The following is a 72,089-nucleotide window of genomic DNA, read 5'->3' as shown; positions in this document are numbered from 1 at the left end:
CTCTATATATCTTTCTCTCTCATTCGGGAGTCCTGTTATCTCTAGTACCTACAATTAGTCCTTGTAGTTAAGGTACCATGTAGAATTATTGAAAAGTTAATGCACCTTCATAAATAGTTATTACTTTTAAAGGATTAATGTGGCTCTTGAAACAACTACTTTATTCCTCAAGGAGTAACTTTGACACTGGTAAGAACAGTGTCCAATCTTTTTTGGAAGCTTATTAAGGCACAAATAAATAAATAAATAACTCCAGGAAAACCCAGGTAAATAAAGCCAAGTTGATACAAATCTTAAAACTACTGTGGCAAGTGGTAATGGCATCTCACAATTACTATAATCTTTCCTGTAATGAAAGATTACAATTTGATAAAAGAATTCCATTTCTCCATTAAGCAATCTTTCAAGATGTTTTGCTTTGGGGCTAACTACACTCTTCACCTCTACCACAAGACCCATTATTTACATTCAAGACAGTTAAAGGTAACCTTTCTCAATCTCTCCCTACTTGTACCCCTCCCCATTGGTTCCTGGAGTCCTGTTTGAATCTGCAGCAGGTGGTTTACAGCACGCATTAGCAGCTACTCAGAATGAAGCCTCACTGCTTCCCTTCCTTGTACCCGTCCCCCAGTCTCTGTCAGTCCCCATGGAGACCCACAAAACTTTTAGCTATTCTACGTTTTACCTCCAACTTCTATAGTTGCATTGTGTCAGTTTGGGTTTTGTTTTTCAAGGTTTTTTGTTTTTGTTTTTTTCCTTTTACTTGTCTATCTGGGTGTTAGCAGTTGTTAAGGAAAGAAAGTGTTCAGTGACTGATAGAACATGATAGCTCAACAACGAACTGATTACCTTTTTATTAAACATGATTACTGGTTTCTACTGATAACTGTTAAGCATGTCCTATTAGGTAGGCGTATGATTCTTGAAGACCCTGAGCTCACTCTGGTTTTTTGGCTCCACATAAGGTAACACTGAGACAAACATCTATTAATATCTTACAAATTAGCTTTGATGGAATATTATAAATGTGTAGTTTTCTTCCCAATGTTTTGAAGCAATGGGGGAGAGGAGGGGAGGGCGAGAGCATGCCCCTTCCTCTTTCATTATTGATCCTTTACATGGATGAAGTGTGAGCTGATTGTTTTATAACAAGCCGCCTCCACCTCTTCCATCAACAGTTCCTCAATGTGGTTTATAGTAAACATACCTAGGCTTCTAAGACTTCTAAAAACCTATAAATAAGTAATTTAAATATTTTAGATGCATGCTCATTACATCTATGAATTTCTTCTGTGAACCTAATTCATTAAAACATGCTAATGCAGTATTTTTTCATCTAAACACATTCAATTATCTCAATATCTGATGTGAGGGAAAGGGGAGACTCTTGGTGGTAAGGCAGTCATATCCAGCAAAAACACATTAGTTATATGGCTTTGAAAAATTAAAATAGGAAGCATTTCTTAAGGAAAATAATTAAATCATAGCCCAGCATACTTCTGAAACCTGAGTATTTGATGATTGCTTACAATAATTAACTGGTTACTCCCCTGAGATGAGACTTCCTCCCTCATAGGAAACAAGTAAAATTAACAAGTGAGTATGCTGATTAAAATGCTGTGATTTCACTCTGTGTCCCAAGTGACTCACATGTCTACTCAAAGGCTAAGATTAAAGTGGGGCGTGTAGGTGGGATGGAGAAGTGCAAGCAGCTCCTCTGGCCAGCTTGGCAGACACGGCTGCTGTGTAGCTGAATGAGTACATGCCCCTCTCCGAGGTAAGCTCCCTCTCCCTGAGCCTGAACGGTACATGAAAGCCTAACGGTCTCCAGAAATCACAGCGCCAGTATGTTCCCAGTGGGCAAATAGCATCAAAGAGCAGCAAAATTCTTAATCTTTAAAGTCTACATGTTTTGTTTGTTTTAAATCATTTTATTGAGGTATGACTGACATGTAAAGAGCTGTACATATTTTATATATACATATTGCTAAGTTTGGGTATAAGTATACACCCATGAAACCATCAGGAACACAGACATATCCATCACCTCCCAAAGTTTCCTCTCACCCAATCTGTCACGTACGTGTGTGTGTGTGTGTTAAGAGTACAGTACTGTTAGCTGTTGGCACTATGCTGAATAAGAGGTCTCCAGAAATTATCTTACATAATTCAAGCTTTCTACCCTTTGAACATTATCTTCCCATTTCCTACTTCCCCCAATTCCTGGCAAACACCATTCTACTGTTTCTATGGGTTTGATGATTTTTAGATTCCACATACAACATCCATCTTTGTGTCTGGCTTCTTTCAGTTAGCATAATGTCCTGCAGGTCCATCCATCCTTTGGATCAATACCCATAAGTGGATAGCTGGACTATATGGTGCTCTATTTTTAAGTTTTTGAGGAACCTAAATACTCTTTTTCACAGTGGCTGCACCACTTTACGTTGCCACCAACAGTGTACAAGTGCTCCCTTTTCTCTACACTTCTCAACACATTATTTTTTTAATAAGCAATATCCTAACAGGTATAATATTTCATTGTAATTTTTATTTGCATTTCCCTAATAATTAGTGATGTTGAACACCTTTTCAGATCCTGTGGGCCATTTCTAAGTATTCTTTGGAAACATGTTTATTCAGGTCCTTTGCCCATTTTTTGATATTGAGTAATACGAGTTCCTTATATTTTGCATGTTAAGCCCTTAATAGACATATGGTTTGAAAATACTTTCTCCATTCCATAGGTTGCTTTTTCATTCTGCTGAATATTTCCTTTGCTGTGCAGAAGCTTTTTAGTTTGATATAATCTCATTTATTTATATTGCTTTTGCTGTCATATCCAGAAAGTCATTGCCAAAAATCAATGTCTAGGAACTCCTCTATGTTTTCTAAGAGTGTTAACAGTTTCAGGTTTTATGTTTAAGTGAAACAAAACATAAAAATTTGACTCACCCCAAACAAGAAGATGGAGACATATTCCTAATAAGGAATACGTGTAAACTATGGCCAAAGAAAAAAAAAAAAAAAAAAAAAAAAACGAAACCCTTCAGATATTAACTTTCAAAGTTTTGTTACTTTTGCTTATTAAAATATTTTGGTTATTTTTAAAATTAAGAAATTAAAGACCTGATTAGAAGCAGTAGAGTATAGTGTCACAGTGACCATAGTATTAGCAGACAGAAAGAAGTGGGCGTTATAATCTTGCTGTCATGATATGACTCAACAGGTTATGTTTTTCTCTGAGCCTCAGTTTGTTCAGCTCTAAAATAAGATCATGGATTTGAAAAATCTCTAAGCATCATAAACTTCAAGAAAGTAACAATGATAAAATATCTCTTCTTAAAGCTATTGCATTTTGATAATACTACTAATAATACTATATTTAACCCTGTTAATGTCAAGATAAGATCTTATAAATAGCTAGAAAACTTTATTGAGGTAGAGAAACAGTCTGATAATAAAAGCAGATTTGGAGGCCTGACTTTTCTGAAAGTTTACCACCATTTTTGAGTTCACTTTCCTATGTTAACAACCAATTTTCCTATGTTATTATTGAAAATGCCAGAGAAATTATCTAATAATATCGATCTTTTCAGACTTTAGGTTCCTAAAGAAAGCAGCAGCTAAGAAGTGATGAGAGTCAGAAGTGACATGATTAAATGCATCCCCTGCCCAATGCATTAGCCCTTTCACATATTTAACAAAATTTTAAAATGTACCCACATCTCTCTATAGGACTAGCTTTTGTTCCCTTGACTACATTCTGAGATTTTACTACATCTAAGCTCTAAAACTCTGACCTGGGGAGTTACTTACTAAGAATATTTCAAGAGTATTAAATAATAAAGAAGTATATTTATGAAGTTACCTTGTTCGTGTGGAGTTGTCTGCTCTTCTTTTTCATTCATTTGAATGGAACTCTAAATGTCCACTTGAACGAAGGAAGCTACCGTAATTATACCATGCAGTAATGAGATTTTGGTACCTGAAATATTCAGAATTTAGAAGACATACTGATGAAGAAAGATGTCACAGGAAAGCAAATTTAATGAAAAGGTTTCAATCAAAATGCCCAAAATCTAATAAGCCATACAGTGGTTAACATCAGATGTGACAGAACCTGATTTATTTTAGAGGTAAGGAAAGAGGTAGAGGTGGCAGTTGCCAGATCATACAGGAGATTTTGGAGATAAATCATTTAGTCATTTTATGAAATCGTTGTTCATTAGTCTATGACTTGTTGTGGACTTGTTATGCAATCTGTTTGGAATTAGACTACAATTAATTTGAAGCACTCTGCACAGATTCAAATGTACATATATCTTGTTTTTGTACTTGAATTCACAGTTTACATAGTTTTGTGTTTTACTTTGACTATTTTTTAGAATTATGCTAGTTAATATATGTGATTTGTTTTGAAACAAATCTTTATATTGGGTTTTTATTGATAAAGACTTCTTTTTTTTTAACATCTTTATTGGAGAATAATTGGTGTGGATGAGGCTGGATCTTGTCTTTCTGGTGGGCAGGTCCACGTCTGGTGATGTGTTTTGGGGTGTCTGTGAACTTATTAAGATTTTAGGCAGCCTCTCTGCTAATGGGTGGTGTTGTGTTCCTGTCTTGCTAGTTGCTTGGCATAGGATGTTCAGCACTGTAGCTTGCTGGTCGTTGAGTGAAGCTGGGTGCTGGTGTTGAGATGGAGATCTCTGGGAGATTTTCACCGTTTGATATTATGCAGAGCTGGGAGGTCTTTTGTGGACCAGTGTCTTGAAGTTAGCTCTCCCACCTCAGAGGCACAGCACTGAGTCCTGGCTGCAGCACCAAGAGCCTTTCATCCACACAGCTCAGAATAAAAGGGAGAAAAAGTAGAAAGAAAGAATTAGTAGAAAGAAACAAAGGAGGGAGGGAAGGAGGGAGGGAGGGAGGAAGGAAGGAAGGAGGGAAGGAAGGAAAAAAAGAAAGAAGATAAAGTAAAGTAAAATAAAGTAAGATAAAATATAATAAAGTTTTTTAAATAAAAAAATAATTAAGAGAAAAAAAAAAAAGGACGGATAGAGCCCTAGGATGAATGGTGGAAGCAAAGCTATACAGACAAAATCTCACATAGAAGCATACACATACACACTCACAAAAAGAGGAAAAGGGGAAAAAAATCATAAATCTTGCTCTCAAAGTCCACCTCCTCAATTTGTGATGATTCGTTGTCTAAAGGAGGGAAGGAAGGAAAGAAAGAATGAAGATAATGTAAAATAAAATAATTAAAATAAAAAGTAATTATTAAGAAAAAAAAATTTTTTTAAAACAAAACGGATGGATATAACCCTCGGACAAATGATGGAAGCAAAGCTATGCAGACAAAATCTCACACAGAAGCATACACATACACACTCACAAAAGAAGGAAAAGGGGAAAAAAATCATAAATCCTTCTCTCCTTAATTGAAAAAAGTCCACCTCCTTAATTTGGGATGATTCGTTGTCTATTCATGTATTCCACAGATGCAGGGTACATCAAATTGATTGTGGAGTTTTAATCCGCTGCTTCTGAGGCTGCTGGGAGAGCTTTCCCTTTCTCTTCTTTGTTCTCACAGCTCCCAGGGGCTCAGCTTTGGATTTGGCCCCGCCTCTGGTCACCGTAGGGCGTCTGTTCTTTGCTCAGACAGGATAGGGTTAAAGGAGCAGCTGATTCGGGGGCTGTGGCTCACTGAGGCCGGGGGGAGGGAGGGGCACGGAATGCGGGGCCGAGCCTGCCGCGGCAGAGGCCGGCATGACATTGCACCAGCCTGAGGCGCCCCGTGCGTTCTCCCGTGGGAGTTGTCCCTGGTTCCCGGGACCCTGGCACTGGCGGGCTGCACAGGCTCCCCGGATGGGGTTGTGGAGAGTGACCTGTGCTCGCACACAGGCTTCTTGGCGGCGGCATATGCAGCCTTAGCATCTCATGCCCGTCTCTGTGGTCCGCGCTTTTAGCCGCGGCTCGCGCCTGTCTCTAGAGCTCCTTTAAGCAGCGCTCTTAATCCCCTCTCCACGTGCACCAGGAAACAAAGAGGGAAGAAAAAGTCTCTTGCCTCTTCGGCAGGTCCAGACTTTTCCCCGGACTCCCTCCCGGCTAGCCATGGTGCACTAACCCCCTGCAGGCTGTGTTCACGCCGCCAACCCCAGTCCTCTCCCTGCCTCCGACCGAAGCCCGAGCCTCAGCTCCCAACCCCGCCCGCCCCGGGGGGTGAGCAGACAAGCCTCTCGGGCTGGTGAGTGCCGGTCGGCACCAATCCTCTGTGCGGGAATCTCCCCGTTTTGCCCCCCGCACCCCTGTTACTGTGCTCTCCTCCGCGGCTCCGAAGCTTTCCCGCTCCGCCACCCGCAGTCTCCGCCCGCGAAGGGGCTTCCTAGTGTATGGAAACCTTTCCTCCTTCACAGCTCCCTCCCACTGGTGCAAGTCCCGTCCCTACCCTTTTGTCACTGTTTATTCTTTTTTCTTTTGCCCTACCCAGGTACATGGGGGATTTCTTACCTTTTGGCAGGTCTGAGGTCTTCTGCCAGCGTTCAGTAGGTGTTCTGTAGGAGTTGTTCCACGTGTACATGTATTTCTGGTGTACCTGTGGGGAGGAAAGTGATCTCCGCGTCTTACTCTTCCGCCATCTTACCGGAAGCCCGATAAAGACTTCTTAAAGGCGAAAATTCTGTTTCACCATGCTCCGTACGTATACATTTACCTGTTTCAATGGTACTTGTGTCTTGCAGTTTGGGATATGTTTTAGAATAAAGTTTCATATTATAAAAAAGTATATAATATAATATAAAATAATTATATAAGTATATTAAAATTATATAAACAGTTATAATTATATTTTAAAAATTCAATATACTGAACTTCTGGAGAAACTCCTAAGAATTAAGCAAATTTCAGATTATGTAAGAATGTAATCATGCCAATATTATAAAGAATAAAACAGTATAAAATATCTAGAAGCTTGTCATAATCTCAAGCATTAAGTTGACTCTGAAGTCAGGCTGCTCAGGTTCCATTTCTGGTTCCACAACTTCCCACTGTGTGTGACTTTGGACAAGGTGCCTAACTTGTGCTTATTTCCTCAAATATAAAATAGGAATTCTTAGTATTACCTTATACTAATCCATGCAAGGTTTTGTGACAATTACATGAAATGATGCATGTAAATCACTTCGTATGTTGTCTGGCACAAGCAACAATAAAGTACTAAAAATAAATAAAGTACTAAATAATTCTAATGATTCTCTTTTATAATTAGAAATTATTGAATGAAAATTACTTTAGGTTGATTCTATTATGTGAAAAAAATATTTAGGGTTTACAAAAAAATCCCAGGGACTTCCCTGGTGGTGCAGTGGTTAAGAATCCACCTGCCAATGTAGAGGACACGGGTTCAAGCCCCGGTCCGGGAAGATCCCACATACCGTGGAGCAGCTAAGCCCGCGAGCCACAACTACTGAGCCAGCGTGCCACAACTACTGCAGCCCATGTGCCTAGAGCCCGTGCTCTGCAACAAACAGAAGCTACCGCAATGAGAAGCCCGCACGCCGCAACGAAAGTAGCCCCCGCTCGCCGCAACTAGAGAAAGCCCGCGCACAGCAACAAAGACCCAACGCAGCCAAAAAATAAATAAATTTATATTTTTAAAAAATCCCAAATTATACATGCATATTTCTTTTAAAACCAGCTGGTAAATTTCCTTTTTTCAAATTAAAAAATATTAAGGTTTTGCTCCATTTCAGTCTATGAGGTGCATTGGTTGACTAAGAACTTAGAACTTTGAGTATTCTTTAATCAAAAATCTCATGTATAGGACTAAATTTTTATTCTATATAGATTTAGCTTTTTAAAAACTTACCTAGTGAAATCAAGTCTTTCATATTAAGATCAGTTCTAGAAAAACATTAGAAATCACAAAGACAATTGTTATTATTTTGCTATTTGAGAAAGAACAGCAAGGTAGCTGATATAAAAATTCTATTGAGTGATGTGTTTTATAGGGTATATTCTGAATTCAGGTCAGATTTGGTCTGATCACAATTTTACATTTATATTCTGTGCATTAATTATCAAGGTGTGGTAGAAAGTCCACAATTTTGAAAAATTTTATATTTGTTGCACTACAGTTGATAGCAAGATAGTGGGCCTAAGTACTTAAGATGTTCATCAAGTGCTGAAGTTTAAAAAGCGGTTCTTCTTAACCCTCTAATATCAGGGAATCCAGTTAGCTAATGTGTTCAATGTTTGCATTACTGCCTCCTACTCTTATTGTGGGTCTTGGCCAAAAAGTCACCTCCCCAGAGAGCTCTTCCCTGACCCCTGTAGCTAAAGTTGTCCACCCCTGCCCCTGCCCCATTTCATGCTTTATTTTCTTCATAGCACTTATTTCTATGATAAATTATCTTACTTATAGTTTATGTGTTTATCGTTGGTGATAAATTATCTTATAGTTTGTGTTTATCTTTGGTCTTCTCCCACTAACATGTGAGTTCTATGAGAGCAGGAACTCTGACTGCTTTGCTCATTGTTATGCCTAGAACAGCATCTGACACATGAATGAATGGAAACAATGAACATGATCACTAAACAGTAGGTTTGTAGCCTCATCATTGTTCTGTTGTTGAGGGTGTGTGGTGGGGGGGTTAAAAGTGGATTAAACCCCACATAGAGTCCTGTCATTGTTTCCTAGACTTCTGTCCCTATGTCACGGAACAATGAAGTGACAATGCCCTTACATTAAAAGGGGCCCCCTGCCCTGGTCCTGCACTTTAAAGGGCTCCATGTAACACAGGCACGCCCACCCAAATTTTTATTAAACTATATATGCGATACTCTTGGGGTCTGGCACTCACTGACGTGGCACCAACCTTAACCCTAAATATCCATTCTGATGAGTAACACTGTCCAGGTCTCAGGGAAATGCCTCTCCACCCTGCTTGCCCTACACCCTCAAAGGTGTCTGAATTTAATAAAGGTTTGTGATTTTTCAGTCAGAGATAAACACTGCTTTAGAATGTGGGAGGATTTCATTGGGAGAAGTTCAGTGAAAAATTTCAGTAGGTGAAAAGAGAAATTAATTCACCTGACAACTTTACTGTAAGATGGTTATGTATACAATAGATTCTACTGCACACCAAGGTATTTCCTGGGAGTTCTGTCTTTTTTTCTTTCCTTCTTTTTCCAGTTCCTGACTGGGGAGATACCTGGGAATTAGGGAAGTATGTGCAACAGTAGTACATAGTGGCTGTGTAACTTGCTACAATATGAAACAGTTACTCATCCAAACATCATCAGCCCAAAGACATGTGTAATAATAAATTCATTTGTGTTTTGTATTTTGCCAACTTTCTATTTTGTCATCATAAATGTATATTTTAAGATGGGAGGATAGAACCTATTTTAACAATTTGCTAACTTGATTTATAATTTTTAAATATTTAGACATATGGAGTGTGGGCCTCCATTTGGACTCTTGTTCTAAAATGTACAATTTTTAGGAACAGGCTTGCAGTGAAGAGATATGAAACAATCATTTTCTCCCTATCTGTGCTGTAAGTCATAGTTAGTCTAAAAGGAAAGTTTTCCTTAAATCTGGAAGAAATTATAATCACCCTCATCAATTAATTCAGCCCCATATTAATTCTTGCTCTGCTTGAATCTAGTTCTGGAAATTCCTACCCAGTTCAGTTTTATGATCTTAAAGTTATCAGAAAACTCTCACTTGTCAAAGTTATTCTATTTGGACATATCAGATTTCCAGGAATTTTACATCATTTCTAGACACAACATAATACTTATTTGACAATGCTTCCCACGTAATTTAACATATATATATATAGTTGTAAGATGCAGCCCTCTTAGATAATCAAAGACCTGACATGAGAGAAAAAAAATGACACCACACAAAATCTTTGTTTTCTAGGCAGATCACTGAAAAGGCAAATAAAATCCCCTGCTTACAATTTCTCATCAAGAAGAGACTAACAATCTGAAAACTCATGTGAGCCAATAGAGAATTCTGTACTACATTATAAAGAGTCAATTTTTTTTTTTTTTTGCGGTATGTGGGCCTCTCACTGTTGTGGCCTCTCCCGTTGCAAAGCACAGGCTCCGGATGCGCAGGCTCAGTGGCCATGGCTCACGGGCCCAGCCGTTCCACAGCATGTGGGATCCTCCGGGACCGGGGCACGAACCCGTGTCCCCCGCATCGGCAGGCGGTCTCTCAACCACTGCGCCACCAGGGAAACCCGAGAGTCAAATATTTTAATCAAAGTTTTCTAACCCAAACAGTTTCTCTGATGATTGATCACACTAGCATAGGAAACAGAAACACAATACAGCAGGAAAATATACACATAGGAAACAGAAACACAATACAGCAGGAAAATATACACCTTGACCCTGGATTTTTCTCTTAGAATAATTCCTCCACTCCTCTTACCTTCTTTTACCAAAAACATACATGCTACTTTTCATATATAGTCATTTTCTTTCATTCTTATTATTCCTAGTAGTTTTGTACAAATCGATTTTTGGCTACAGCAGTCTGTATTTTTAAAAGCTTCTTTTACTCCCTTTTATTCTCATTACTTTCCCACACATTCTACCTCTTAGCTTAATCAGGTTTTGTCATCACCTGAATCTTAATCTGTGGCATCTAGTGTCCTCCTAGTTTTGCAAAATGTGAGGCTAAGGTCTCTAACTTATTATCCTGTTTTTCCATCTTGTCTTCCCCAAGCTAGCAGAGTAGTGGACAACCATTTGTCCTTCTACCTTTTAATTCATCCTCATAGTAAGTTTTTTCAGTGTGGCATGAACATGTTCAATACATCCAAATATCCCCAGTTCCTCTGCAAAAAGGAACAAAACTCTAATGGTGTAAATTACCTGTAAGGGAACGTGCATTTGTTTCCTATTGCTCCTGTAAAAACAAACAAACAAACAAAAAAAACCAAACACAAACAGTAGCTTAACACAGCACAATTTATCCTTTAATAGTTCTAGAGATCAAAGTCCAAACTCAGTCATCAGGGCCACCTTTATTCTGGAGCTCTTGAGGAGAATCTGCTTTCCTGACTTTTCTCCTCTTCTGGAAGCCACCTACATTCTTTGGGTTGTGGCCCCTTCTTCCATCTTCAAAACCAGCAGTGAAGCATCTTCTCTTCTCTGACCTCCTGATTCTCTCTTAGAAGGACGCTTGTGATGACATTTGGTCCACCAAGGATAATATCTCCATCTCCAGATCGTTAACTTAATCATGTCTGCAAATTTCCTTTTGCTGTGTAAGGCAACACATTCATGAGTTCTGGGGAGAAGGATGTAGACATCTCTGGGAAGCCATTCATTATTCTGTCTACCACAGAAGGGAAGGGAACAGACAGGGCAGAGGGAGAAGTTGGACTATGATATAGGTACATCAGAGACCTCAGCCAATCCCACAGAGATTCTAAACCAGGCGTGTTCTTCAGAGATGTCCCAGAGTGAAGCAAGAGGCCAGGCCCTTATACTCCCCAAATTAGCCAGTCACTGAATACAACTTCCCTATGGGAAGGGAACATAAATAAAAACCCAGCAGTTTCCTTCCACTAAGGGCAAATCCTGGGGAGGTGCCCAGGTGTCATCCAAGAATAGGGACACTCTTGGTAACTGGGAGAATGAAAGCTTGGGTCCTGAAGCGGGTATTGTCTGCAGTGCACCACAAAATCCACTGAAGTCCACCCCTTGCCTGCTCAGATCCACTTGCTTTGTACAGTAAGTCAGACAACTTTGGAACCAGCCGCTCCAAAATTCTAACTGATCTCTTTTCCTGGAGAAAACTTACAAGAGGAAACTTAGTGGGACAAGCTGCATCCCCCATGCTGCAGCTGGTTTCAGAAATGTGATGACGCTAATAATCACCCTCCTCAATTGCCCAGTCTAGATTCCCCTTGGCTACACCTCTACTGGCTTAGGCAGTTTACCAGGTGAGTTAATTACATTCTCATCCCTGAGGGATCTTGTTTATCCTTGTCATCATGTCCTTCACAGGACATGGCTGCTGCACAGGTCTATTAATCACCAAAATTGGGCAAGTGAGAACCAAGAGATGCTCTGAAAATTACTGCATGCCGAATGTATTTTTGCCTTCCTCAAAAATCTAACCTACTCCTGGAGTTTTAGGTCAGTGGCCCTCGTGGGAATGGTGACACCTTTCCTCCCCGCTGGTCTCTTGGCACAAGGAACCTGGAGTGACCAGGATTCTTGCTGGACCCCCAGCAGAAGTGTCTCCCTTTGGGAATCAGGAGATCTACACCCACAAAGCCCTGAGTTGGGAGTTGCAAGGACTGGAATCACACATTTTCCAAGCAGCATAAGCAACAGTGATTGGGTTCATCCCTACTTCCATCCCGTGCAACCCAGACCCTTGGGTTCTATTACATATACATACAATGACCTGCAATGGTCTCCTAATTCCCCTTCTTGCACCTTTGCCCCCAGCAATCTATTCTCAACAGAGCAGCTGGACTTATCCTTTTGAAATGTAATGCAAATCTTATCTTTCCTCTACTCAAAGCTCCCTAATTCCCCATTTCATTCAGACTAAAAGCCAAAATATTTACAGTGACTTTGAAGGACCTGCACAACTTCTCTCTCCCTTCATTACCTTTCTGGTATCATCTCAGGACCCTTCGGCTCCATCTGCTCCACCCAGCCTCTGCTCTGTTCCTCCAACGTGCCAGGTACACCCCCAGCTGAGGGCCTTTGCACTGCTGCTCCCTTATCCAGAACACTGCTACATTAGTCGGAATTACCTAGGCAATGTTGCAATAACACACCACCCCCAAATCTCAGGGTTACAGCAATAGAGTCTCTGGGTTAGCTGTAGGCCCTGGCCCATGCTGTTGTGCCCGAGATGCCTCCTGAGGGGGCCTCTTCTATGCGGACCCCACTGGCTGAAGAGAAGGGAACATGACAAATCATGCCCTGACCCTTAAAGTCCTTTACCCACTGCTGCTTACATCTCATTGGTCAAATCAATTCATACTCGGGGAGATACGGGATAGTCCTACCATGTGGCTAGAAGAAGGACAGGAACATTAGCGAACAGTCCTAAAGACAACCTTCTCCCCTAGAGAGGCCTCATGGCTCCTCTGTCACTTCCTTCTGACCTTTGCTCAAATATCGGGTCTCAGGGAAGCTTTCCTGACTATCCTGTGTAAAATTGCAGCCATGCCTACCTCCCTCCATCCCTCTTCAGCTTCATTTTTTCTCCAAGCATCTCACACACACACACACACACACGTTTATTTTGTTCAGCTTCTGTCTCCCCTCAGCAGAATGTAAGCTCCTTGAGACCAGGGTAAGCTCTCAACATTTGCTGAGGGAATATTCCGGACCCTCTTGGCTTCCTACTCCCGTTTGTATTAGGATTTTGAAATATTAATTATTGTCGTCGTTTGCCTCCAAACTTCTTCTGACCAAATTCTGACAAGAATAAGAGCAAAATAGTAAGGAAATGTTTATGTTCCTTTGATATCCCAGGCTTCACGTGTGATTCTATCGAGGAGAGAATGTGCAAGACAGTCGTAATTCCAACAGGTAGGAAATATATTTTTTCTAAGATTTATTAAAATCTTTATTAGCTCCAATTGTCTTTATTAGTTCTAATCTGTAAACCAACATTTTTTTGACCTATGAATTACTGTCCTGTAATGTAAATTTCAATTTTCTCCTCTTTGATTTTCTCTCATGTGATAAAATTAAGAGAAAAAAAATCCTTAATGAAAAATCCAAGATGTCAATATCTACATTATAGAACATTTTTTTCTTTTCAAATGCTATACGATGAATGATTATTAGGATATTGTTTAAAACATTCATATTATTTTAGCTAAATAACATCGCAAATGGCAACAAGCCAAAGAAGCAGAGTTACTTAGGAATTCAGATTTGATTACTGATTAGCTGGACAATGCAGGGTAAATATCTGGACCTTAGTTTTCTCATTGAAAAATTGGAATAATTATAGTGGCTGCTCCCATGCAGAGTGTCTTGTGAATTAATTAATGGTTCTAAAGCCCCTCAGGATAATGCAGCATTATATAAAGTTGGGTTACTTTTCTAGTCTCCCATAGGGACAGGAACTGACCTGGATCTCTTTGATGCTGCTTTGCGTGCCCCACAGCACCCAGGCAGGGCTCATGCCGGTGAGACCTTGTGGGGACCAAGCGGTTGCCTGATTTAAAGACACACTGATGACTGTGGAGGTTTCGCATCTCTAGCCCAGTCAGCTGCACGGCTGAAAAACTGATTTCAAAATTTCTGTAAGAAAAAACTATTTCCACTGTGTGTTGCCTTTGTTTTATTAGGATGCTGCAAAGTGTGTAATCAACATCATTATAAAAGTATACCACCTATTTGAGAAAAATAAAAATGTTATATTATGGAGCTGGATCACTTACCTGATATGAGCTAAAAATGAGAAGCACTGATGTCACTCAGGGACTGGAAAAATAATGAATATTTTCATAGCAAATAAAAGAAAAGTAAAGAACTGCCAGAAATTGTGTAAGACCATTGTGCGGGTGTATCAGTTAGAAACCTTTTGGTTACACATGACAGATAACCAGACTCAAACGGGCTTAAACAAACAAGCAAAAAAACGTGGGGGGAGGAAGGGCCATAGAAAAAATTTGTCTGTTCATGTAATTGGAAAGTTCCAAAGTATGTTGGTTTCAGGTGAGGCTTGATCCAGCAGCTGAAGAACATTATCAAGGACTTGCCTCTCCCCATTGTCTTCCCCATGCCTGAATGCCTTTGTACAAGTCACTGCTAATTTTTTAAAAATTGTCTAGCTTCCCTTCTCCATTCCTAATCCAATTTCCTTTGGGAGAATGACTTCTCCCACAGTGGGTTTAATCTTAGTGAGAAAGTAATTCCAGGCACCTGTCTCATCTCTACTGAAACCAAGAGAAACAGGTTTTGCCCTTCCTGTACCCTTCCCTTCCCCAGTCCTAGGACTATGAGAAGACATATGAGTTAAGCTTGAGCAGATAGATGCTCTCTCCTGGGACTTTAGATCTTAACCAAGGTCCACAAGGAAGGAAGGAGCAGAGGCAAGGCCATACCAGAATCTTTTTTTTTTTTTTTAATAGGGTCTCTCTTTTTTTTAAATTAATTTATTTATTTTTGGCTGTGTTGGGTGTTCATTGCTGCATGCGGGCTTTCTCCAGTTGCCATGAGCGGGGGCTACACTTCATTGCGGTGCACGGGCTTCTCATTACGGTGGCTTCTTTTGTTGCGGAGCATGGGCTCTAGGCACGCGGGCTCAGTAGTTGTAGTGCATGGGCTTAGTTGCTCCACGGCATGTGGGATCTTCCCGGACCAGGGCTCGAATCCATATCCCCTGCATTGGCAGGCTGATTCTTAACCACTGTGCCACCAGGGAAGCCCCAGAATCTTCTTAACAAACATTTGCTGCACTTCTCAGCCCTGCAGCACAGCGTCTGCACCTGCCCACTGTCAAGACTCGTTCTCCAAATCTAGTCAGTTCTGGGAGCCTCCAAAGCATTCCCCTTTGCTTAGGATGCTTAGGTCCTGCTGCTTGACTGACAAAGTGATGAACAGTTTCTGGGAATGACCATGCAGAGGAGAGCCTCCCCTCTCCGTGTCCCCATGGCACTGTGTACAGTATCTTATGATATGCCCACTACTGATGTAAATACCAGACTGAGAGCTCCCTGAGCTCTGAGAACGAGGCCCTTACCTATGCCTAGCCCAGTGTCTGGTCAATATTACATATTTAAGATCACGTGTTCAATGAAGTAGTTGATGAATGAATCTCTTTAGAGAGAAAAGTCATGCTGGTATTAAACAATTTTAAAATTTAAGCAGTATATTATCAAGCACAAGTCATAAAGCCTCTTTACAAAGTGTGGAACTGACAGAAAGAACATTTTTAGGCTGTTTTGTGAGGAGTTATTGCACATTCTTTGAGGATCTATATACCTGCCAGGACTAATCTTGTTTCATCCTTGAAATTTAATCTGAAGGCTTCTTCACAGCAGATTGATGCCTATATATGAGGGGAGAAATATCCAATTTGCCACCAAGAAATGCCTCTGATGTTTAGGTACAGGCCTCTTCCTAAATGAAATAAAGTATCGAAACCTCCAGTTGGTTTTAACCTTCCAGCATCACTCCAGTCACCAAGTCCTGGCTGATGACTCCTCGTGGGAAAAGATGTACTTGGTCCTGCAGGGTGAGGGCGTCTCAGTGTGCGCCGGCCCCTGGCCCCTCCCACCCGCTGCAGGGGTCACAGCCACATCTAGCCCTGCTGGGGTGGGCTCACGCGGATCCCAGGGGGAGTGGGGCTTGCGCTGGGCTGCAGGGCGTTCAGCAAGCAGGGGCGGCGCCGGCACACCTAGTCAGGGCCCACCTCTTCCTCAGCCTAAAGCCATCATGTGAGGTGAGCAGGTGTGTGTATGCGCAGGTTGCCTGAGTGGGAGGCTGTGCCTGCCTAGTGGGGAGGTGGCCCCAGGACAGGGCCCGGCTGGGCGTTGGAGCCTGAGCAGATGAGGAGGGTGCCCCTCAAGGGCAATAATGACCTGGAGGTGGTAGATTGGATACACACGGGGGGACTGACCAAATAAGGCTATCTGCCAAGTGGGATGTAAGCCAGGCTTCTCATTGTCAGAAAATGGAGTTAGAAATATGCGGAAAGAGAAATAAAATGAACCCTGCATTGGTGGATGGGAACTAGTGTATCCATCTGAATTTGGGGGCACTTCCCTGGCAGTCCAGTCCGTGCTTCCAATGCAAGGGGTGCAGGTTCGATCCCTGGTCAGGGAAACAAGGTCCTGCATGCAGAGTGGCCAAAAAAAAAAAAAAAAATCTGAATTTGGGGTTTTATAGATAGTGTATTAGTTTCCTAGGGCAACGAGTTACCACAAACTGGGTGGTTTAAAACAGCAGACGTTGCTCCTCTCAAGGTTCTGGAGGCCAGAAGTCAGAAGTCAAGGTGAAGGCCAGATACACTCCATCTGTACCCACCTCTTCCAGCTTCTGGTGGCTGTGTGTTCCTTAGCTCGTGACCACATCACACCACCCTCTGTCTCCTCCTCTCCTCTGTGTGACTTGTCCTCTGGGTGTCTATCTTATAAGGATACATGTGATTGCATTTAGGTCCCATCTAGATTATCCATGATAAGCTTCTCCTCTCAGATCGTTAATCACATATTTCTTTTTGTTTGTCACATAAGCTAATATTCATATGTTCTGGTGAGTAGGACATGGACATATCTTTGGGGAGGACCATCATTCAATCCACTATAGACAGATATACACACACACTTACACTTTGTAGCTGTGTCCACAGTGAGGGCCTGGGAGCAGTAACACTCCAACAGCAACAAGCACATCTTTGTATGGTACTTCCACTTTTCTGCAAGTTTGTGACTGTCTAAAAACACACACACAAATCAGGAGTGATCTTCAGTCTAGTAAATGGTCAACTGCCGGATATAATTTGAGGAGCTGCCTAGAGCCATCAGCTAGTTTCCATACATGTTTATCACTGCTTCATCCTTATTAGAATGATTTACATTTTTGTAGCACATTTTATTAAACCATGAACTCTATAAAGTCAGGGACTAAATCTATTTCACTCATCATTTCATTTATCCAGTGCCTTGAACAGTCTCTGGGACACAGGAGGCACTCAATAAATATGCACTGATTGAATGAATGAATGAGTGAAGGTAGCTTGACTAAGAGAGGCATGGCCTTTGAAGTTAGATCTGGGTAAACTCCCATCTCTCTCATTTCCTAATTGTGTGGTCCTGACCCCACTGGTCACCTTCTCAGCCTAGCTGAGACTCCAGCCAGATTATCGGGTTTGAATCCTGTCTTTACTATTTCCTAGTTGTGTGGTCTTGGGCAAGTTGCTTCAGTTTCCTCATCTATAAAATGGGAATTATAATAATACCCACACTTCATAGGGCTGTGTAGCATGTTATGAGTAGCTCAGATGGTTTCACTGGAGAATTCTAACAAATGTTTAAAGAACAATTTCTTCTAGAATATAGAGGGAACACTTCCCAATTCATTTTATGAACCTGACACCAAAACCAAAGACAGTAAAGAAAAAAAAGAAAAAGAGGAGAGACCAATGTGTCTCAAAAATGTAGATGTAAAAATCCTTAATGGAATATCAGCAAAGAGACTTCAACAACATGTAAAATGAATTATACCCCATGACCAAGTGGGGTTATTCCAGAGATGCAAGGCTGGCTCCATATTTGAAAGCAATCCCTGGAGTCTAGCCTACTGTCAAGCAATGGGGGTGGCAGCCAGGGGGTTCCACTGAGCTGTTCCTGGAATGAAGGTAGGGCCAAGCAAACCCTGGGAAGAGAAAATATTAGACTATATACACATGGCTTTTGTTCAAAAAACTAAAGTGCTGCACTCCACATGCATTAGGTAACACCTGGCTTGTACATCTAATGCTTGTCTGAGAGCTGGGGCCACGGAAGGCACAGGAACAAACAGGAGAAAGTTTTGCTTGAGGCTCCAGGCGCTAAATGGGACAGTTCAATTTCCCAAGGTCAGCGTGACCCCAAGAATAGGGCCCAGGAGCAAAAAAGACCCTCCAGGCAAGAAGTTGGCACCTGAAATACATGGAAACACACTCTGAATTTTTTGTTTAGAAACTCTGTATTTAAACTTTGAACCATATCCGTATAAATTTGAATTTGAAAACACTGACCTGGCACCTTTCATAACCTCTACCAAAGGTGGAGATAGAGACTGCTAGCTAATAAAGTTCATCTCTGTGTGAAACACTTTAAATGACCAAACCCTCTGCCTGGGATTCGTCTCATAAAAAGAAAAGGCTCCCAGCTGCCCCTGGTGTTCAGAACAGTAAGTATCATGGCTCTTGGTGCCTTGCCACCATCCCCTCGGCACTCGCCATTCCAGCTTCCAGTACAAGCTGACAGCATCCTCCCTTCCTAAGGAGGCAAAGCTCTGCCTGAGAGCCCGCTCTTGCCCTGCAGTCAGTGTAAGTGCTGAGGAATTTATGCTGGGAAGCAGCTCTCAGCCAATGAAAGGTGGAGACTGGAGGGTAGAAACCTCCAATCTCCTCCATGTCTCCAGCAGGAATAACTCAGGCTGTTCTTCACAAACTTGGATGTGCTTATGACTCCCCTGGGAATCTTAATAAAATGCAGATTCTGATTTAGCAAGTTTGGGGTGGGGCCTGAGATTCTGCATTTCTAACACGCTCCCAGGTGGTGCTGATATTGGTCTGAGGACCACACTTTTTTTTGCCTCTCACTGTTGTGGCCTCTCCCGTTGCGGAGCACAGGCTCCGGACCCGCAGGCTCAGCGGCCATGGCTCACGGACCCAGCTGCTCCGCGGCATGTGGGATCCTCCCGGACCGGGGCACGAACCCGCGTCCCCTGCATCGGCAGGTGGACTCTCAACCACTGCGCCACCAGGGAAGCCCAGGACCACACTTTTGACTCTCCTACAGGTGCTTTCTGCAGTTTTCTCCCAAATAAACTGCTTGCTCTCAAATTCCTGTTGGAGGGTCCGCTTCTGGTGGAAGCACTTTTTTCTGTCTCTTTTCTTATATGTCATGCTCCTTGCTCTCAGTTTTCTCAAAGCCTGACCATTATCTTTGCAATGTGAGCCAGGGCCAACACCTCATTTCCTCATCTCCAGAATGATGGGGTTCCACTGTCTAGTTTCCCTCCTACACCAACATTCTAAAGATGTTCTTATTATTCTAGTGATTATCATACTTTCCATACTCTTCCTGATCAGCTTTCCTGCTCTTGTGCATGACCTTCTAAAAATCAAGCTGGCTTCACAGGCTGCTCATCTCCAAAAGATGTCTCTAAACAGAAATGGAAAATGGAAGCCTTTTTTTCAAACATAATAGCAAAAATCCTTGACAGATAAAGGATATAGCAAATGTTCACACGTGCAGATGTTATTGAGAAAAACATAAGAACAGTAGTTTCAGGCAGAGGCTATGAAAATGAAAATCAGTGCAAAACCAACAAAAGCTATGAAACCATAATCAAGACATCTAATTAGGAGAAAATATATATAAGAAAACAATAGTGACTTTGTGTACTGTGTCTGCTTCTTTGATCAAACGTTCCTAGACATACATATAGAGACACATGTTATCCCTTTCCAGATAATCACTTCAGAAAGCCACCAAGTATACGTATAAAGCAAGTACACAAGTACTTACATATTATTATCACTTCAGTCACCTCTTTTTACCCCAAACAATACAACCCAACCTAAACACATACTTTATTTCCAATAACTTAATAAAATTTCTAAAATATTAATAAATGAAATTCATGCATGTAACCATTATTTATGCTGTGTAACAACCCCCCAACCACAGTGACATGCAACAATAAATAGTTATGTCTCATTCAGGAGTCTGCATGTCTGCTGTGTGGCTCAGCTTCAGGCTGCAAGTCTGCAGGTTGGCTGGAATGGCTCTGCAATATGTGAATTCAGCCCGGCATCCAGATGTCAATGGGGCAGCAACTCAGGCTAGCATCTTCTCACTGCAGAGGTCAGATGTTCCTGAGAACAGGAGAATGTGGTACCTCCAAGGGCTAGGTCCAAATTGGTACACTGCTACCTCCTCACATTCCGTTCCAAAGCAAGTCACGTGGCCAGGCCCAACACCAATAAGTGCCTCGCATGGAGTTATTAGTAGACTCAGTGAATATTTGCTGAACAATGATCTAATCTGCCAAGATGCTATTAAGAACTCTAGAGGCACTTTCCAATGAGGAATGCCAAAAGTGATATGAGTAATAACACTGTCATTGAAATCAGCATATAAGCACATGAGGGGACCATCCTGGAAGCACACATTTTAATTTGTTTAAAAAAGTCATTTTCATGCTTTTTATAAAAGTCAAACTTCATACTTCCCTAACTGAATGCATCCAATTCTTATTTATGCTTATATGGGACAGAAACCTACTCACAGAGGATCCTGAAAAGTTATCAAGTCCATGTTTCCTTCATTCCTCTCTTACATTAAAAAAAAAAAATCTTTAAAAGGAGAAGCAAAATTACCAGAATCTCCATTCTGATGCTCCAGGCTGGGGCTTGGCAGGCCATCTGCACAAGGATAAAAAAGCAGCACTGATTTGTTGTAGTCAGTTAGACTTTGTGGTAAGTCAGGAGTCCTGAGTTCAAGTCAGGTGCTCTACTATCTTAACTGCTCCTTTTACATCAGCTGCCTGTCTGACACATGGTTTTCTCTCCAGGTGTCCATTCCCTCACCCATCCCAGATGCAGCCAGCCCTCACAATATGACATGCTGGAGGTTTTCTGGTGTCACTGTTTCCATAATGGAAGCTGCTTTGTAGAGTCACTGATTTCAGCTCTAGAAAGTGTAACAGCTTATATGTGCTGAAGTTTGACAATGAGAACTCTTATTTAATGTTCTAGATTCTGTCTCTCATAAAGAAGAAATTCTCTTGGGATTTATTGGGCTCATTTGTAATGAGTTGACAGGTTTTTTTGTTTTGTTTAATTAATTAATTAATTAATTTATGGCTGTGTTGGGTCTTCGTTGCTGCGCACGGGCTTTTCTCTAGTTGCGTCGAGCGGGGGCTACTCTTCGTTGAGGTGCACAGGCTTCTCATTGCAGTGGCTTCTCTTGTTGCAGAGCATGGGCTCTAGGCGCGTGGGCTTCAGTAGTTGCAGCACATGGGCTCGGTAGTTGTGGCTCGCGGGCTCTAGAGCGCAGGATCAGTAGTTGTGGCACATGGGCTTAGTTGCTCTGTGGCATGTGGAATCTTCCCAGACCAGGGCTCGAACCCGCGTCCCTTGCATTGGCAGGTGGATTCTTAACCACTGCGCCACCAGGGAAGTCCAAGTTGGCAGCTTTCAACTGTAAATTCTCTATATTAAAACCAAAAGGCTGCCTTCCCTTATTGGGTGACTTCTGATGTGCCAGCAAATCTGATCAGCCCTTTTTAAATTTTTCTCCGTTTGTTTGGCAGTGGAGGTAATTTCATAACAAAAGTGGAGGTAATTTCATAACAAAAAGATGAATAACGGGGTTTTTTGGAGCCATTATATTATCCTAAGACTCAGAAGGTGTATTTTGAACTAGGGATGGGAAGAGTGAGTGCCCACCCTACCTGGCAGTCTACAGCCAGAAAAAAAAGAAAATAAGAAGTCAAATACTTTAAAATCAACTTCTAAAGCAAAAGGTCTACATTTCTCTGGACAGCATTTAACTAATTAATTATTAACTCCCCATCACCTGCCAAGTTCTTCAGACTGATAATAACCTCACTCTTTACTTGGCAAACAACCATGTCACCTTAGCCGGGCACACGCTATGACTTTTGTACTTTATCTCATTTAATTCTCTGCACAGTCCGCTTGAGATAAGTACTGCTATCCCCCCTTTATAGGTGAGAAACCCGGTCTGGTTCCAGCTTTGCCAACCTCGGCCGCCTGAGTCAGTGTCTTCTGAGACAGAAGAGAGTTCCCTTTCGCCCTCCTCGCGGTATTCCTGGCCCCTTAAATCTCACCTCCCCGTGCACCAGGTGGCCCAGTGGCCAGCAGGGCGCGGGGTGCGGGGCCGGGGTGGCAGCGGCTTGGTGCCCTTTGGAGCGGGGGCGGGCCCAGTTGGTGGCCGGGCGGCGGCCAGGCCTGGTCGCTTCGCACTTTTGACCGGCCATGGAGCTGGAGCGGCCGGCGCCCGGCGAGGTGCACGTGAGCCAGGCCATCCAGCCCGCGCACGCCAACCTCCGCGGAGAGCTGAGCGCCGCTCAGCTGCTCAAGTGGATCGACGCTGCCGCCTGCCTGGCGGGTAGGGGTGCTGGAAGGGGAGGGTAGGATGGGGGAGACCCAGGGTGCCAGGAGTCTGGAGTGGAGGAGCCCTGAGTCGGGGCGGGGCCCAGTGTGTGTAGCGGAGGGGCGTGTCTGGGAACTGCGAAGCGGGCTGGGATGTGGGGATGCTGGGTGGCGGGGGTCCGGACGGCAGAGGTCGGGATGCTGTCACACCAGGACCCCTGATCGGTGAGGAGGGAGAAGGAAGGAGAGGAGGGTATTGACAGAGCTTTAAACCCCGTGCAGCTGGGAAGTAATGATTGAGATTGTTCATCCAACACTGGGAATGACCTAGACCAGTGGTTCTCAAACCTTTTAGTCTTAGGACTCCTTTACCCCATAAAATAAACGAGGACCCCGAGAGCTTTCGTGTTTGTTCTTTTATCCATATTTACCATATGTGAAATTTTAAAAAATAATTCACTTGAAAAGAACAAAAACCCATTACATATTTTTATTGTAAAATAACTATATTTTCAACAAGAACAAAAATGTACTTAGAGAAGTGGTATTGGTTTACATTTCTGCAAATCTCTTTAATGTCTAGTTTAATACATCACTCACCTCTTATATCTGCTTCTGAATTCAGTTTGTTGCCTTCCACACCGTCATGTAGTCTCTGTGAAGGACCTTTGCACCTGCTGTTATTTTTGCCTTTACACTCTTCTCTTGGCCCTTTCCATGCATTCCATCTCCACTAAATATCATTTATGCAGAGCAGTCTTTCCTAACTACCTGCTTTACATTTGCACCCTTTCATCACAACACCCTTTCCAAATTCCTCCACACCACTTAGCACAATCCGTAATTACTTTGTGTACATATATGTTCACCTTTTATTTCCTGCCTGGCCAATTAGCATGTAAACTGAAGCTTAGTAAGCACTTAATAAGTAAGCACTAAATAAAAACTTCCTGATTATATGGATGGGTAATTGGATGGATGGGTCCAGAACTTGGAATCTCATTTCTAAAAGGAAGCCAGGCTTTGCATAAGGCACTTAATAGACTCAGCAAATGTACATTTTAAGTAAAATATGTTAGGATAAAATATTAGAGCTGGAAGGAGCTTAAGATCGTGTATCCCAGGACTCTTATTTTATACAGGACAAAAGTAAAGCTCAGCTGATTACAAATTCCTGTTTTCTTCAATGAGTGTGCATAGAGTTTCTAATCCCCTGTGTGTTAACCACCCGCAAAATTCAGTCATATATCTGATGCCAATCTGTTTATTTTCTGTTTGTTGATAGGTCTGTTTGGTTTCTGTCTTAACAGTTTTTATCAGGATTTGAGGTCTGTTATAATAACAATAATGGAGACATGAATATAAAAGTAATTCACATGTATGAGAAACAAGTATAGAAATTATTCAGTTGCCATGCCTATTGCCATGGCAACTGAATTCATTATGTGAATATTGATGTGACTTTTAAAGTTACCTCACTTAGTGCTTCTGTCCTATAATGGAGAAACAATTGCCCTCCTGCAATTTTCATTAAGATTTCTATGGTTTTACACCTTTGGAAACTCGGATCACAGCAGGAGTCAATTGATAACCAATTACTGTGGACTTTAATAGTTATATTACTAATGATACAATATTGAAGAAACCTTTATGATAAAGTTGGTTTGGAAACACGGTTAATGTTAATCCTTGTAGGAAAACAAGGATTAGAATTAGCCACTGACCTTGTTAGAATTAGCCACCGGCCTCATCTGGAGACCAGAAGATACTGAAACAATATCTTTAATACTAAATATTATAAAAATTGTCAACCAAGAGCTTCAAGGCCCTGTGCATGGTTTATCCTCAGCCTTCCCCTCAGCCTTATCTTACCTACTCTCCTTCTTGCTTTTTGAATTTTTGCCACAAAACCCCCAGGACCTTTGTAGTCACTGTTCCTTCTGCCCAGCAAGCCCTTCCCTGCTCTCCTCCACAACACACATCTGTTTTACTCCTTCTCATCTTTCAGATCTCACTTCAAGCATCCTCTCCACAGGGAAACCTTCCCTGACATGCCACCTAGGTGTGGTTCCTCAGTTTACAGACCCTCACAAAATCCATGTTTCCTTCAGATCACCTAACTCATTTTGTTATTATGTATTCATTTAATTAATGTCTGGCTCCTCACTAGATTCCATGAGAATAGGGATAGTAGCTGTTTTATATTTCCAGCACCTTACAGAGAGGCTGGCATAGCACAAGTGTTCAATCAATATTAGTTAAAAGAAAGAATGAATGAAGCCACCGTCATTTTTATCAGTCATCATACCTGGACTATATCCACTTAGCTGTTCCTCAGCTTCTCTCAGTTTCCCCAGGAAATCAGAAATAGCTTTAGGGTTTCTCCGCTTTTACTGGCATACTGCATGAAGGGCAATCAAAACCAAGAACCAGAACAGACTGGTCCTGTTGAATTCATATCTGTCACACTTGTAAAAAGAAAATAAACACATGTAAAAATTGTGGCCCTGTGTTGGTTCCCCATATTTTAATTTTTCATTTTTAATTTAATGGCCCTTGAAAGTCTATAATGTAAAACATGGCAGTTGAGCTCCTGAATCCCATATTCAGCCAAGTACTTCTCTAGGGAGCATTCCTTGGTTGGTCTTTTCTTTTCTCAGAGTTCCTGTTGCTTCTGTAGTAAAAATAACTATTTAGAACAATGTATTTGATTTTTATAAGCCAAAATTGCCTCTTTTGTAAAATAGAACTAATAACAGTATCAACCTCATGTAATTGATATGCATACTTAGCTCAGTGCCAGGCCAATAATAAATCATAATTATTATGATTATGTTTCTTTGTGCTATATATACATAGAAGACACCCAATATATACAATAAAAATTTAGTCTTTTATTGGTTTTCGCACTTTAGTTATCATTTAAATCATTCAAAATTTGGTAACTCATGTTGGTGTACATGGTAACACTTTACCTATAAGAATAGTTTAATAAACTCAACATATCATTCCCTTATGTCAGGTGACCAGAATGAATGTCTATTACATACCCTTTAGTCAACACTTTATTGACTATGGCTAGATCTCTGTCACTGAGTAGACTCATTAAAAGACAGGACTGATAACAGCTCAGTGTCTGGAAATCAATGGGAATTTAACAAATGTTTGATATACTGAATTAAATTGAACCCAACTTTCTAGAGTCTAATACTTTTATGTTTCCTTCCTCTAATTGAACTTTAGAGCTGGGAAACCCATTTCCCCCCCTCCATCACTCACACACAGAGTTCTGCTATGGTTAGTTTTCTGGTAACTCAGTTTATGTTATCTGCATATTTGGAAGAATAGTTATTTCCAACTAGTAAAACCAGAATGTCCAGTTTTCTACAGAATTAGATCATAGGGAGGAATGCTTTAAATACTTGCTCTCTGGAGTATTTTCTCATATCACTTTACCTGGGACTATCAATATATATTGCAATTAAAGTAATCCACTACACACAAAGAATGCAAATTCAATATAATTCACTGTCTCTTTTTCATAATATGACAGCAGGAGTGAAGTCTCCAAAATTAAAATGGAGTTAAAATTTCTTTAAAAAGCTAATGCAGTCTGTTTGGGTTTTAACTGACTGTTCCTCAAAATGAAATTCTGGAAAAACCACATGTCAAGATTTTTCCCAAAGAGGAAAAATTCGGATACTTTTACATAAAGTAAAACCAACAATCAAAAAAGAAAAATCTCAACAAATTAAATGCAGACAGAGGGACTTCCCTGGTGGCGCAGTGGTTAAGAATCCGCTTGCCAATGCAGGGAACACGGGTTCAAGCCCTGGTCCAGGAAGATCCCACATGCCGCAGAGCAACTAAGCACATGCACCACAACTACTGAGCCTGCACTCTAGAGCCTGCAAGCCACAACTACTGAGCCCATGTGCCACTACTACTGAAGCCCATGCACCTAGAGCCTGTGCTCTTCAACAAGAGAAGCCACCACAATGAGAAGCCCGTGCACCGCAACGAAGAGTAGCCCCCGCTCGCTGCAACTAGAGAAAGCCCAAGGGCAGCAACGAAGACACAACACAGCTATAAATAAATAAATAAATAAATAAATAAATATTATAAATAAATAAATAAATGCAGGCAGGGAACATGGAAATAACTGGAGTACTTCCCTAATTTCTCTCATCCTACTCAATGCTTTTCTCCTCCAACATTATTAATGCATAGTGAATTTCATATGAATTTGGTAGTAATAAATAATAAATATTGATTAAATACTTACTATGTGCCCATCTCTATTTCTCTGATGCCCAGACAAGTTTCTCTCTGATTTGGGGTATGAACTTAAGGTCTTCCACACTGTTCAGTGCTTGCACTGGTTATGTGGTTTAAATATATTCAGCTACTGGTTATGTGGGATAATAGATACAGCTTTGATGCATTGTTTTTTTAAACGAAAGAAGGGTAGTACCTGACAAAATATTTAAATTTGACACCAACTTACTAAAGTTACTATCTGAATAGCTAGATATGCTGGGTATTGGTGCTGAATTTCAAATCAAAGACAGTGTAAGTTAAAACTTCGGAGAAAGTACAGTAATTTCCATGCAGCAGAAAAATAACTTATTGAGCAAAGGAACTGTTATCAATCCAGTTCATCCAGAAGTGTGGGCACAGTGATCCTATACTGCATAAGAGGATGAGTTACTAGAATAAATCCACTTGTTTTATTCCTTTTCCTGCATGCTGAAATATTTAAAAATAACTATTAATGCAGCCCATTTTTAACCTATTTTTTGAAGCTGAAAAACATGCTGGGGTTTCCTGTGTTACAGCCTCAGTGGATGACATACAATTTGAGGAGACAGCTAGGTAAGTGGCATTGCTTTATCACACCTTTCTCCTGGGTTTATTGGTTCATTTACAACATGTATTTGTGGCACCTAAGCATACTCATTTGGAGTCAGGGATCCAATTTGTTAATAAGTAACATTTGAACCAATGTAAATCAGTAAAACATAATAATAATTTCAGGACCTACTTTTAGTAAATACTATTAAGTGTAAATTTACAGCCCTGATTTTGTTGAGAAATAGCTCTCAGCATTAAATGCATTCTGGTATAAGGCATTGCAGGATTTCTAAAAGCTGGTTCTGAATGGCTCCTTCCTTTACTATTAATGATAATAAGTATCTCTATGATGGTGAATTTCATCATTAGGTTGTTGGGTAAACATTAATTCATCTGAGTAGAGGTGTTAAATTATGAAAAACATTTTATGTGTAGGAGTGTGTATATGTTTTACCATCTCTTATTATAGAAAATTTCAAGATACACAAATCTTTCAACCATATACAAAAGTAGAGAGAATACCACCATGTATCCCCAAGGACCCAACACCTAACTACAACAATAATCAACTCATAAATGCTGTTGTTTTATCAATACCCTTCCATACTCCCCCACATACCTGGATTATTTTGAAGCAAATCCCAGACATCATCTCTGAATATTTCAGTATATATTTCTAAAAGATCAGGGCTCTTTTAGAAAACATAACAACGTAACTGCAATACCATTAAGAAAAACTATCATTCCCAATGGTCTCAAAAAAAAATTTTTTTTTAATTTAAACAATTGGTCTATGGATTGAATCAGGATCCAATATGGCTGATATGACCTTTAACATAAAAATTTCCCTTTCTTCTTTTCTCTTGCAATTTGTTTTTTAAAGAAACCTGGTCATTTGTCCTATAGCATTTACCACATTTTGTATCCGCTCATTGTATACCTGTTTAACATGCTCACTGATGCAGGGTTGGTCATTATTTCTATGCCTTTTTGGTGGACAGAATTAGGAATTATTTTTTTTAAAGAGGTTACATTAATAACTGTAATAAACTAGGGTTATATGGTTTTACTTAATTTATCTGATTTTATGTTTGTATCTCTTTTTTTTCTTTTTGAATATCTTGATCCTAAAAGAACCATCCCAGACTAGAAACAGATGATCTTCTCTCTTCCTTTTTCTTATGTTATGTTTAGAAAAAGGAAGAAGATCATCTGTTTCTAGTCTGGGATGGTTCTCAAGGACCACGGGGTAGCTGCCACCTGTTTTCAAAACCCTAAGTAGTCTGTCCAGTGAGATGCCCACTTCATCTCTACAACCTCCAGCTTACATTTATCTATTTGGCACTTATTCATTTATATACAAACAAAATTAAGTTAAATAAAACGACATGCATAAAGAAGTTATATCTCCAAAGCTAACCCAAAAGAAATTTTTGGTAGGCATTAGAATCATAGATATGGAAAGACCTTTAGAACTCAACCCAATCATCTCTTTGTACTGATAAGAAACTGAAGCCTAAGGCCCAGAGCCAGCCAAAGGACAGAGGACACTTAGAGCCTGGATCTTCTTATGCTCTATCCAGTGCTTTCTCCAACCCACTTCTTCTATCTTTGTGATCAGCAACCTTTATTGAACATCTCCTAATGCTTGTTCTCATAGGCAGCTGCAGTGTCAGTGAAAGAGTCCTTGACATTCTAGAGACTTGTAGATATAGATAAAGGTCTATTGGGTCTATTGACTAAGCACAGATACTAGCTATGTGATTTTTCCTGAAGTAGAAAAAGTTGACATGTGTTTGTAACTCAACACAATTACAGATTACTGAAAATCCAAACTTATTTGGGAACAGATTAAAGCAGCATTATTAAATTTAGGAATGCCAACAGTATATTGCAATAAAACATCTGTTATATACTTTCCAATCCTAAATTCTGTAACTTAGACTTAACTAGTAATCTCATCATTAAAGTGTGGTTTGCCATTTGAACCATTTTGTGTTTGTGTTATCAGAAAGGATTTGTGGCCACTAAAATATATGGGACCTGCACCATTAAAAAAAGAAAATTGAAAACTACATATAGAAAGCCATACAATTTGTTTAAAAGCCATATTATTTTTTAAATATTTATTTATTTGGTTGCGTCGGGTCTTAGTTGCGGCAGGCGGGCTCCTTAGTTGTGGCATGCAAACTCTTGGTTGCAGCATGCATGTGGGATCTAGTTTCCAGACCAGAGATCGAACCCGGGCCCCCTGCATTGGGAGCACAGAGTCTTAACCACTGTGCCATCAGGGAAGTCCCATATTAGATATTTTTTTAATTCAAAATATATATTGAATATACCAAAAGTACTGCTCTAGGCTCAATAGAATATGTGAATGTTTATGACACAATGCTGAAGTGTGGCAGTCACTCAGTCTGGTAAGAAAGTCAGACAAATATGTAGTCATCAGAATAGAAAGTATGATAGGATGCATGCCTAGGGTGAGATATAAATTCTGTGCGGTAGAAAAAGGTACATTTTGACTGGAGAACCAATGAGAGTATCATGATGGAGGTAGTATTTAATGTGGGCCTTGAATGAGGTATAGATTTTCACTGGTGACTAGGAAAAGGACTTCACAAGATGAGGTACATACATGTAAGAGCCTAAGCATTGAGGTGGGAAGAAGTGGGGGGTGCTTAGGGAAAGCCTGGCGTGCAGAGATGATGCCCCAGCAGCAGTGTGGGGCTGGGTAACAGAAGACCTTGAATGCCATGCTATGAAGTTGATTTTACTTGGGATTTTAGCAGAATGAAAAGCAGAATGTCTCCTGCTTTTAAAGGAAGGGCAGAGTTCACAAAAGAGACAAAAACATGGCAAGGTGGACTTCCCTGGTTGTCCAGTGGTTAAGACTCAGTGCTTCCACTGCAGGGGGAACAGGATCGAGCCCTGGTCAGGGAAGTTACACATGCCGTATGGTGTGGCCAAAAAAAAAGTGGCAAGATGCTTCCCCTCCTCAGAGTCTGACAGGCAGAGGCAGAAGATTTTGGTAGTATATGAGTACAAAGTACTACAGTAGCTTTGAAGAGGGACTCTCTTCCTCATGTTATCACTGTAAATCTCTGCTAGAAACTTTACCAAACAGAGCTAGGAAATCTAGGAGGAACGAATTTAAGGAAAAGAGAAAATTGGTTTGGGTTTGCATGTGCTAAGTGTGGGGATTAAGTTAAATTAGGTAATGTGTGTGTAAGCAGCTATCACTCAGCCTAGAAGGGCCTCCATAACCATTAGCTGAATCTGCTGAGAGAAGTTTGAAAATATGGCTCTGTGTTTCAAGAATGAGGTTCGGGCTAAAGATTTAGATTTGAGAATCATCTCTATAAAGATGATAGGACTGTGGAAGAGAACAAGGTCTTCAGGAAGAGGCTGAAATGAAAAAAAACAAAGAACATAAATTTGGTAGATGGCTACCATTAAGGGATGGATTAAGAAAGGGAAATCAGTGAAGAAAACTGAGAATGAAGAGAGAACAGTATTTTGGAAGCCAAGGGAAGACAAGGTTTCCTGAAGAAAGAGGTTGATTGATGCTGTTAAATGAGAGAAGACCTTGGATTTAGCTGTTAGGAAGTGACTTCTGAGAGATCAGGAGTAAGATGTGGAAGCAACAGCTAGATTTGAGTGGCTGAGAAGTGAATGAGAGGTAAAACCCCCAAACTTCTGAACCTGACAAAATTGTAATCTTTTGAGACCCATCTCAGATGTTACCTCTTCTATGGCTCCTTCCTTGACTTTTCAAATTAGCCACTTCTGGGTGTTTTTGCAATACTTGACTCTTTCTTCCTTTTGAAAAATTTCATAGCATTGCACTTCATCTGTCTGCATCCTGGTGTCCCAAGTGAAGACTGGTCTCCTTGATGTCATCAACCTTGTCTTGTTAATCACTGTATCCTGAGGTCTTAGTTTAGTGCCAGGACTAGTTGTAACTTAGTAAACATTTGTTAAATGTATGAGCTGGAAAAAGAAAAAGATTATTTTAGGAAGTTTGAATATGGAGAAATATAATAGAGGAAAAGAGAAAAAAATGTTGTGATAGAATAAACTTGAGAGAAAGATTTTTAGCAAGGAAAAGCCTTGAACATTTTCACAGACTGATAAGGAGTCAAGGAGGGGGAAGAGATTGAGGGTACAAAAGAGGAAAGATCTGCCTAAGCCAGGCCATGGTGCAGGAGGAAAGGTAAGAGTAGGATGGGATCAAGGGCACGGGTAAAGAAAGAGGTCTGGAAGAGATCTATTTTTCTTCCCCTGAAACAGAAGATTGGGAAGAATAGTGAGAATGTAGTTCAACTTTGAAGTCAGGGAGAAAAATTGAGGAGGCTTATATTGGGTAGACCCTTAGGTGACTGAAGGGCCAGAACACAAAAGCTTTGAAACAACTAGGGTTACATGACCAGAGTCCCAGTAATAATGTGGAGTGAATGGATCATCTGGCAACATTGAGGGCTCCTGTAAACCTAGTGAAGGTATTCAGTTTGTTTGCTTGCTTGTATGTTTACCATTTATTTGTTAACCAACATTTAAAAATATCAATTGTATAAGTTAGCATGTGTGTTCGTTTTCTCTTAACCAAACAGCTGTGGTACAGTCAAGTATCTGTTGTAGATTTGGAAATCATTTTGCACACCATCTTTGCAAAGGCCGTTTTCTGTTAAAAAGAGGTAGTCAGCTAACTCTTGTGTGGTTTACAATAATCAGTATCTATTTTTAGTGCTGTCTTGTTATGTTATTGAGTTTCTCATGCATGAACATTATCAGCATAAGGTGGAACTGTTCTATGGCACACACATTTAAGTGAATCTTCAAGTCTGAAATGAGATGTGCTAGAATTACTGTTTTTTTTTTTTTTAACTAGAGTTGGACAAGTTATAACCATCAAAGCGAAAGTTACTAGAGCGTTCAGCACAAGCATGGAGGTAAGAGGCTCCCTTTTCTTCCTTCTGCCTGTTGGTGCTCATTTCTTCATTGTTTACAGAGGAGAGAGGAGGAGGCCTGGAATAACTTGGAGTTCATGTGATTCTGAATTTCAGAAGGCCCTTGAATCTGTAGTCAGGCTCACAGGTAAATAATAAGCCTGTGTTTCCCTGCTACTAAAATTAAATGTGATGCAATGAACTATTTTTACATAAAAGGATATACACAAAGTAAACATACAAGGGAGGGCACTCCCTTGGTTCTTTGCCAGGTATAGGTTTTATTTCTTAATTATTTGCACCTATAATGAAAACTAGCCCCACGATTAACTAGTTTTTGAAAGGCAGAGTAATTGGAGCAAGAAGGGAAGCTTAGATTTTTCTTCTTTGCCTACCTGGTTTTCTTTTCTTTATTATAGCTATGAATACAAAATTCTTGGGAGCTTTTGAAGTCTCTATCCAGGTTAAAATAGCAGGAAAGGAGTTCATGGATCCCATGTTGCAACTTGTAGTTTGCTCAGTAGCAGTCCCTTTGATCTCTGGGCACAAAAGACATGTAGGGACTTACATTTGTTTCTTAGGGATTCTATGACAAAGTTTCACAGATTAGGTGCCTTAAACAACAGAAATTTATTGTCTCACTGTTCTGGAGGCTAGCAGTCCTAAATCAAGGTGTCAGTAGGGTTGGTTCCTTCCAAGGCCTATGGGAGAGAATCTGCCCCCATCCTCCCTCCTAACCTCTGGTGGTTTGCCAGTGGTTTGCTTCACCCCGATCTCAGCCTTCATCTGCACATGGTGTTCTCCCTGTGTGTGTGTATGTGTCCAAATTTTCCTATTAAAAAAATTTTTTTTAACATTTTTATTGGAGTATAATTGCTTTACTATGGTGTGTTTCTGCTTTATAACAAAGTCAATCAGCTATACATATATATATACATCCCCATATGTCCTCCCTCTTGCATCTCCCTCCCACCATCCCTATCCCATCCCTCTAGGTGGACACAAAGCACTGAGCTGATCTCCCTGTGCTATGTGGTTACTTCCCACTAGCTATCTATTTTACTTTTGGTAGTGTATATATGTCGATGTCACTCTCTCACTGCGTCCCAGCTTACCCTACCCCCTCCTCAGGTGCTCAAGTCCATTCTCTATGTCTGCGTCTTTATTCCTGTCCTGCCCCTAGGTTCTTCAGACCCAATTTTTTTTTTTTTAGATTCCATATATATGTGTTAGCATACAGTATTTGTTTTTCTCTTTCTGATGTACTTCACTCTGTATGACAGTCTCTAAGGTCCATCCACCTCACTACAAATAACTCAATTTCATTTCTTTATATGGCTAATATTCCATTGTATATATGTGCCACATCTTCTATATCTGTTCATCAATAGGTGGACAGTTAGGTTGCTTCCATGTCCTGGCTATTGGAAATAGAGCTGCAATAAACATTGGGGTACATGACTCTTTTTGAATTATGGTTTTCTCAGGGTATATGCCCAGTAGTGGGATTGGTAGGTCATATGGTTGTTCTATTTTTAGTTTTTTAAGGACCCTCCATACTGTTCTCCATCGTAGCTGTATCAATATACATTCCCACCAACAGTGCAAGAGGGTTCCCTTTTCTCCACACCCTCTCCAGCATTTATTGTTTGTAGATTTTTTGATGATGGCCATTCTGACAGGTGTGAGGTGATAACTCATTATAGTTTTGATTTGCATTTCTCTAAGGATTAGTGATGTTGAGCATCCTTTCATGTGTTTGTTGGCAATCTGTATATCTTCTTTGGAGAAATGTCTATTTAGGTCTTCTGCCCATTCTTGGATTGGGTTGTTTTTTTGATATTGAGCTGCATATGCTGTCTATAAGAGACCCACCTCAGACCTAGGGACACATACAGACTGAAAGTAAGGGGATGGAAAAAGATATTCCATGCAAATGGAAATCAAAAGAAAGCTGGTGTAGCAATTCTCATATCAGAAAAAATAGACTTTAAAATAAAGACCATTACAAGAGACAAAGAAGGACACTACATAATGATCAAGAGATCAATCCAAGAAGAAGATATAACAATCGTAAATATTTATGCACCCAAAAAAGGAGCACCTCAATACATAAGGCAAAAGCTAACAGCCATAAAAGGGGAAATCAACAGTAACACAATAATAGTAAGGGATTTTAACACCCCACTTTCACCAATGGACAGATCATCCAAAATGAAAATAAATAAGGAAACACAAGCTTTAAATGACACATTACACAAGATGACTTAATTGATATTTATAGGACATTCCCTCCAAAAACATCAGATTACACTTTCTTCTCAAGTGCCCTTGGAACATTCTCCAGGATAGACCATATCTTGGGTCACTAGTCAAGCCTTGGTAAATTTAAGAAAATTGAAATTGTATCAAGTAACTTTTCTGATCACAATGCTATGAGACTAGATATCAATTACAGGAAAAAAATCTGTAAAAAATACAAACACATGGAGGCTAAACAATATGCTACTGAATAAGCAAGAGATCACTGAAGAAATCAAAGAGGAAATCAAAAAATACCTAGGAGCAAATGACAACGAAAACATGACAACCCAAAACCTATGGGATGTAGCAAAAGCAGTTCTAAGAGAGAAGTTTATAGCAATACAATCCTACCTCAAGAAACAAGAAACATCTCAAATAAACAACCTAACTTTACACCTAAAGCAATTAGAGAAAGAAGAACAAAAAAACCCAAAGTTAGAAAAAGGAAAGAAATCATACGATTAGATCAGAAATAAATGAGAAAGAAATGAAGGAAACGATAGGCAAAGATCAATAAAACTAAGAGGTTTCTTTGAGAAGATAAACAAAATTGATAAACCATTAGCCAAACTCATCAAGAAAAAAAGGGAGCAGACTGAAATCAGTAGAATAAAAATGAAAAAGGAGAAGTAACAACTGACACTGCAGAAATACAAAGGATCATAAGAGATTACTACAAGCAACTATATGCCAATAAAATGGACAACCTGGAAGAAATGGGCAAATTCTTAGAAATGCACAACTTCCTGAGACTGAACCAGGAAGAAATAGAAAATACAAACAGGCCAATCACAAGAACTGAAATTGAGACTGTGATTAAAAATCTTCCAACAAACAAAACCCCAGGACCAGATGGCTTCACAGGTGAATTCTGTCAAACATTTAGAGAAGAGCTAATACCTATCCTTCTCAATGCAATCTACAGATTCAATGCAATCCCTATCAAACTACCAATGGCATTTGTCACAGAACTAGAACAAAAAATTTCACAGTTTGTATGGAAACAAAAAATACCCCAAATAGCCAAAGCAATCTTGAGGAAAAAAGTGGAGCTGGAGGAATCAGGCTCCCTGACTCCATTGTAGGATTAATCTCCAAAATATACAAGCAGCTCATGCAGCTCAATGTCAAAAAAACAACCCAATCCAAGAATGGGCAGAAGACCTAAATAGACATTTCTTGTTCTTTCAGGTCTTGTTTTTGTATCCATTCAGCCAGTCTATGTCTTTTGGTTGGAGCATTTAATCCATTTACATTTGAGGTAATTATTGATACGTATGTTCCTATTACCATTTTCTTAATTGTTTTGGGTTTGTTATTGTAAGTCTTTTCTTTCTCTTGTGTTTCCTGCCTAGAGAAGTTCCTTTAGCATTTTTTGTAGAGTTGGTTTGGTGGTGCTGTATTCTCTTAGGTTTTGCTTGTCTGTAAAGGTTTTAATTTCTCTGTTGAATCTGAATGAGATCCTTGCTGGGTAGAGTAATCTTGGTTATAGGTTTTTCCCTTTCATCACTTTAAATATGTCCTGCCACTCCCTTCTGGCTTGCAGTTTCTGCTGAAAAATCAGTTGTTAACCTTATGGGGATTCCCTTGTATGTTAATTGTTGCTTTTCCCTTGCTGCTTTTAATATTTTTTCTTTGTATTTAATTTTTGATAGTTTGATTAATATGTGTCTTGGTATGTTTCTCCTTGGATTTATCCTGTATGGGACTCTCTGCATTTCCTGGACATGATTATTTCCTTACCCATAGTAGGGAAATTTTCAACTATAATTTCTTCAAATATTTTCCCAGTCCCTTTTTATCCCCTCTTCTTATTCTGAGAACCCTATCATTCGAATGTTGGTGTGTTTATTGTTGTCCCAGAGGTCTCTGAGATTGTCCTCAATTCTTTTTTTTTTTTTTTTTTTTTTTTTTTTTTTTTTTTTTTTTACATTTTTCCCTTTTTTTTTTTTTTGCTTTATTCTGCTCTGTAGCAATTTCCACTATTTTATCTTCTAGGTCACTTATCTGTTCTTCTATTATTCTGCTATTAATTCCTTCTGGAGAATTTTTTTTTTTTTATGGTATGCGGGCCTCTCACTGTTGTGGCCTCTCCTGTTGTGGAGCACAGGCTCCAGATGCACAGGCTCAGCAGCCATGGCTCATAGGCTCAGCTGCTTTGCGGCATGTGGGATCCTCCCGGACTGGGGCACAAACTCGTGTCCCCTGCATCGGCAGGCGGACTCTCAACCACTGCACCACCAGGGAAGTCCCTTCTAGAAAATTTTTAATTTCATTTATTGTGCTGTTCATCATTGTTTGCTCTTTAGTTCTTCTAGATCCTTGTTAAATGTTTCTTGTATATTCTCCATTCTTATTTCCAAGATTTTGGATCATCTTTACTATCATTACTCTGAATTCTTTTTCAGGTAGACTGCCTATTTCCTCTCCATTTGTTTGGTCTGGTAGGTTTTTACCTTGCTGCTTCATATGCCGTGTATTTCTCTGTCTTCTCATTTTGCTTAACTTACTGTGTTTGGGGTCTCCGTTTCACAGCCTGCAGGTTCATAGTTCCCATTGTTTTTGGTGTCTGCTCCTAGTGGGTAAGCATGGTTCAGTGGGTTGTGTAGGCTTCCTGGTAGAGGGGACTGGTGCCTGCGTTCTGGTGGATGATGCTGGATCTTGTCTTTCTGGTGGGCAGGACCAGGCCCGGTGGTGTGTTTTGGGGTGTCTGTGAACTTATTATGATTTTAAGCAGCCTCTCTGCTAATGGGTGTGTCTGTGTTCCTGTCTTTCTAGTTGTTTGGCATAGAGTGTCCACCACTGTAGCCTGCTGGTCGTTGAGTGGAGCTGGGTCTTAGCTTTGAGATGGAGATCTCTGGGAGAGTTTTTGTCATTTGATATTATGTGGGGCTTGGAGGTGTCTGGTGGACCAATGTCCTGAACTCGGCTCTCCCGCCTGAGGTCTGACACCCAGCCAGAGCACCAAGACCCTGTCAGCCACACGTCTCAGAAAAAAAAGGGAGAAAGGAAGGAAGGAAGGAAGGAAGAGATGGAGTGAGGGAAGGAGGAAGAGAGAAAAAAAGAATAAAATATGTTATTAAAAATAAAAAAATAATTTAAAAAAGAGAGAAAGAAAGAAGAGAGTAACCAAACCAAAAAAGTTGATTATAGCACTAAAAACTATAGTTACAAGCAAACAAACAAAATGGACAGTCAGAACCCTAGGACAAATGGCAAAAGCAAAGCTATACAGACAAATCACAAAAAGAAGCATACACATACACACTCACAAAAAGAGAAAAAGGATAAAAATTAGGGCTTCCCTGGTGGCACAGTGGTTGAGAGTCCGCCTGCCGACGCAGGAGAGGCAGGTTTGCGCCCCAGTCCGCGAATATTCCACATGCCGTGGAGCAGCTGGGCCCGTGAGCCATGGCCGCTGAGCCTGCACGTCCGGAGCCTGTGGTCTTCAACAGGAGAGGCCACAACAGTGAGAGGCCCGCATACCACAAAAAAAAAATTAAAGAAGAGAGCAACCAAATCAATAAAGAAATCTACCAATGAGAATAAGCTCTAAATACTAAACTACGATAAACATAAAACCAGAAACAAATTATTTGGAGAAAGCACACTCCAAATCTACAGCTGCTCCCAAAGTCCATCACCTCAATTTTGGGATGATTTGTTATCTATTCAGGTATTCCACAGATGCAGGGTACATCAAGTTGATTGTGGAGGTTTAATTCGCTGCTCCTGAGGCTGCTGGGAGAAATTTCCCTTTCTCTTCTTTGTTCGCACAGCTCCTGGGGTTCAGCTTTGGATTTGGCCCCGCCTCTGCGTGTAAGTTTCCTGAGGGCATCTGTTCCCTATCCAGACAGGACAGGGTTAAAGGAGCGGCTGATTACGGGGCTCTGGCTCACTCATGCTGGGGGTAGGTGGGGTATGGAAGGTGGGGCGAGCCTGCAGCAGCAGTGACCAGTGTGACGTTGCAATAACCTGAAGTGTGCCGTGTGTTCTCCCGGGGAAGTTGTCCGTGGATCATAGGACCCTGGCAGTGGCGGGCTGCACAGGCTCCCAGGAGGGGAGGTATGGATAGTGACCTGTGCTTGCACACAGGCTCTTAGGTGGCTGCAGCAGCAGCCTTAGCATTTCATGCCCATCCCTGGTGTCTGCGCTGATAGCCACGGCTCACGCCCAACTCTGGAGCTCATTTAGGCGGTGCTCTGAATTCCCTCTCCTCACACACCCCTAAACAATGGTCTCTTACCTCTTAGGCAGGTCCAGACTTTTTCTTGGACTCCCTCCCAGCTAGCTGTGGCGCACTAGCCCCCTCCAGGCTGTGTTCATGCAGCCAACCCCAGTCCTCTCCCTGGGATGTGACCTCCAAAGCCCAGCCTCAGCTCCCAGCCCCCGCCCGCCCCGGCGGGTGAGCAGACGAGTCTTTTGGCCTGGTGAGTGCTGGTCAGCACCGATCTTCTGTGTGGGAATCTCTCCGCTTTGCCCTCTGCACCCCTGTTGCTGAGCTCTCCTCCGTGGTTCCAAAGCTTCCCCCCCACCCCCCACCCCTGTCCCTGCCCGTGAACGGGCTTCCTAGTGTGTGGAAGTTTTTCCTCCTACAGCTCCCTCCCCAAAGTGCAGGTCAGGTCCCTATTCTTTTGTCTGTTTTTCCTTTTTTCTTTTGCCCTTCGCAGGTACCTGAGGAGTTTCTTGCCTTTTGGGAAGTCAGAGATCTTCTGCCAGCATTCAGTAGGTGTTCTTTAGGAGTTGTTCCACATGTAGATGTAATTTTGATGTATTTGTGGGGAGGAAGGTGATCTCCATGTCTTACTCCTCTGCCATCTTGAAGGCACCCACCCCAAATTTTCCCTTTTTATAAGGACATCAGTCATATTGGATTAGGGGTCCATCCTACTCCAGAGGGATCTCATCTCAACTAATTACACCCTATTTTCAAATAAGGTCACATTCTGAGGTACCAGATTTGGTGAGGGACACAAATCAACCCATAAAAGAACTATTTTGGCAATAACCACACCTATGGTGATGGCTTTACCCTGATTTAGTCACTTTCTCCCAGTATGTTTATAAATAGAATAGAAAAAAACTTGAAGAAATCAGAAAGGTAATAAAAACTTGTGGATAAAATGAGCTCTGTCAGAGACAGTTTATGATGGTGCTTTTGGATCCTGATTTCTCAGCTATGGGGTTCTTGAGCTTTGCCTCACAGTAGCCTCTGGGTCTAGCCTTTCCCCTGAGAGACAGCACTCTCCTTTATATTCAGCCCATACACAGATGAAAGTTCCCTTTCTTTTCTCCTTTCTTCCTATTCCCTGATAGCAGCTAGAATTTCCAGAGGAAGTTTGACTAAAAGCTACAAAAAGAACCCGGTGAGTTTGAAAGCACAGATTTCTTATCTTAAGAAAAATAAATGCTAGCCCCATCTAGGGCTAATTTAGTCCCTCTACTAAGTTGTGGTCTTCTATGGCCTCTATGAATGTGTTGTGTATTCACTGAGGTCTGGCTGGAGGGAACACCAGATTCCTAGCGCTGTATGAGCTCTTGGAACTGTTTACCTTACAATAACTGTTTCTTCCTCAGAAGCTGTTCTTTTCTGGCTTTGTCGGATTTCACCCTACACATGCTCAGACTGGTATCAACCCGAACACTCAACAGGAACAATATGCACATACCTGGAATTCTTTCCTTTTGTAGCTCCCTCCTTTCTGGGATAATCTCAGCTGCCTTGATCTCCTTGATTTCTGGTTCTTCAATTCTGCAAGTTTCCATTTCCCCTCCTTGGTCATAGTCTGGGAATTATGTGCAGGCTGAGAACCCAGGAAATGCAAGTGCTCCCTTCATTTATCTCCCTTTCCTTGGAGATCACAGGTCTGTGTTGTCTGTTGTCCTATGTGTGAAAATAGTTGCTTCCTATACTTGGTCTAATTTTCCAGTTGTTTTCATAGGACGTAATTCCAATCTGACCCACTCTGTAATGACACAAAGTGAAATTCTCCCTGGCATATGTTTTCGAGACATTTGGCCATTGTACATAACTAAATTAACTGTTCTAATAGAAGACAATGTTTGGAACTTGTTTTAACTCTCCAGAATTGTAACTTTGTTTTTACTATTAGTTGTCTATTCTATTTTTCATTTGCCTATTTTTCTGAAAGTAGAAAGCTATGTGGGGTTGAGAGTTGTTGGGAGTTGAAAATGGATGGTTTAAATTTGGTTAATCACCATCTAGTTAACTTATGTTTACCATGCAAATACTAATTTGGTTTCATAAGTTAAGTGAATCACCAATTGATGATTATTTTTGTGTGTGATGTACTTGGCGAAGATGTAGAAATAGATATTAATCATTGATAACACAGTGCTGAACTAAGATGCCCGAGGTTGCCCACTATTTCAAGAAGGTAGTATTATTTCTCTGGGCTATGTTCCCGAGTTTACCTACACTTCTGCAGTGTGTGATCATGAAACCAGAGCTTCAGAGTTCTTCACATGGGGAAATCCAGTCCACTGTGGTGTCACCATAAAATGTCTCAACTACTTTCTTGCTATTCCTGAAAAATAAAACTCCTGAAAGAGAAAACAAAGCTGCAAATAACATGACTGCAAATAACATTCTGTCCATGTCATCTTGGTTATAAAACTCAGACTAAAGATTTAAAAAAAAGTTATGGTGCATCTCTCTGATGGGCTATAAGGAATTCATTAATATCTTGTTTTCAAAAGCACATTTAGTAATAGTGGGATTAGAAAATACTTATCATATAAATGCCAAAAAATTTCGTTTTAAAATTGTAAATACAGTATAATAATCTTTTGTGTGTGTGTGTATACACACATACAGACACAACTATATACATATAGATACATTTCATACATATGTATATATATAAAACTGGAAGAAATTTTATATAAAGGTTAGTAACTATTAATCTGAGTGATGGAATTACTGATAATATTTACTCTTGATTGTCAGATTCCATCTTTATCATTTATCTATTTTTATACTTACCAAATTTTTCATGGTAAATATATATTTTTCTATAATCAGAAAAAAATATTTTTCCAATTTTATAGAAAATCATTGAGAGGACAGTATTGGTTAAAAGTAAATTGAAATGCTGGTTTTATTCAAAAAACAAAACAATGGTGAAGTGCATAAATGAATTTTGAATGCTGCAGTCTCATCTGTTGTCTAGATGGCTGAAAAGTTTTGAATTTATTTTTCTTTCCTTTTTAGATCAGCATCAAGGTCACAGTACAGGACATGTTCACTGGCATTGAGAAACTTGTTAGTGTGGCTTTCTCTACGTTTGTAGCCAAACCAGTTGGAAAAGAAAAGGTAAATTTCTTTGTGAAGAGTATCTAGCATGTAATTCAGGGACATATCAACAGAAGTATAAGCATCAGAATTATTATGGAATAAGGGACATTTCTTTTCACCGTGAGATATACTTTCCCAAGATTTGTTACTCACCAATACTTATCGTAATTTTCACCAATATTTATGTGGTAATATCATAGTATTAACTGCTTAGAGAAAATGAGAGATGTAGCCAGTTCGTGAAAGAGAAAAAAACGTGTTTTAAATGATCTGAAGGTCATGTCTGTTTCCCCACAATATTGCTTGCTGGTTTAGTTCTTTTCTTTTGTGGTTATATAACTCAAAATTGAGTTAAAATATTTTTTTAAAGCAAGTGCATTTTAGCTAGCAGTTGTGTCTTATGGTCCAATCACTTTTTCATACCTAAAGGAATAATGTCAAAGTTGCTGAGTTATTGAAGTTTAAACATAAGCTGCAGGGCATATATAGGGTAAAAACACCCTTAAAAGAAATATGTTGGCCTCATGTGGGTGCCCAGTGGGCTTGCCTTGCTTTGGCCCAGAGCAGCATGTCCCTTGTCTGCTGCGGACTTACTCATAATTTCTTGGCTTTTCTTTTTAGGGTCAGAGTGCCTAGGGGAGGATCTGCATTTAGTCTAAGCGTTATTTTTTTTAACATTTTATTTATTTAGTTAGTTTATACAGCAAGTTCTCATTAGTTGTTCAGTTTACATTCCCACCAACAGTGCAAGAGGGTTCCCTTTCCTCCATGCCCTCTCCAGCATTTGTTCTTTGTAGATTTTCTGATGATGCCCATTCTAACTGGTGTGAGGTGATACCTCATTGTAGTTTTGATTTGCAATTCCTCTAAGAATTAGTAATGTTGAGCAGCTTTACATGTGCTTCCTGGCCATCTGTATGTCTTCTTTGGAGAAAAGTCTATTTAGGTGTTCTGCCCACTTTGGGATTGGGCTGTTTGTTTTTTTAATATTGAGCTGCATGAGCTATTTATATATTTTGGAGATTTATCCTTTGTCTGTTGATACGTTTGCAAATATTTTCTCCCATTCTGAGTGTTGTCTTTTTGTCTTGTTTGTAGTTTCCTTTGCTGTGCAAAAGTGTTTAAGTTTCATTAGGTCCCATTTGTTTACTTTTGTTTTTATTTCCATTACTCTAGGAGGTGAGTCAAAAAAGATGTTGCTGTGATTTATGGCAAAGAGTGTTCTTCTATGTTTTCCTCTAAGAATTTTATAGTGTCTGGTCTTACATTTAGGTCTTTAATCCATTTTGAGTTTATTTTTGTGTATGGTGTTAGGGAGTGTTCTAATTTCATTGTTTTACATGCAGCTGTTCAGTTTTCCAATCACCACTTATTGAAGAGACTGTTTTTTTCTCCACTGTATATCCTTGCTGCCTTTGTCATAGATTAGTTGACAACAGGTGCATGGGTTTATCTCTGGGATTTCTATCCTGTTCCATTGAACTATATTTCTGTTTTTGTGCCAGTACCATATTGTCTTGATTACTGTAGCTTTGTAGTATAGTCTGAAGTCAGGGAGTCTGATTCATCCAGCTCTGTGTTTTTCCCTCAAGATTGCTTTGGCTATTCAGGATCTTTTGTGTCTCCATAGAAATTTTAAGATTTTTTGTTCTAGTTCTGTAATAAATATCATTGGTAATTTGATATGGATTGCATTGAATCTCTGGATTGCTTTGGGTAGTATAGTCATTTTCACAATATTGATTCTTCCAATCCAAGAACATGGTATATCTCTCCATCTGTTTGTGAAATCTTTGATTTCTTTCATCAGTGCCTTCTAGTTTTCTGCATACAGGTCTTTTACCTCCTTAGGTAGGTTTATTCCTAAGTATTTTATTCTTTTTGTTGCAATGGTGAATAGGATTGTTTCCTTAATTTCTCTTTCTGAACTTTGTTAGTGTATAGGAATGCAAGAGATTTCTGTGCGTTAATTTTGTATCCTGAAACTTTACCAAATTCATTGATTAGTTCTAGTTGCTTTCTGGTGTCATCTTTAGGATTATCTATGTATAGTATCATGTGATCTGCAAACAGTAACAGTTTTACTTCTTCTTTTCCAATTTGTATTCCTTTCCTGTTTTTCCTCTCTGATTGCCCTGGCTAGGACTTCCAAAACTGTGTTGAATAATAGTGGTGAGAGTGTACATACTTGTATTGTTCCTGGTCTTAGATGAAATGCTTTCAGTTTTTCACCATTGAGAGTGATGTTTGCTGTGGATTTGCCATATATGGGCTTTATTATGTTGAGGTAGGTTCCCTCTATGCCCACTTTGTGGAGAGTTTTTATAATAAAATGGGTGTTGACTTTTGTCAAAAGCTTTTGCTGCATCTATTGAGATTATCATATGGTTTTTATCCTTCAATTTGTTAATATGGTGTATCACATTGAATGGTTTGTGTATATTGGAGAATCCTTACATTCCTAGGATAAACCCCACTTAATCATTGTGTATGATCTGTTTAATGTGTTGTTGGATTCTGTTTCCTAGCATTTTGTTGCTCTTGATGAGTCTGGGTAAAGGTTTATCAATTTTGTTTATCTGCTCAAAGAACCAGCTTTTAGTTTTATTGATCTTTGCTACTGTTTTCTTTGTTTATATTTCATTCTGTTGCATCACATTTCCAGGTTTCTGGAGGTCAGTTAGAGTTTTATTCTGACTTACTGATTTTTTCAGTTTGCTTATTAGACAATGTTTTCACCATGTGTTGAAATTTCCAAATTGGGAATATCTCTTGGTACATGATAGCTTTCTCTAGAACATCTTTATTCTCTCCCTTTGATAGATTAATTTTGCAAAAGGTAGAAAGCATTTCTTGATAAGAATTTAGTGGAGTCAAAGTCCCTCCCCTCACTCATTAATCTGAAGAATTTTTAATTTTGTAGTTCTGTTGAAAATTTTTTAAATCAGGGAAAATTAATATTTGGAAAACTTTTTAAGGCACATATTATATGAACAAATAATTAAGTCTATGTTGATTTTTTTTAGTTTAAAAATATTTTAAGAAAAAAATTAAGTCAAAATAAAATGCATATATAAACACCCATAAATGCTCTATTTACTTTGAGTTAGAAAACAATGTAGCATATCATTTGTTTTTGCGAAATTCATGATGTGCTTTTATAGTTTAACAGGGCAATGAAAGATAACTGTTTTTCTTTCTCTAGATTCATTTAAAACCAGTCACACTTCTAACTGAACAAGATCATGTGGAACATAATCTGGCTTCTGAGAGAAGGAAAGTTCGATTACAACATGAAGATACTTTTAAAAACTTGATGAAGGAAAGTGGCAAGTTTGATGGTCAGTAAATCTACTTACAGGAACTTTAATTATATGACTGTGGCCTAGCATGTGATCTATCCTGGAGAATGTTCCATGTGCACTTGAGAAGAATGTGTATTCTGTGGTTTATTGATCCTTTCCAGTAATGAGAAAGAAAACCAGAGCTAGAATAACCTCAATTCAGGTCAGAGTTCCTGACCAGAAAATGCGGGATAAATGTAAAATTGTACAAGCAGAATGACACAATACTTAATGAACATCCAAATTACAAGAATTGAAATTGACCTCCAGATGAGTATGCCCCTGTTTGGAAGCCTGTAGAAAGGGTGACATTTGTTTATTGTACTTAACATGGGTACACAGCCAGAGCTGTGAGCCTAGACTGATCTCTAAACCTGGAAGAGCCCTATTTCCCCATTGATTGGCAATTACCTCAAATAGGCATACTTCTGCACCAAGGTCCCCTATACTCAATATATTTCTGCGTAGATGTCATAGCTGATGCTTATACACATATGACCTGCCCTAGTTATCTCCTCTATGTGTCCTAGTGTAGGCCATGTATGTCTTCATAGGAATCAAGTAGCTTTTTCTTTAATTATCCCTCAGAAAAGGAGTTGCCTTATATTTGAGTCTTTACAATGTCTCTCACAGTATAAGGTCCTCTCAATTTTTTATTTTATCCTGGTAACACAATATTCAAACAAGTATGCACCTTTCTTTTTTTCATTTAACAATATAGTTTACAGATAATTTATATTAATTTATTTTGAAACAAAAAAGTACCATTTGAGTAAGAGAAATTAACCTTAAAAAATCTCAATCAATACTGGTTTTGGATGTTTATAGAAAATTATCTAACAAAATCAGTACTTAAAAAAGAAGTTGGAAGGAATTTAAGACTTCATATGCTTTTTAAGGATCACTTTAGGAAACAATCCAATTCTGATTACAGCACTATGGTGGACTTGGAGTCTGAAAAAAACTAAAATTTCTGGATGAAATATTTACAAACATCTTTGCAAACACATCTCAGCAGGCAAAAAAATAAGAGAAAGCCTTGAAGTCCACAAATGATTAGAAACACAAATTCAGCAGTATAAGGAGATACAAGAGTTGGCATTTACTCAGGAGGAACCTGTATGTGCCAGACCTAGAGCTGTGTTTTAATGGGCCTGCCAGGGCTCAGGAGACACAGCCAGGTGGAAGGTTGGATCAAGGAACCATACCTGGAGCTGCAACACCCCCAAAATGATACCCTCAGTGGGTCAACTGGAAAAATCCCACCCCTCAGAGAGCTCTGGTAGGGATGCTTTCCACTTAGCCCTAGGTGGAATGGAAAAAAACTGTTTCTCTTTGAGGGTTCAATCACAACTACATTCTCAAGCAGATGTGGTGTCAGAATTCACATAATTTGTTTGGCCCAAAACAGACCAAGTGATACTTAGTGTGAAGTGGTACTGTGCTATGTACCCACGGATGATCTGCAGCCACAAATACAAATCCTCTGTGAAGAAATGACTTTAAGCCCAGCCCTTAAGAACTGTCACAGATAAAGATCCAAGGAATGTGAGCTCCTAGTCAAAAATTATAAAAGACAAAAATAAGTCACCTAAATCCAAAAAAGCACCAGACCATAGAATGTGGTCCACAAAGACTACAGATATTGAATTTACCATATAAAGAATGTGCAGTAAGAACATTAATATATTTTAAGAAAAGAGTATCAAAAGTATTATATAGGAACAAGAAAATGACCTAGACTACTTGACAAAGAAGCAAAAGGAATTTCTATAAAAAGAATATATAATAATTAAAATTTGAAACTCAGTGAATGGGACTTCCCTGGTGGTACAGTGCTTAAGAATCTGCCTGCCAGTGCAGGGGACATGGGCTTGATCCCTGGTCTGGGAAGTTCCTACATGCCATGGAGCAACTAAGTCTGTGTGCCACAACTACTGAGCCTGCGTTCTAAAGCCTGTGAGCCACAACTACTGAGTCCACACGCCACAAATACTGAAGCCCGTGTGCCTAGAGCCCATGTTCCCCAACAAGAGAAGCCACCACAATGAGAAGCCCGTGCACCACAACGAAGAGTAGCCCTGGCTCGCCACAACTAGAGAAAGCCCACGTGCAGCAATGAAGACCCAATGCAAACAAAATAAATAAATAAAAATTAAAAAAAAAACTCAATGGATGAATTAAACAGCATCTAAGATAGTAAACTGGAAAAGTAAATCTGAAGAAGTTACCTAGAATGCAGATGGATAGACAAAGAAATGGGAAATATATGAGAGATTAGGAGATATAGAGAATGGAGTAAGAAGTCTAACAAGCATCTAATCAAAGTTCCAGGAAGAGAGGAGAAAAAGAAAGGGGGAGAAGTAACATTTGAAGCAAACAACATTGACATTTCATTAAAGGGTAACATGAAAGTTCCATATACATATGAAAAGATGTTGGACCTCATCATTAATCAGGGAAATGCAAATTATAACCTCCATGAGACACTATTTCACACCCATGAAATTGGAAAAATTGAGGAGTCCACAATACTATTTAAGTGAAAATGGGGAGCAGTAGGAACTGTAATAACAGACAGAAGTATAAATCAGTACAATCATTTTGTTACCTAAAAATATTCTGTTGTTAGTAAGGACTGTGAACGTGGAATAAATCAGCAAAGTTAAGTTTATTCATCCATTTATTCATTCAATAAATATTGACTGAGCACCCACATTCTGGAATTTTATTAGAATTTTAAAAAATCAGTCCTTGCCCAAAGGAGCTTAGGATATAGGGGGTCAGATAATCAAAGATCACACAAATAAACATAAAATTATAACCGTGAAAGAAAGGTACAAGTGGGAGCTCATAATAGTGGGGTTGCTGTGGTCAGAGAAGGCTTTCCTGAGGAAGTAGTGACTGAGATGGGCCAAGAGAGAATAGGAGGTAAGTGGAAGAAAGTGTGGGTGGCCGGTGGAACTGCCGCCGACAGAAGGAGCACCATGTACAAATGCCCTGATGTTGAGGGCAACATTTAGTTACAGGAACTGAAAAAGGGCTATTGTGGTTGGAACAAAGGGAGAGAGAGCTTGAGAGGGGAAGGGGTGCTAGGAGCAAATCAGACTAGCTGGGGCTGGAGAGGTAGGCATAGGCCAGACAGGAAAGGAAGGGCTTGGGGCCATAGGAATGATTTAGGTTCTTCTAATAGGCCAAGGGGAAGTCACTGCATGTTTTTAAGCAGGGTACTGAAATGATCAGTGGAATGAAGGGGAAAAAACATAAAAGAAAAATACCATCAATTAATGAAAAATATAATAATTAGATCAGGAAATGGAGTTAAATCTCTGTAACCACTCTTCTCTGCTCACTTATATGTGACTGTGATAAGAAAGGCTCCATTCCCAGTTACCAAAAACAGCCGGGCATGTCTGTGCTCTCACACTGAAAGCTCAGCTGTGCCTCTGACGGTACAACCAGGATGGTGCCCTACTCTGTAATTCTTTCTCCCACCTCCTCAACAATAGTACGTGAGATATAAGCCTAGCTGGTAATTCCCTTGATGATGCAGGCAATATAACTGAATACATTTTACTGCTTTGCCGCCAAAGTAGATGATTTCTCCATTGTTGAGAGTCAAAACCAATTTGTCAGTAAATGAAGCAGATATGATTCAAAAGAAGTAGAATGACACTAAGAAGTACAATGTATTGTGTCTTTTCTGTTTGTGACTGCATTCATTACAAAACAGTAACTACGGGAGGCCATATTCCCATTCTGAAGTTTATCAAACAGCAAACTATTCTAGATTTTCAGTGTCTGTGGCCCTTTAAAGCTCAAATCCCTTTCTTTTTAATAACTTTATTAACATACCATAAATGGCCCATACTTAAAGTGTACAACTTGATAGGTCTTGAGACATGTATACCCCCATGAAACCATCACCACAATCAAGATAATAATATATCCATCAATCCCCAAATTTCTTTCTGCCCTGACCTGCTCTGATCTGCCCCTCTTCCACCTGAAGCAACTCAAACTTAAACTTAAACATTCTTTTAATCAAAATTCTGGTTGAGGGCTTCCCTGGTGGTGCAGTGGTTGAGAGTCCGCCTGCCGATGCAGGGGACACGGGTTCGTGCCCCTGTCCGGGAAGATCCCACATGCCACGGAGCGGCTGGGCCTGTGAGCCATGGCCGCTGAACCTGCGCGTCCGGAGCCTGTGCTCCGCAACGGGAGAGGCCACAACAGTGAGAGGCCCGCGTACCTCAAAAAAAAAAAAAAAAAAAATTCTGGTTGACTTGTAAAACAGGGTTGGAATACAATCTCTAAAATGCCCTTTCTGATCTGTGGTCTTATCCAATTCACTGTAAATAAAGCCTATTCATTTCTTCAGGAGTTTTAAGTCTTTGGTAATAATTTATGTTTTCTAAAAAATCCCATGAGTTGAAGGAAAGGCTGTAGCCTCAGGTTCTGCATTTAACTCCACCATCTTTGTTCACATTCACCTTTCAGATCCCACTTGTGATGAAGAAGAAGGAATGGTTTCCACGAGGGGCACCTCTGTGCAGAGCATTGAACTTGTCCTCCCACCCCATGCAAACCATCATGGAAATACATTTGGTGGCCAGATCATGGCTTGGATGGAGACAGTGGCTACTATTTCTGCAAGGTTCTTGGTTTGGACCTTTGGCTTGTGATCTTGAGACCAGTGGGGAGAGGATAGAAGGGTCTGAGGCTCAGCTATTGGGCAGTCAAGGAAACAAGTAGAGAACAATGTTGCCTTTTATCAAAATGAGAAAATGATAAGTCATTTTCCTGTTTACCTTAGAATTATTCTGTCCTTTTTTGAAGGTGAATGTTTAAATTCTTGGTTCAAACATAAAAATGAAATGACAGTTCTTATCCTTGATTCTGAATTATGACTGTTGATCTTATGACACTGCAACTCCTTGTCACATTACTTATGACAAAGTAGATGCAGGATAGAAACAGAAGATAGCCTTTACACTTAAAAATGGTCAAGATACAAACTTTTATAAAGGCGGTTTACAATTAGGTCTGATCTCTGAAGGTGCTGGTTAGAATCACCATGGCCAAAGGATTAACTGAAAAATAAGATGAGAAAGAGGAAAGAACTTAGAAAAGTACTTTTAAATGCTCCTCAGTTCCAAAAAGGGCTCCTTTATTCTTAATGAAGCCATGTAGGTAATTGAGCAGCTTTAAAGAACACTGTGTTCTCTGAAAATGCATTTGAACAGGATCTGCCCTTCCGACAATTTTTGTAACCACTGAAAACTGTTAAGGTTTTATTTCCCCCAAATTAGAGGAATTTTATTAGTAATATGTCTACAGTTACGACTATAATTAGAAACCTGTGGTTATCCTTCCTATAAATTGTGCACAAATATAAGAGCTTGTTTTTAAAATGACATTGTCACTCTTAATGACAATAAAGCACTTGAACCTGTTCTATTGTAAAGGCTTACAATATAATTAACTATGGCAGAGTCTGTTCACTTATTGTTGGCACAATTCTTTAGAGCAATTGGATGACTACAGTGGGAATCTAAAATGTAGAAAATTATGGAAGTAACTTTCTGAGATTAAATTTTCTTTATAGATTTTCAAAACTCCGCACACTACAAAAATTGTAAAATGTATTCTTTGTAGCCTTTCAGGCTTTGTGCAGCAATCCAGGTAATTTTTCTTTAGGGGAAAAAAATTAGTCTTTGACATGCGGGTGAACTCAAGTAACAGTGAAGCCAAGGAATGCATGTGAATGGCACCAGCTGACAGTTCTCTTCACTGTGCCCCACTCCAACCTGGGAGTCACAGCTTTCTGTGACTGTAGTCATGAGCTGTCAGGAGGGAAAAAAATCCCTTAAATTAGAACAAACGACAGCGGTTTGTTTTTTGGAGACACTTCCATAGGGCACAAAACAAGAGCAGGACTGCCACCACAAGAGCAGGAGCAGCAGCATCTTGGTAAAGACCTCACGGCCTGGTGACGTGTGGCATTTCCTAAAATATTTGCAGGTAATGTACAGGACCACTCTCAACACACACAATCCAGTTATTCATTTCCCTCTTGAGCTAAAAGAGATATTCATTTAGAAAGCACCCTGAACACTGGCCTATTGCATCCATTAAGCAAAGCAACAGTTCCTGAAAATATTCTGGAGAATGATCACTTTCTTCTCTCTCTCCTTCCCTTCGTTTCATCAGCCGCCTGTGTCGAGCGCATCCCCTTCTGAAGTCCGTGGACATGTTTAAGTTCCGGGGACCATCTACAGTTGGAGATCGTCTTGTCTTCAATGCCATTGTCAACAATACATTTCAGACCTGGTAAAGCATGTCTGGTGCTCTTAGGCTGCTATAAATGAATTCAAACTTGCACATAAGCAATATTTTTTGTTTTATTTCAATCTGGAGGTAAGTATAGTGACTAGTTTAAAAAAATCAAGTTCCTTCTAATTATTTTTAAACTTCACTTAATCTTCGAAATCCATAGACACACATTTTAACTCTCTGTTCCACTCCAGGCCTCCTAACACTGTTAGGATAAGTTGGTTTTTGTCTCATAATAAGTGTGACTGTATGTCCTATTTGATCCAGGATGGTCTTGGTTTTTGCACCTGTCATAATTATTAATTTTTCCTTTCACTCTCAAAAGAGTCCCAGTGACTGTGTGGTCAACCACTTCATAATGGACCCATCATTTATCACCATGAAGTCCAAACCACGTCCCAGTTATTTTTATTATTCTTGATACACAAAGAAAAGATTTAATTTAGTATTTTTTTCTTTTTAAATGTAAAAAAGAACATCTGTGTTTCCTATCCAGTTTCAGTGTTTGATGCTTTTAAATTACAGAACTATTGTTTTTCGGAGAGAAAACTTGACTTTGGCACAATTTAACCACCCCTCCCCCATTACCAAAATATGTTCATGAAGGTATATAAAGTTCCACTGGCCTTTCTACCACTTGCAAGTGGGAAAGTAAAGCAGAAATGCTCCTAGGAGCTTGTACATCAGATCAATCGACCTGATGAAATGGATGTTAACAGTTGCATAGATTAGCAGATGACAATGAAACAACCCAGGGTCCTCAATCTCTTCCTTCCCTGGAGGAGGTGGTGGGGCAGTGGGCAGAGTAGGCCTGGCATGCTCAGGTTCTCTGCCCACTGCCCTTGTCACCCGTCTGCAGTGTCGAAGTGGGAGTGCGCGTGGAGGCCTTTGACTGCCAGGAGTGGTCTGGGGGCCGGGGCCGTCATATCAACAGTGCGTTTCTCATTTATAATGCTGTCGATGATAAGGAAGAACTGATCACATTTCCCAGAATCAAACCGATGTCAAAGGTCAGTTATTAGCATGTATGGTTCAGTAATCAGACCACTTATTCTGGGGAAGCTGTGGGTACAGAGCTCCACACAGAATCTTTTCCTGAACTGGCAACAACCTCCATGTCTATTCCCCTTTGGTTTTCTTTCTTTTCTGCATCACAAAGTAAAATGGTCTTTTTCTTCTTTTTCCAAATCACTCTAGTCATTTCTTTAAATGGTGAAGTCCCTGAAGACTTCACATCTACTCAGCCACATGCTGCTGTTGGAAGCATATCGTCTTCTGTGTCTCATTTCTGACTCTCTTCTCCCACCTTACACCCAGTTCTCTATGCTGCTCTACACTCATCGGAATTAAGTCTTTCGGAATAAGCTGCCTTACTGCCAACTCTGACCTGAAGATAGTTCACGTAGAGACCCCTTGTCCCAATTAGCCTTTTCAACTGACTTAGGAGAGAGAAACTTAAGGATTGTAGCACTAAAATATTAGAAATTTATTGATTTTACTTTGTTTTTTATTTAAGGATGATTTTAGACGGTATCGTGGAGCTCTTGCACGCAAGAGAATTCGCCTAGGCAGGTAAGGGACTTAGGTGTAAGGATTTTATGGAATCTTCTCTCATCTGACAAATTACATAGCAAAGAGCCCTCTCTGTGTCTCTATTCCCACATAACGTAAAAAGAGAAGGTCTGATGCTTTTTGACTGTGGAGACTACTGTGATGGAAATTGTTCTTTCTGATTGTTCCACCAGTAAAGGCAGCTTTTTAAAACTGCTGATTTCATTTCAAGAAACTGTCATAGTTATTGCTGTGTGCTAAATACAGGGAAGAAAACTGTTATTTAATATTTTAATTTTTTTCCAGAAAATACATTATTTCCCACAAAGGAGAGGTTCCACTTTGCATACACTGGGATACTGGCAACCAGGTGACAGTTTTATGATCTGAAGCTCTTCATGTAAAAATCAGTTCATTACAAAAATGGAAATGCCCTCATTTAACTGACTCATGTTGTGCCTACACAGGTTAGATGAAAAGGTGAATTATAGCAACCAGTCATCTCAAAATGAAACAAAACCAAGCTATCAGTAACTAGTTATCAGCCAGCTACTTCACTGCCTTGTTTGAATTATATGTATAGTTCCTGAATACAGACTCTGGATGCTCTGCCATCAAATGCATTCAAGCAACATAGGACATTGAGATCTGGTGTTTCATTATAGCTTGTGTTGAATGACATGCCCACTGGCTTGCATTTTTATAACGCAATAGAGAAGTATTAGTCATTTTAATGTTTTTGACCATAAAATGTGAAGGGAAATCCAAGTTTACTTACTACCCGTTGATTACAAGTCATACTGAAGGGTGTTCTTGTCTTTGCTTAGGATGCTAATTAAAATGATACTAATCTGCTAAGCATATATGACTCACATTACCTGTTTGAATTCGGCATGAAGAGTTTGAGACAGAAATTATGTTCCTATAACTTAGTTCTAACCTCAACATCATCACTTTGGCTCTAACAGTGCCCACTTTCTAAGCAGAAAATATTTGATCACATATCTGCACTGAACTCACAGCATTTCAAATATTTGTGTTTTAGGTATCCTTGAGTAATGGCAATGTGGAGGCTCTCAAAAGCCTGGCAGCCAAAAGTGGTTGGGAGGTTACCAGTGCTGTAGAAAAGGTAGGAGGCATCCAGGTATACACACAACCCACTGCCCATCACAAATGAGAGTTGTCACGGTAGTGGTTGTTCTGCTACTTCTAATGCTGCTTTTAAGAAGGAAAAAATGGAGATCAAGACGGCAGAGTACAAGGACACTGAGCTCACCTCCCACTACGAACACATCAAAAATACATCTACATGTGGAGCAATTCAAACTGAAAACAAACTGGAGAGTGGCAGAAAGACTCTTATACAACAAACAAGGCTGTAGAGAAAGATCCACATGGAGTCAGGTAGGAGGGGAAGAGAAGCAATCAGGTCAGGACCTGCAGCCCTAGGAGAGGACACCTCAGCCCTGGGGTCTCATACCGGGAGAAGGAGTCCCCTTAGCTTGTTTAAAAACCAGTGGGACTAACAGGAGGGCTATAAGAAATCTGGACTCTGCTCTTAAAGAGCATACACATGCTTCCTTACTCCTGGGAACCAGGCAAAGGAAGCAGGTTGAAACTTCCCAGGGCTCTGGCTGGTTTCCTGCAACCACCCCAGTGCACACCCTGGCCCATGCCAAGCATCCACTCCAGCCCCTCTAGCTCCACTGCAGCTCCCCACTAGGGTGAAGGTTGCCACTGCTGAGGAGGTCGCACAACTGGCGGAAACGGAGCCAGCTCAGACCAGGCACTGCATCTAAACAGGGCAAGGGTGGCCATTACTGGTGCTCGTGAAGGTGGTGGATCACGAGCAGTCTGGAGCTCTGACTGGTGTGCCAAGACTGCCTAGCACATATCCCAGCCTACACCGGGTACCCACTCTGGGCCTTCTTGCTCCAGCATTCCTCCCCTCTGTGGTGATGGTGCCACTGCTGGAATAGGGGAGAGCGCACACTTAGATGGAACAGAACTAGCTTGGACCCAACCCTCAGGGCTTCTGCGCCAGCACCTTGGGACCCCCTCACTGCCCCCAGTAGGGCAGTAATGGCCACTAAGCATAGGAGAAGCCCTAGCTCACAGCTAGCTCTGACTTTAGCCCCTCCATATCCAGCCCCCCGCTCCCACCAAGGTGACAGCTGCCAGCACACCCTGGGGGAAGATGTGACTCACGCTCACGTCAGATCCAGCTCTCCCACCAAAGCCACAGGGCAGATATGGACTGCATATGGACATTCCCACACAAGGATACCCTTCAAGACCAGGATAAGTAGCTGTTTCACCTAATTTCATAGAGACAGAGAAAGTTAAGCAAAATGAGAAAACAGAGGAATTTGTTTTAAATGAAAGAACAAAAAACCCTGATAAAACAACTAATGAAACAGAGATAAATAATTTACCAGATAAAGAGCTCAAAGCATTAGTAATAAGAAATACTAACTGAACTAGGGAAAAGAATAGATGAACACAGTGAGAATTTTAACAAGGAACTAGAAAATATTAAAAAAAGAACAAGTCAGGGATAAATTAGGAGTCAGGAATTAACATATACACACTACTATATATAAAAGAGATAATCAACAAGGACCTACTGTATAGCACAGGGAACTCTATTCAGTATTCTGAAATAACCTATATGGGAAAAGAATCTGAAAAAGAATGGACATATGTGTATATATAACTGAATCACTTTACTGTATACCTGAAACTAACACAACATTGTTAATCAACTGTACTCCAATTAAAAAAAAAAAAAAAGAACCAGTCAGAGCTGAAAAATACAATAATGGAAATGAAAAACACACTAGAAGGATTTAAAAGCAGCCTAGGTAATAAAGAACACATAAGTAACATGGAAGATAGAATAATGGAAATCACCCAATCAGAACAGCAAAAAGAAAAATAAATTAAAAAAAAATAAAACTAGTTTGTTTAAGGGACCTCTGGGACAACATCAAGCATACTAACATTCATATTATAGGGGTCCCAGAAGGAGAAGAGAGAAAGTGGTCAAAAATGTATTTGGAAAAGTTATGATTGAAAACTTCCTGAACCTGAAAAAGGAAACAGATATTCAAGTACAGGAAGCACAGAGAGACCCACATCAAGACATATCATAATTAAAATGGCAAAAGTTAAAGAAAAAGAGAGAATTCTAAAGACAGCAAGAGAAAAAACAGAGACACATACAAGGACAAGACACCCAGTCCCCAATAGGCTATCAGCTGATTTTTCTGCAGAAACTTTACAAGAAAGAAGGGAGTGGCATAATATATTTAAAGTGCTGAAAGGGAAAAACCTACAACCTAGGATACTCTACCCAGCAAGATTATCATCTAGAGTTGAAGGAATGCTAAAGAACTTCTCAGACAAGCAAAAAATAAAGGAGTTCATCAGTACTAAACCAACCCTAAAACAAATGTTAAAGTCTTCCCTAAGTGGAAAAGAAAAGGCTACAACAAGAAGTAAGAAGTCATAGGAAAGGAAAAACCCCACTAGTAAAGGCTGTGGATCAACCATTTAAATAAGCTAGTATAAATATTAAAAGACAAAAACTATAAATAAAATAAAATATAACTAAGGGATAAACATCAAAATCATAAAAGTTAAGGGATAAACATCAAAATCATAAAATGTGAGGGAGGAGAGAAAAAAATGTAGATCTTTTAGAATGTGTTTGAACTTAAAGGACTGTCAGTTTGAAACAAGCATATAGTTACATGACAACATATATGAACACCATGGTAACCCCAAATCAGAAACTTAAATAGATGCAAAAAGAAAGGAACTCAAGCATACTACTAAAGAAAATAATCAAACCACAAGGGAAGAAACAAACAAACAAAAAGAAATAAACAAGAAGAACTACCAAAAACACTGGAAAACAAGTAATAAGATGGCAATAATATCAATAATTACTTTAAACGTCAACGGGCTAAATGCTCTAATCAAAAGACACAGGGTGGTTGACTGGATAAAAAACAAGACCCTTCTATATGCTGCCTACAAGAGACTGACTTCAGAGCTAAACACACACACAGACCAAAAATGAGGGAATGGAAAAAGATTTTATACAAACAGAAACAGCAAGAAGGCAGGGGTAGCAATAATCATATTAGACAAAATAGACTTTAAAACAAAGTCTATAACAAAAGAGAAGGAAGGGCATTATATAACGATAAAGGAGAGGAAGACAAGATAGTGAAGTAGAAGGACTTGAGCTCACCTCCTCTCATGAAAACACCAAAATAACAACTGCTGAACAACCATCGACAAAAAAGACTGGAACCTACCAAAAAAGATATTCTACATCCAAAGACAAAGTAGCCACAATGAGACGGTAGTAGGGGTGCATTTGCAATACAATCAAATTACATGCTCACCAGGTGGGCGACCCACAAACTGGAAAATAATTATATCGCAGAGGTTCTGCCACAGGAGTGAGAGTTCTGAGCCCCATGTCAGGCTCCCCAGTCTGGGGGTCTGGCATCGGGAGGAGAAGCCCCCAGAGCATTTAGCTTTGAAGCTAAAAGCTTTTGCACAGCAAGGGAAACCATCAACACCTGCTGAATGGAAGAAAATATTTGCAAATGACATGACCAATAAGGGGCCATATAAACAGCTCATACAACTCATACATATAAACAGCTCATACATATAAACAGCTCATACAACTCAATATCAAAAAAAATAAACAACCTGATTAAAAAATGGGCAGAAGACCTGAATAGATATTTTTCCAAAGACATACAGATGGCTAACAGGCACATGAAAAGATGCTCAACAGTCCTAATCATCAGAGAAATACAAATTAAAACCACAATGAGGTATCACCTTACACCTGTCAGAATGGCTATCAACAAAAAGACCACAAATAACAAATATTGGTGAAGAAATGGAGAAAAGGGAACCCTAGTACACTGTTTGTGGGAATGCAGACTGGTACAGCCACTTGGAAAACAGTATGGAGGTACCTCAAAAAATTAAAAATAGAACAACCATATGATCCAGCAATTCTACTACTGGGTATATATCTAATGTATAAATATAGATATGTACATCTACATAGATTCATATATAGTCACATATATATTCATATATATAGGAGTATAAGCTATAAAAATATTAAATCACTATGTTATACACCTGAAACTAATATAATATTGTAAATAAACTGTATTTCGATTCTTTAAAAGGAAAAAAAATCTTTGAGGGAAATTTTTTTAAGAGTCAAGTATCTTTCCAGCCCTGTCTCTACTCCTCCACACTGGCTGATCTAGGGTCCTTCAAATCGCCCTACACATTCCTACCTCTGAGCTTCGTTCTCATGTTCCACCTCTCTCTCCTTCTCCTATCTACCCCAGTCCTACCTGGTCTTCATGACCCAGGACAAATGCTTTTCCATAAAGCCAATCACCCCTGACTGAAGGAACTTATCCCTCTAGGAATTCCTTTAACAATTACTTCTTTATGATTAACTTGTCAATTAATTATGCATTATCTCATGACATTTCTCCCACAGCTATGTTGAGTTAGTATTTGTCTTTCATAGTAATTTAACTTTTTACATATGGTCTTTTTCCCTAGATTATAAACATCTTAAGAAAGAAGCCTTGTCTTGACATCTTTCTTCTCGGCACCTTTTACAATGCTTTGCATGTCATCAAATTTAAATTAATGTATATCATTTGGATTTTAATTTTATCTAATTTCAAAGGTATATCAGGAGACCCTTTGAAGCTGATGTCTACACTAAACAGATTATAAGCTCTTTAAGGACCATTTTGTTCATGACTATAGTCCCAGAACACAGCACTGCCTGGCATTCAGGAGATGCTCAATAATGCTGACATTTTGTCTATGTTCACATTTCAGTGTGTACTGTTTTTCATCATCAATGAAACAGTAGCCTCTAAAATATGATTACCATATGTTCTGGTTTTCCTGGGACAGTCCTGGTTTTCCCATCATAATTATTAACAGTGCCTAAGTGTTCCACTTTGGATAATAAGTTATATGGTCACTTACCCTGAAATCAAAGCAAATTCAGTTACTTCACTTATTGTTTTCAGCTCTGACTTTGACCTCCTCTGCGTGTTTTGGCTTTGGTTGTTTGCTTTTATTATGTCTTGGTGCTCAATTCTGAATCCTTTCAGAGTCTTCCTTACCTTCTTTGGATCCAGTTAGGTTTCCATCTGTGTGTTTGGTTCAGTGATGCAGAAATACAGGTTTAACATAACTAAGTTACTTGCTTCTCTTTATCCCTCATAAAAGCTGCTTCAAGACTGTTTTCTTTTACTAATATGAAATCTGTTTCTTGCATCATTGCTGGCATCCGAGCATTCATGAGCAGCATAGCAAAGGACAAACTCATGTCTGGAATGAAGGACGAGAACATATTTAGTGAAGTCATTAAAATTTCAAGTCTTAAAGAGTTTGGTGCCAGAAACCAATCTAAACAAATAAACGTATATTTGCTAGTGTCTAAGGAGAGCCATCAATAATTAATTCTTAAGTTTTGTACAGATACTTATTAGAAAACACTGTATAATTAAACATTCTTATGTTATCTCTGTTGAATTTGAAGCCCTCCTTTTTTTTTAGATTGTATTTATAATAACAATCTAATTTTTTCTTTCTGAGTCATCCCCCTTTTCTCTCCCACTTTTTAAAGCTTTTATGTGGTTTTTTTAACCACCTTCACCATTATATGCTTTTAATTTAAAAATACAGCTCACATTTTTTTCTGTCAACTTTTAGCTGAATAAATTCTTACAACAAAACAGTCTGTTAAGAATTATACTTATTTTGGGTTATAAAAATCTATACTCATTTTGATATAAATTTTGATAGATGGCAAAATTCTAAAATTTCTAGTATTTGTAACGAAATTGGGCAGTACTTACTGTTTTAACCCATATTTCATTTTCAATGTATAGTGTTGGAATTAATAATACCAGTAATACAAGGAGCAAAAGATGAACCACCATCTTAAAGGAGCTTATAGTCTATTTTGAAAGCATCACATATATACATATCATAGCTGAAAGATAATTTTAAGGTAGTTTATAAACAAGTGAGAGATTGTAGTATTTAAACCGCAAAGGTCAGCTCTTAGGCAATTCAAAGTCAGGGAAGACAGTTGTTTAGAGACAGCTTTGGAGAGGAGTTGATTCTTTCCTCCTTGAAGATAGTGTAAGGGTAAATTGCTGGAGGGGTAAAGGGTGCTTTCTAAGCAGTGAGTAGCTTTGAGCCAAACCTTCCTGGTTGGAATTGGCATGGGTAAGAGATTGGCTTGACAGGAGTAGCTTTTTATTTAGGGAGTCACTGAGAGTGTACTGGAAGCCAGAATGGCAAGGATCATGTGAAAACCTTCACACAGGACAAAATCCACAGGAAACAGACCAAAGAAGAGATATTCTCATTGAAGCTGGGGCTGGTCCCAGAGCTCCACCTGATCATGTCTCCTCCCCTTAGCCCAGGGGGTAACCTACCTCCAAGGACTCTACCCCTGTCCCCATGACTCTGTAAAAACGAGTTTTGTCCTCCTTTCCGCAATATAGTATCAATAACATATTTGTCAACAGATAGTATAAAATTCTAAAACTTTGAGTTATTTCCTCTTGTGCTATTTGTATAAGATCCAAACCCATTAAACAGAATCTTATTAGAATGAAAAATATATATCATTAGTAAAATGTTAACAAGCTCCAGCAGATTTTGGGCCTACTATAAGCTTCATTTCATAGACTAAAATTCTCCAGGCACCAAATGATAAAACATTTGAGATGATAAATGGAATTTAACCTGTCTTCTTCCAAGCATGAAAGGGAACTCGTTTTCTTGGAGAGTTGGTCTTGGAGAATTTTTACACTAAGCCAAAGTTGGCTTTCCTAAAATAGTACGGTTTAAAGAGAACCAACAACAACCGCTGCCTTTCCTTGTCTGCTGTGTCTGCATCAATGTCATTAACTCTGATTGTCTGCTACTTTTAACTTTGCGGAAAGGATCAAAATATCATCCACTCATCCAATACTGCACTTGGCACTGGATAAGTCAAGTGAGTTTTATAAGGACAGAATTTAATGACGGCTACTTAGCGTGAAGTTTGTTTTGGTTCCAGGATAGGAAGCAGCAGCATGTATCTGCAACCTGGGGAGCAGCTTCCTGGAAAAGTGCTGTGATAGTTTCCTAGGGCTGCCCTAAGAGTACCACAAACTGGGTGCCTTGCAGTTTTGGAAGCTGGAAGTCTGAGATCAAGGTGTTGGCAGTGTTGGTTCCTTCTGAGGGAGTGAGTGAGAGTCTACTCCAGGTCTTTCCCCTAACTTCCGGTGCTTTGCTGGCAATCTTTGGCATTCCCTGGATTGTAGATGCACCACCTGACCTCTGCCTTCACCTTCATATGGGATTCTCCCAGTGTGTGTGCGTGTGTGTATGTTTACGTGTCCACATTGCCATTTTTTATAAGGACACCAGTCATATTGGGTTAGGGGCCCATTCTACTGCAGTATAACCTCATCTTAACTTATTACACCTGCAATGACCCTATTTCCAAATAAGGTCACATTCTGAGCTACTAGGGGTTAGGACTTTAATATATGAATTGGGGGGCGGGGGACACACAATTCAACCCTTAAACAATGCTCAGTCCAGTGTTACATCCTACTCCACCCTGGTTCCACCAAGGTTAACCATGGTTGCCCCATGGCCAGAATCTGACTGAGGTGATGGGATTCACTCTGGCCCCCTGCCCTTGCCTCCTCTGAGACTGCAGAGCCCCAACAGGCTGGCTAAGAGCCACATGGACACCAGGCTTTGATAAGGTGACTTCCCTCTGGATTTACACCAATGAACCTGCTTCGACTTCTGCTGTATGGGGGGCAAAGGTAGGCATGTCTATGCTGGGGTGAGTCTCAGCCACCAACTACAGCTGCATTCATGGTTTTCTTTCTCTTTGATAAGTGCCCACAGCCTACATCATGTCCTCCTTTGCAGGCTCAATTTAAAGACAGGCTTCACACTGAGGTCAATTAGAGAGGTAAAAGCATAAGCAAATAGTCACTTCTTACCTTTCTAAGCTGCTTTTAGTCAGTTTCTCATTTCTTCATTCTCTTCCTAAAGGTATTTATGTTTAAATAAAGGTTTTCTCCCTCACAGCCTGATTTTTCCATCTGCTTGATTCCTGCAGTGAAGTCTTAACCCTATGTTTGTTTGTCTTCTCACAGCTTGTTGCCATGGGAATGATTATAAGATAGCAAATTTCAACACTGTCTTCAAAGCACCCTGAAAGAGATGGAGAAAATGGGCAGGATAGAAACATGCTCTTAGCTGAACATGTATCTCTGATTACTGGCCAAAGCAGAGTAGAAGGAAAGTTCAGAGTAACAAGGGATACATGAATGTTTAAGTATACATCAAATGGATCCCCACGACAAGCCTCCTCTTATCTAAGGAATAATAAGCACTAGAAACCCAGGAATTGGCCGCCTTGAAAGATGAGCTCTTGTGATTCACAAATGAAAGAATTCTTTGTGCTGAAGAAACGCTTCAGCGGCCCTGTTGAGAGGCTGAGTTGGCTCTAGAGACGTTGACTTACTCCCTGGGCTCCCTCAGCCCAAGTGAAGGCATGCCTGACATCCTGAGAAAGTACGTTAGGCTGCAGCCTTGGCTCCAAGGTCTTAGGGGGACATGAAGCACTGACTTGCCCAGCAGTCTGGTTATAATTTCTGCTCTTCCTGGATAGAGGCAGGGAAATACCACAAAGGGATAAAGAAAGAAAGTCTTATGTTCTTAATTTTTCATGAGAAAAACTATTGCACAATAATAAACCACCCTCAAGTCACATATTATTTAGATGACACAGGGGCATAGCATCCTGGTCTGAGCTCTAGACATCCAAGTATTTAAAGTGAACTTGCCATCATTTGGCTTCATTATTACCCAGGTGCCAAGATGCCTTAGCTAGTGCAATCCGCCTATGACTACATATATATGCTGTGGTTTTAATGTAAAAACACCTAATTTTCTTTTGTAATGTTTTTCTTATTATTTTCTTTTAGATAAAAATATATACTCTGGAAGAGCACAATATTTTATCTGTTTGTGTTGAAAAGCATGTGGAAAGACCAGCACACTTGGCTTATCATCTCTTGTCTGACTTTACCAAGCGACCTTTGTGGGACCCCCATTACATGTAAGAATAAATTTTAAATATTTTCTTATTCAACCCTGACATCATGTAAAAGATGACCTCTACATTGCAGTGTATCTCCATTGCCCAATGTATGACCTATTGTTTTATTAAACAGTATTTGCTAAAGTTTGCTCTGCATGGAAAACTGCATCAGGTGCTACACAAAAATGATTATAATCATCTATTTTTCATCTATATTGAGTTGACATGCTTTACCCACACCTATTGTACTCCTATCAATAACTCTTCAAAGTTGATATTATTCTTATTTAACAAGAGAGAGATCCCAAGACTTGCCAACATTACACAGGCAGTAAAAGCAATGGAACCTGAATTGGAACCCAGGTCTGTCAGGCTCTGAATTCCACACTCTTGTACTTTAATACACAGTCTCATTGCTCTTGAGGAAGTGATTATCAAATAGTCTCTCCAACTTCCCACTCTTGATCTTTATTTGGTAGTCCCCTCTCTTTCTGTGAAGCAGCACTCCCTGGTGAGAAGCTGGGAGAAGCAGCTCTATGAGTACATTCCTTCCTGCTCTCCATGTCTGATCAGGGCCCACTCCCGTCAGCCTGCATCTCTTCTGTTACTCATTGTCTCCCACATCCCTAATCCAATCTTCTCCACTCTCCCTCCTTTCCTGGAATGCAGAGCTGGGCATCTTGTCAACTGCACTGTCAGGGTAACACCCCCTTCTTCAAGGAGTCCAAGCTCCTGGGCTGCAGGGCTCAGGCCTCATGGACACCTTGCTTGAAGGAAAGGATTAGTAAGATTATACCTATTATATTCAGCATTACCATTTACTTCCTAATTTGGATGAAGTAGAGTTTCATCTTTTAAATGTCCAAATCTCACTGTGATTAACAGCATGTAATAGACAATTTAACACCATTAAAGTGAAACATCTCTGGGCTCATGTGTTACATTTGCATAGATGCCAGAATGATACATCCTGGTTAATGTTACAATAATAAACATTCGGAGAGAAGAGGAAACACTTGACGATTTTCTTGCGTAGATCTTTGTAGATAACTCTATAAGTACAAAGATTTTAGCAAGGATAATGCCTAAACTTGCTGCTTTTTTCAAATGTATCTCCCATTACTTTCTATATCACCTGACATTCTAGCCTAACTGAACTTGAATGAATGAATTCTAATTCCACTTACTATTTTGGTGCATCTATCATGATTCAGGTACTGTGCCAGGTGTTTTCACTTGATCCTCACAATAACCCCATAGGTACTATTATCTACCTTTTATAGATGAAAAAAAAGTGACTTGCCTAACATAACATAGCTACTAAGCAATCTGAGACTCAAAGGCAAGTTGCTTGATTCCAAGCTTAGTTCTCTTTCCCAATATACCATATTCCTTTACCTCAGAGTCGTTGGATTGTCTATATAATTCACTAGTCTTCAAAATATTATTACTTGATCCTAGAGAAAAATAATTTTGTGGAAAAAAGAAAAGTGCCTTTCTCTGCAGTGTTGAGGGCAGTGACCTTAGAGTCAGATGGCCAGCATTCTTTTCATCACATGCAGAATTATTCCTTCTGGCCAAACAACTCTAAAAACAGACTTTAAGAAATGATGCTGGCTTTGGGGGGATGGTTATGTGAGCAGAAGGGTGAATATGGACACCAATAATGAAGTTACGCAAACAAAAGAAAGGAATGCCTTATTCTACCAGATTGTAAAATGTAGACTTTCTGTCACTGTTCTACTTACATAGGTCCTGTGAAGTCATAGACTGGGTAAGTGAAGATGATCAGATATATTATATCACTTGCCCTGTGGTGAATGATGACAAACCCAAAGACTTGGTAGTACTTGTTTCACGAAGAAGGCCTCTCAAAGATGGGTGAGTATATGTAATTCAAGTGTTATAGCAATGTCTTATAATATAGAGTAGAAAGAAAAAGTTGATATGAAAACAAGAAGTCAATGGAATAAGCATTTCTGGTCTTGAATGATGTTCATGTGAATTTTTTTCTAGATGAGGCTTTAGTTATCATTAAAAAACAAAGAACCAGAAAGAAACAATTATCTATTAAGTGCCAGCCATGTGCAAAGCATCTGTGAGACTCGTAAAGCAGTTCCCTTTCCTTTTGCTCTATGCAGATGTAAAACGGATATTTAGCAAACCTTCAAAATATTCCGTTATTGTAAAAATGCAGTGAAAGCCAAATAAAATACCAGGAATTGGTTTTGGTTCAGAATTTACAAAGACTCAACTGTGCTAGACACCCAAAATGGCTGGCTGTCAATTAGAGTGTCTGTTCATGGCTTCTCCACGGGCATTGGGCTTCTCAGAGAATAGTGTCTAGGTTCTAAGGGGAAGGGTCCCAAGAGCAGGTGTTCAAAGGGACAAGAAGTGGAAGCTGCCAGGGCAGTTATGGTCTACCCCTGGAACTAGCCAGCATTATTTCTGATGTCAAAGCTGGCCTATAGAAATAATCCCTCCCGTGTGGGATTAATGCACATGGATGTTCAGTGTAGTATCATTTACTATGGCAAAAGATATTAGAAATAAACTGAAGCTCCATCTTATTAATTATGGTAGAACCATACTACAGAGCACTATACCAGCATTAAAAAGGATGAAGTAGTCACAGAGGCATTGATACAGAAACACCTCCAAAGTTTTACCATTAGGTGAAAAACCAAATTATAGACCAATATTTGTAAAATGATTATATTTATGTAAAAATCTACATATGTCCATTTGCTTACATAAATGTTATATATTTATAAAAAGATCTGGAGGATCACAATATAACGTGGTCATCTCTAGGATAAGTATGTATTGTGCTTATGGTGGACTGAAGGATGACTTCTATTTTCTAATGTATAGGGTTCTCTATTGTTTGAAGGTTCTTTAAAACAATGGTATTATTTTTCATTAAAAAAAGAAGAGACTGAAATTACAACCCATTAGGGCACCCAAAAAAAAAAAAAAAACCAGTTTGGAGGTTGACTGCAGCTTTGCGGAGTTATACAAAGTATATGTAATTCTTAGGCAGAAAACACCTATGGCCCTTATTATTATTTGCTATACTTGAATGTATCCATAGAGAATGTTTTCCTATGTATACCACTCATCTAAAAGATCTGGGTGTCTATAGTTTTACTTCTACTATATAAACAAGTTGCATTAACTGTAGGAATTTATTTTCTAACAACTATTCTTTGTTTCTCTCAAGAACTTTGAAAATGTCCTGTTATCTTTCAGTCACACTTACACGGTGGCAGTGAGGTCAGTTATTCTGCCATCAGTCCCACCTTCTCCACAGTACAGCAGAAGTGAAATCATAAGTGCTGGATTTCTCATCCGTGCTATTGACAGCAGTTCATGTACCGTAAGTTTGATGAAACATCTGCAGATTAATTTGTTCCTACAGATACAGAGGAACCTTTTACCTGGATTTACTAATTAACTCTAATTCTGCAATGTGTCCACCCACACCCACCAGGGAATACTAAGGTCATCCTTTCAGATCCATTCCCAAAAGATTAGGGTCATAGCCTCCCCTACACCAACAAGATTGAGATCCCTGCTTGAAAAAGCTCCAAGTCAGTAAGAAATTAAAATATTGTTTTGTTTTGCTTTGTTTTTTGAAACAGGTATCTTACTTTAACCAGATTTCTGCTAGCATCCTTCCTTACTTTGCTGGAAATCTTGGTGGCTGGTCAAAATCCATTGAAGAGACAGCAGCCTCCTGTATACAATTCATAGAGAACACTACTGATGATGGGTTGATAAGCATATTTTAAATGATAACTTTAAATTGTCATTTTATTTTCCACTTTCAATTTCAAGCACCCTTAGCTCTGACACTTGACAAGCTTCTGGGCCACAAATAATTTAATATCAGTCTAAGCAAAATGCAGTTATGAAGAGGTTAAAAAACAAAATGCATCCCAAGTCCAATACCAGTGATTTGGGTTAACATTAAAAGAGCTTTAAAACTCTCTTTTAGATCACCCGTGGCTTCGCTCCCTTCCAGGGGCACAGGCAATGGAAAATTCCCACATGCAATATTGTGTGTTCTGTAAAATGGTAGAAGTTAGGTTAAAATAATCAAAACATTTTTAGGCTACATGTTCTGTTTGAAAGTTTACAAAATTTTATAAAATCAGAAATGATAAGTTGGCTAGTTGATTAATAGTATGGGGTTGTTCCATGTACAGCAGGTATCTGTACGTCAAGAGCATCTGACAAGATGTATTATGTTTTAGAGCTTTAAATTAGGAAGACATTAAAACATAATGGAATCCAATCAATTTTAGTAACAGGAACTACTTTCCTAGTGTCATTTAACATATATCAAGTTAGCTGACCAATTTAGTATCTATTGCTCTATCTACACTCACAAAGTACCTGCAAAATGTGATATTGTAGAGAAAGCATTAACTGAGCTCTACTTTAATAATCATTACATTAGAACTTTATTCCCTAGACTTTTAAAAAAAATTTTATTTTATTTTTGTCTGTGTTGGGTCTTTGTTGCTGCGCATGGCATTTCTCTAGTTGCGGCGAGTAGGCGCTACTCTTCATTGCGGTACACAGGTTTCTCACCGTGGTGGCTTCTCTTGTTGTGGAGCACGGGATCCACGGTGCGTGGGCTTCAGTAGTTGTACGTGGGCTCAGTAGTTGTGGTGCATGGGCTTAGTTGCTCCGCGGCACGTGGGATCTTCCCGGACCAGGGATCAAACCCGTGTCCCCTGCATTGGCAGACGGATTCTTAACCACGGCACCACCAAGGAAGTCCCCCTAGGCTTTAACATTTATTATTTTACTCTGTCTGTGATTTGTCTTAACTCATAAGACAAACCAGCATACGTCAAGCCTCCTCTACAGGACAATTTCTAAAAGTTAAAGGACTTCTCCATTAAGAGTTTAAAGCACTTAAGAGATTAGTTACGTCCTGCTTTAGTTTGTCAAATCTTTACTTCTGTCCAAATTTGGTTGTAATTATTTTTATTAATCTGTGCCAGCAGGTTATTTATATGAACTTTGGACTGTGTCCCAATTTTATGAATTAACATTTATATACAATAAGAAGAGTGGATATGTCGATTAAAACATGCTTATACATTACATTCCAAAAGTAGAAAGATTTTTGAGAATATTTTTAGGTTTTAAAAAGGTGAAAAAAAGGAGCAATAAGGAGGGTTACAGTACACTAGAGTTTTGTATGCTAAAATTTCAGCCCTCTCCTACAACTGAAACACTTCTAACTGCTGTCTCTCCTACACCTCTGAATTTATTTATTTTTTTTGAATCTTTCTCCTGAACAGTAACAGAAACATTGTGAGGTTGAAGGAATAGAGTAACTTTGGCTGGATCACTTTTAGACATAAAGATGTTGCCCACTCTAACTTGTAACACAGGCATAGTCAAGCACTGTCCAATATGGTAGGCACTAGTCACATGTGACCATTTAAATTAATCAAACTTAAATAAAATTTAAACATCAGCCACACTAGCCTCACTTCAGTATTATCAGTCACGTGGTCATCATGGCCTAATTTGAAGTGCTCACTTTCAGACTACTGGACTAAAGAGACTTTAAAAGGGCATGACACTGGAAAAGATAGCAATGCATTCAGGCTCTACATAGGGCACCTCAAAAAGTTTAAAATCTGTGCCTCAAACCATGACACAACTGACTAGGGCATTCCTATTGCAAAATTCAACAACAGCCCTTAGGTTTACATTTCCTTTTTTTTTTTCTTTTTTTATAAATTTATTTATTTTATTTATTCATTTTTGGCTGTGTTGGGTCTTCGTTGCTGCATGCGGGCTTTTCTCTAGTTGCAGACAGCAGGGGCTACTCTTCGTTGTGGTGCATAGGCTTCTCATCGCAGTGGCTTCTCTTGTTGTGGAGCACGGGCTCTAGGTGCAGGGGCTTCAGTGGTTGTGGCTTGTGGGCTCTAGAGCACAGGCTCAGTAGTTGTGGTGCACGACTCTGTTGTTCCACAGCATGTGGCATCTTCCCGGACCAGGGATCGAACCCGTGTCCCCTGCATTGGCAGGCGGATTCTTAACCACTGCGCCACCAGGGAAGCCCTACATTTCCTTTTTTAATGGAAATGTATTTGATTGCTCTTTCACTCATTCAATAAATATTTATTAAGAACCTACTTTGTGTTAGACACTTTTAGGCACTGTGGGTTCAGCAAGGAACAGAAGCATACTGATAACATCATAATAAAATATTGATAAATAAATAGAATATTTAGGAGATAAGTGTTAAATGGAAAAATAAAGCAGGGTAAAGGATGTGAGTGCTGGGGAGGTGTTGGAGGTAGTTGTTCATATTTTAAATAGGGTGGCCACTTGCCAGAAGCCGCAGGAAAATGCTTCTGCTGCTTCTGGGCCCCCCTCCCCAGGGCTGGGAGGCCAGTGCTATGGCTCAGTGCAGAGACCTGGGTCCCTCAGCCCCGCTGACTTTGCAGGACGCCCCACCCCCCACCTCCTTACCTCGGCTGCCCACACTCCAGCTGGGCCAGGGCTGGAGGGGCCTTGTGAGGAGTTCCAGGAGTTGCCCTCATGCCTGGGAATTGCAGGCATGTGGACCAGGGGTCAGAAGTGTGAAGCTTCACATCTACTCCTTAAGGGAACTGCAAGTTAAAGACATAAAATTTAATAACATTTTTCTGGCCATGAAACATGACTTTTGTCAAACAACAAGAAGGTGTTGGGGGGAGTTCACACTGAAAGATAGTAAATATTCTATATAACGAATGTAGCAATATATACATCCAGGATTCGGGCTTTTGGTTATTGATGGCCTGGTGGATAGGGTGGTCAGAGTAGGCCCCATTGAGGGATATTTCAGTGAAAACCTGAAGGCAGAGAGGGACTGAACCATGAGGATCTCTGGAGATAGCATGTTTCCTGCAGAAGAACTAGCCCAGGCACAGCCTTTGAGATGGGAATGTGTTTCTGGCACATTCCAGGAAAAGCAGACGCTGGAGAGGCTGGAATAGAGAGGTAATTAAAGACAGATGAATTAACGACAGCCTTTTCTGGATTTCTTTGGTGCCCTGACTTTAAGCAAACATGCCTGAACCAAGGATAAGCAGCAAAGCTCGTTCATCAGCACTCAGCCTCAAGCCGCTGGAGACTAAGGACAGAGGGAACATAAAAATGTAGTCATGCTTATTTTCTCCTTTGGAGTGTCAAAATATCCTCCAGGAACACTAAAGATTTCATACCTTTCTTGATAGTAAGGGTTTTCAAGTGTGTCTAACAGGACTGAAAGCTTTTTGATTAAGAAAGGAAGTTCTTCCCTATTAATTCTTCCTGGTTTTAATGCAACTGAGTTTCTGATTTATATTCAGTTTTTCTATCATATTTTTAAAGAATTCTAGAGGAAAAAAATGTAAAAATTGATCTATACAGTTTAGAATATAGTTTACCGTTATGGTCTAACACCTCTAGGAAATAATGAACAATTTAATTAAACCTAGAGAAATCCAGAGTATTTTTATATATACCATCACATGGTTTTGTTTGTATTTCTTATTGCACATTTCAGAGACAACCTTGGAAATTTTTATTGGTATATTTATAGGAGTAGTTTTGAAAATATATGTTGAAAATGTATATGTTAAGGAATATTTTATGTTTAGAATAAATTATTGAAATGTAAACTATGAACCTTGTTCATGACTCATTTAACCCATTTGAAGGTAGTGTAACTACTGGGACAGACAGTTCACCATGGGCCCAGAGGGGTCCTGCATATTATTGCTGAGTGTGCCAAACTGCAAGACTTATTTATCCACAGGCAAATGTTAGTCCCATAGGCAATTAAGTAGGTCAAGGTGACCACAGCTTGACTTCAGTGTAATGGCTCACTCTCTGGGTGTAGGAAGGCTGGCTTGTTTGCTCTGTGCTACAGTGTTTGCAACTTGTTCCTCAGCTGTGACACAAACCGGCTATGTCTATAGCATCCATCTGGGCCCATCATGTCACCCTGTGGGGACTAAGGGAAAAAGGGAAGCAACAGAAATAAGTTGATACTCACGATACTCATGGTGTTTGCTGTGCCATGAATACTATCTTTTGTCTCTGAACCAGGATTCTCGTGCCTTGTTGACGTCCATGAAACAGTAACAGACTAGTGTATTAAGAACCTCAGACCCTTCACAGTTCTTGATAGTAACCCACCTCCAGATTCAAAAGTCAAAGAAATATTATAAAATGTCTTTCTCAGTGTACTTGAAGGTATAAAGTACCATATAAAAATTACACATCTGATGCCATCTTTCCCTTCCTCATTTTGTGACATTTTTAGGGACATTTGAAAATAGATTCGAAATTAATATTTAGATCATTTCCATAG

The 72,089-nt window shown here is 39.8% G+C and overlaps 2 protein-coding genes across 2 annotated transcripts in view; one reads left to right on the top strand and one right to left on the bottom strand.

Moving 5' to 3' along the window:
* The first annotated feature begins 22,612 nt into the window (after window positions 1-22,612).
* Window positions 22,613-67,593, top strand: ACOT12 (acyl-CoA thioesterase 12). Its single transcript, XM_024755691.1, has 15 exons — window positions 22,613-22,865; window positions 27,655-27,724; window positions 32,595-32,655; window positions 42,191-42,292; window positions 45,480-45,615; window positions 50,116-50,272; window positions 51,829-51,948; window positions 52,811-52,961; window positions 53,468-53,523; window positions 53,809-53,872; window positions 54,548-54,631; window positions 63,597-63,730; window positions 65,465-65,593; window positions 66,965-67,091; window positions 67,357-67,593. Exons 1-15 carry the CDS (start codon window positions 22,733-22,735, stop codon window positions 67,504-67,506), a joined length of 1,674 nt encoding a protein of 557 aa, XP_024611459.1. The 5' UTR covers window positions 22,613-22,732; the 3' UTR covers window positions 67,507-67,593.
* A 2,467-nt stretch (window positions 67,594-70,060) lies between these two features.
* The window catches only part of ZCCHC9 (zinc finger CCHC-type containing 9), a 15,117-nt gene continuing 13,088 nt past the window's right edge, over window positions 70,061-72,089 (bottom strand). Inside the window, exon 7 of the transcript XR_003004621.1 lies at window positions 70,061-72,089. This exon is cut by the window's right edge and continues 3,682 nt beyond it. The gene's annotated coding sequence lies outside the window, so the exon portion shown is untranslated.

This window comes from Neophocaena asiaeorientalis, unplaced genomic scaffold (genome assembly GCF_003031525.2).
Source record: "Neophocaena asiaeorientalis asiaeorientalis breed wild unplaced genomic scaffold, Neophocaena_asiaeorientalis_V1.1 scaffold37, whole genome shotgun sequence".
In the NCBI taxonomy this organism is placed as follows: domain Eukaryota; kingdom Metazoa; phylum Chordata; class Mammalia; order Artiodactyla; family Phocoenidae; genus Neophocaena; species Neophocaena asiaeorientalis.
This window is presented reverse-complemented; position numbering and strand designations above follow the sequence as displayed.

Excerpts from the sequence above, each read along its gene's own strand:
- ACOT12 (XM_024755691.1), top strand. The coding sequence starts at position 22,733 with ATGGAGCTGGAGCGGCCGGCGCCCGGCGAGGTGCACGTGAGCCAGGCC. Across the intron at positions 27,725-32,594 it reads CAATTTGAGGAGACAGCTAG|AGTTGGACAAGTTATAACCA; the intron begins GTAAGTGGCATT and ends TTTTTTAACTAG. Across the intron at positions 52,962-53,467 it reads GAATCAAACCGATGTCAAAG|GATGATTTTAGACGGTATCG; the intron begins GTCAGTTATTAG and ends TTTTTATTTAAG.